Consider the following 72,089-nt stretch of genomic DNA (forward strand, 5'->3'; position numbering starts at 1 on the left):
AAAAGCTCTCGCTAAAAAACTTGGCTTGGATAGGAAGACGAGTTTAAAGATTGTAGATGCTGCTGGACATGTTTGGGATGTTCGAGTTGGTATCGAGTCTCCTGATGGTCGGTTTTACATAAAAGACATGAAACAGTTTGTGAAGGATAAAAAGATGGTTCCTCGTGAAGAGTTTACCCTTAAGTTCGTCATGGGTAAAGGTATTTTCTTGTTTGACTGAATAGTTGTGGGGCCTTTGCGGATAATGTTATTATGTATGGAAATAATGTTTTTTGTTTGTGGTTGTTGGTTTGCTTAAAAGTCTTTTGTAAAAGTTGATAGTTTAGTTTTGACCCTGGTGGTACGAAGGGTGTAGGTACAGATAAGTTTTTGGTTGCATATGTTACTGAAACACTGCAGACTATGTATTAAGAACATGTAGTGTTCCTAATGACTAACGGTTGAAAGTATTACTTGCATTAGTTATTCCTTGTCTTTTAGATATATGTTATTGTTATTTACCTTTCATTGTTTTATAATTGTTAAAGCTATGAATTTTTAAACATGTATACTATTTTTTAAAACAATACTCTAAAATAACATCCATTATTATTAGATAAAACGAAAATGTTCATAGGATGTGCAAAAGATTATACCAAATTACTTCATACATGAAAAGACTTTTGTCCAAAATGCTATTTCTACAACGAATATAGATTTTGTAGAACTTCTTTGTAGACCACGTTAGTTGTGGTTTTACACACTTGTTTTCCCCTGTCACATATCAAGATCTTCAAACCCCTCCTGCTCTTTACTCGAGATACAACAACGTATAGTTGTCCGTGACTAAAAACCGGCCGTGGAAGATATAAGCCTACACGTTCAAGTGATTGTCCCTGGCTTTTGTTGATGGTCATTGCAAAGCATAGAGATAGTGGAAATTGTCTTCGTGCAATTTTCACCGGTAATCTTTTATCGGACGGTGTCATTTTCAATCTTGAAATCAAAGTATGATGACCTATATTATTTCCGGTAATAATCTTTGCTTCGATTAGAAGTTTTCCAAGTTTTGTTACTTGAAGTCGTGTACCGTTACACAGACCATTTGTTCGATCAATGTTTCTAAGTAACATTACCGGAGCTCCAACTTTGAGAACCAATTTATGGTTAGGTAATCCTTTTAGATGTAATTTGTTTAACACATCCGGAGGAAACAATGCCATGTTAAGGTCGGTTTGATCCTCAGACTTACATAAAGTATCTGAACTGAGATATATCTTCACTTCACCAGCCATACTATTTAACAGTTCTGTATTTATCGAATCAACAACTTCATTTGTGGGTGCAAGAATGGCTCTTTGTTGGAAGTAATTTGAATCGCATAAAAAGTTTTGCATATCCGGATATGTGAAAGAGATCAATGAAGATATAGGATTGACTGGATTGAGTATAAGTATATCATCTGGAATTTCAATTTCCACTTCTCCATCATTTGGACCACCAAGTAGACCATCACCAAGCCGTAAAATCCATTCAGCAAATTCCTTTGTCTCGTTAAGATTACTTGGTTTGGTACCGACTTTTAACCTCATGTTTTCAGTTAGCTTGAGTAACTGACAATCCTACCATATATAAGAAGAATTCAATGAAGAATTTACAATCATGCTTCTGGTACCTTTTGGAATGACTGAAAGGATTTGTCTAAAATCACCGCCAAAAAGAACAATCTTTCCACCAAAAGGTTTGTTCTGCAAGGACGGATTACTGGAACGGGTTATATCTCTCATTGTTCTATCCAGAGCTTCAAAACAATGCTTATGTGTCATTGGCGCTTCATCCCAGATTATCATCTTAGTTTCTTTTATTAAGCCTCCTAGCTCACTGTTCGGTTCTATAGAGCATATAGAATCCTCGTTAACATTTATCGGAATTACAAACCTGGAGTGAGTCGTTTTACCGCCATCTAATACAAGTGATGCAATACCACTGGATGCAAAATTCAAGACAACTTCACCTTTGGAACGTAACGCAGCTGCAAATGTTTTCCAGAGAAATGTTTTACCAGTTCCACCGTAACCATATAGAAAGAAAACACCTCCACTTCCTTTAGAAACTGCATTTATGACGGTTTGATAAACTTTTCGCTATTCATCAGTTAAACATTTTAAGGAAGCTGCAAGTTCCTTTATTAAGATAGCCCGATCATACGAAAGTTCTTATCATTTGATTGTTCAATGCTGAAATGTAGTTATCAGGAACATTTGGCATGTCAGAAAAGCTGCTTAACGTACTTCCATAACCAAGTAACAATTTTTCGATATGTGATAAGCAAATGTTTTCAATCTCTTCCTCTGGAAGAACCAAATCTAAAAAATAAAACAGATGTTTGGTAATTAGATTTTATAAATACTTCATTAGAGTAAGATGGAATCTGAGAATTTATTTAAATTTTTAAAATTACCAGGAATAGTAGTAATCCTCCGTTGCTGATATAATATATCTTCACACAATTGAGATTTTGTTTGTGTCCAGAAATGACCGGGCCTAGAAATGGAGTTTGAGATCAACAGCATTACAAAAAATGTACGCAAGAAATCAGAAGTGGCCCATGTGCTTGCTTCCGTAATGGCCATTAAATACTCCTTATCATCGTCCAACAGACCGCGAGCGAAGCATGCATCTTTAAAGGTATCGTAAATTTTTCCATCAACTGTTTTTATAACATCAAAACTCATTGGTCCTATAACGTGATTCAATAAAATTCTCAAGAAACAACAATCACCAAGTGATGGAGATACATAATGTATCCTACCAACTGCACGAAAAGGTCTTTTTCTACGTACCCACTTTCGTTCTTTGCGTATCCATACAAAGTATCTAGGGAACTCTATATACTTCAATGTTCTAGGAAATGCATCCGTTTGGTTTATTTCATCCATTCTGTGAACATAGACATTTTCACAGTTGGGTTACTGACCACGTCACACAAGTTTGAATTATCAGCATAAACAATAGCCTGACCATCTTCGCAATGAAAAGGTGATATTTCAATAGATGGAAATCGATAGTGTATGTCAAACTTGAAGATTCTCCAGGCAGCTTCACACACTGAAATATATCTACAATCAAGATATGCTTTAACTTCATCTACTTGTGTTTTGTTTGACAGATTTTCATTATTTGTCATTTCCTCGTTTTGATGGTTCACATTAGCAGTGGTGGTACTTTCGTAAACAGAAGCTGTCACTCTATCCGGACCCTTATTAATGTATTTGAACAAATATTTGATGGATCCTGTTTGGTTACACCACTCAACATTTATGTGGCATTGATACTTTTTGAGTAGCATAGCATTGTACAGAACTACAAACCTATTGTCAAGCAACACGCCATTTTTTCTACAGTGTTGCATGATTGACGACGACGGTAGACAGGATATCCTTCAGAATCAACACAAGTCTCATCTACATATTTTTTCAGAAACTTCTTCGAACATTTTAAATTAACCATGCATGGACAATGAGGGTTGTCTGTACCACAAGGACCGTGGATCATAAACAGTTTGACAAGTTCATACAATTCAGCATCCGTCTCTTTGTCAGGTATTTCATCACTAATAACCAAATCAATTTCTTTGGCAGTTGGAAACTTGCTCTCGGCACTTAAGAACAAACATATATGAGCATGAGGTAGACCACGTTTCTGAAATTCGATTGTATAAATAACTGAAATATTACATCAAAAAAAGTGTTAGTAAAAGTATTATTTGAGAAATTAATTAAAACATTTTACAATGACTTACTTGCTTGTATCTCACCAAAGAATTTATGTTTCCTGAAATCTTGAATTAGATGATTGATTTTAATTTTGAATAACCGTGCGATAATATCCGGTCTATCTTGAGGGTTCAACCGTTTGTCTTTTAAACACCTATAAATCTCAGGCCAAGGGGGATTACAAGTGATTGTTATGAAGAGATCCGGATATCCTACAGCTTTGCAGATTGCCATAGCATCTAGATACTTTTGCATCATATATCTCGATCCTCTGGTAAATGATGATGGCAACAAAATTCGTTTTCCACAATTTGACGCATCGCTTTCTCCACTTTCAACACTTTGATTTAAATTCTTAAATGTTTGACTTCTAAGTTTGGGTTGTTTTGTCTTTATGTAAGCTAACCGTGCAGATTCTATCATTGTATACGCATCAACCAAAAATTTTTGGAGTAGCTTTTGGGCATTGAGTAACAACGAAAATTGGTTGTGTGACAACCCGAAGTTTCAAGGTTAGTGTCTCCGGTTTGTGATATCCTCGTTCTTGTTTTAATTTATTTATTCAATCCGTAATCCGTTGAACGTGCTAACATATTTTGGTAGTTGGGCGTCGTGTGTGTGTTTGTTTGGCTAAGAAACATCACGTGTAACGTAGTGGATTGAACTCAACTCCTTGATGTTTATTATTATTACATGTCCCGTGCTCGTATGTGTCGGCAAACGTACATTTATAGTATTGGGCCACATCGTAATGTTATTTGCTTGAGTGGGCTGCCCCTATACCCTTGAGCCCATTACTTCGGTTCAACAAGTAAACCAACCCACACTCTACTTTGAGGTTGCTTATGATTATTGAATCCGATTAAATGTTAAGCCAAACCAAACTCCTCTTTAAATTAATTTCCTAGGTACTACCCCCATATCTATTCTCGGCCCAGTCCCATGGTTATAAGGAATAGAACCGGCCCAACCCCCTGTACCCTTTTATATTACGTATTAGGAGAGTGGGTGTTTTGGTCAAGTAATCTTGTCAAACCCTATTCTCTTAATCATACGTACGGCCGAAGACCTCCTCTCATACCTCATATTGTTCGATCAAGAGCAAGGCTTTGGTTAGTAATCTTGTATCTGTGTCGAACTCTACTTGTGTGATCTTGCTATGTGTGTGTTTGATGTCCAATGATTGTGTATGTCGAATAGGCGTGTGTATGTATACCCTTGTGTATGTGACCTGGTACAAATGAATATCCAACGATTCTGTGATGATACATGTTGAGTTGTTATGTGCGAGCATATCTGATTGTAGTAGGTGCATACATATATGTTAGCTTGTAATATCATGCGTGTTTATGACCGATGTGTGTTTATGTGCGAGCGTAATTGATTGTAATTCTGTGATAATACATTCTGCAATAATACATCATGCATATATGTGATGATACATTCTGTGACGACACATTCTGCAATAATACATCAGGCATGTTTATATATGCTTGTAATAGGTGCATGCATATATGTTAGCTCTTTTAATTACTCTTGGTGATGCATGTGTGGAAGTACCATAATAGGTGTAGTCTGACTACAAAAGAGTATAGGTCTGGATTTGCTTTAATGAAGGTGGAAGTCACAATTTCCAAAACCAACCCATGTGCAGCCGATATTTCCTTGAGGATATGACCGATGTACTTTTTTTTAGGGAAAGTGGTGAATGATTTCAATGCTAAAACAATGACAAGTCTTCAATTAATGTGTGTGTGATGTGATGGGTCTTGACTATTTAGGGCTACCATGATGATAGTGTGCATACAAGAGATAGGGACATTTTGATTGTTTTAGTAATGCATTACTGTCAATATTAATTGAATACAGGGGTCTCACACACACATTGGTTTGACCGAATGGTCATGGGTTAATTATGCAATTTAATAATGCACATCACTTGGGATCAACCACTTACAATCTTCATGAAAACATGGCAGTGGAATATATGTTGTGCTATCTGAATATACTTTAGTGATTATATGTTCATACAATTGAGTAGACTGCATATCACGTCCGAATGGAATTCTATGTATACAAACAGTGGGCCGCGAGGATAAGTTGAGGTGGACTCTTACACGACCCACATGCCATCTTAATCTTAAATGGGCCTTGGTGGTTATATGCCTTTTTAGTTGGGCTGAAACCAAGTAAACTATTAAGTACTTGGAATTGTGAAAGAGACCGTCTAGTGTTACTAAGCGGCAATGCGCGTGATACGGAACCACATGTAATCTGAATGTATATGGTGCATTGTGTGAACTTGTCGTGTGAGTGTGTTATACTCGTAGTATTGGTTATGACACGTGTGACGCTATATGTTAGATTTTGTTGCGTGTGCAATACGTGCAGCTAGATATATGAATTGTGAATTCGCGAAACTGATCATTTGTATTAACCACGATAGGGTTTAGTTGATCAACTGTAAACGAGCATCTAGCCTAACCGAGCAAACCTAAGGTGAGTTCACTACATTCGAGCATGCGTCCCAGTGGTTGGGGACAGTCAGTGGGTATCCCATGGGGGGATAAGTCTTTGGGTAAAAACGGGTATATTGGTTAATATTCTCACCTATCATCTTTTGTAAGTCCCTCATCGGGTATTAGTTAGTAGCGCTACTTAGGTTTGGCACCCTCACCCCGTGCCTGTAGAGGACGGAGGTGAACTAATGACCCAGTCTGGCCCAGTACTAGATAGGAGTACGTGGGAAGGGCAGTCGTGTATTTCAGGAGCCGTCATTGTTCGGAAATGAGATATTAACAATATTACTTGCTTTGATCATTGAACTATTTTACATACAACGGGTAACAAACGTTTTCTAAAACTGTGAACTCGCCAGCTTTGTCTGATACACGTGTTACATGCTCGCAGGTCCTTAGGTACTTGGAACGCAGGAACTTGCTGGCTGGAGGGTGCGAGTGGTCATGGTTGCATTGTTGAGTTATTTAACATACATTTATTTACTTTGGTTGTGTGAAACTTATACATTGTGATACGTTAATGCTTCCGCTGAATTGATGGTTTCGAACAACTTGTGCTTGAATTTTATTAATGATAATTATGAAACTTTGTTTTGAACTTGTGATTCAATGTAATTGGTGGCTCATTGCTAGTAATCACACACCCAACAGGGACACTCCCTAGGTGGTAATTTGGGGGTGTGACAGTTTGGTATCAGAGCCACTGGTTATAGTGAATTGGTTTTAAAAATGTTTTATAAAACCAGACTATAACTGAACTGATACGACATACTGATACGACATGGACCATGACACTCAGCTCCAGGCAGCAAGGTTCGTCTCTTGTTTACTATTGCATAGCATAGTTAGTACATACTCATGATTAGTATCACACTCGAGCGCACATATGATATTACAATATGAATTACTATGCTATCTGACTATACTACGTGTTTCAAGAGTAGGACTCTTCTTGGACTTACATGCTCTATGTGTGATATCGACGGTCGTACTGTATGAATTTGGGGAAACCTTTTTAACATGAGTAGGGAGGAACTGAGATAAACATGCAAATCAGGTTATTATTATGGGTGCACACATAATAACAACGTGAGGTGCATGCGAGTCCCAGTAAATCTCGACTAGTGTGAAAAAGGAATCCCGCATTGTTAGTCAATTTTGTATTAGAACCTCGAAAACTGTGAACACCATAGCAATACTTGACATCTACTTGAACCTGTCCGTTAATCCGTTCTTTTCCCCATCTTTATAGAATCATGAACGGACGTGGTGGAGGTCGTCGGGGTGGACGTGGTGGAGGCCGCGGTGGTGGGCGTGGCGAAATCCATATGACTCAAGCTGAACTAGAGGAATTACTCAACGCCCAGGTGGCTGCAGCCTTGGCAGCTTATCAGGCTGGTCAGCCGGCGCTACAAAACCAGCCCCACCCACCGGTCTGCACATTTAAAACTTTCATGGATTGCAAGCCACAGACCTTCAGTGGCACTGAAGGGGCTGTAGGGCTTATACGTTGGTTTGAAAAGGTGGAGTCAGTGTTTGCAATATGTAACTGCCCGGCTGGGGATAGAGTAAAGTTTGCAGCAGGCACACTTGAGGATGGTGCTTTGACCTGGTGGAATGCTCAGGTCCAACTGCTAGGTATTGAGGCGGCAAACGCCACTACGTGGGAGGATTTCAAAGAACTGATGAGAGAGGAATACTGTCCTCGAGACGAAATACAGAAGTTAGAGAATGAGTACTACGACCTGAAAATGGTGGGGTCTGAAATCGAAGCCTATGTGAAGCGGTCGTATGAGTTAGCTGATTTGTGTCCGAACTTGTCCCGACCCATGCCCCGAAGAATCGAGTTGTTTATTAAGGGGTTGCCTCCACGGGTAAAGGGTTTAGTTACAGCTGCGAACCTCAATAACCTAACTCAGATTGTTAGATTGGCACATAAGATCGTGGACCAGGAGGTGGAGAGCAACTCATTGCCACCTCGTATTTCTAGCACCGCCACAGCTGCCACTACTTCCACTACATCTGCTGCTGATAGCAAACGCAAGTGGAACGACACGGACAAGGGGTCCAACTCTGCACAGCCTCAGAAGAAGATGGATACTGGCAGCACCCGCAGTTTCAGTCAGACAGCATCGGTGAACCAGAACTCGAGTAACAAATCAGGGCAGGGATCATATGCGGGGAAGCTACCCTTGTGCAGTAAGTGTAACTATCATCACAAGGGACAATGTGCTCGGGTTTGTCATCGATGTAATCGACCAGGGCATATGGCCAGGGATTGTAGGACCACACTTCCAGCTCAGCAGCAGCCAGCGCAGCAGACGGGTAGACAACAGCCTCAGCAAACTCAGGGTACTCAGAGAGGGTGCTATCAGTGTGGGGCCGAGGGGCACTTCAAGCGAGACTGCCCTCAGCTGAGACAGCATACAGGGGGTGGTAACGGGAACAATAATGCGGGGAATAACGAGGGAAATGTAGCGCGTGGGCGCGGGTTTGTGCTGGGAGCTGGTGAAGCGCGAAACGACGGCAACGTGGTTACTGGTACGTTTTCAGTGAATGGTGTTATTGCTTCTATTTTATTTGATTCTGGTGCCGACTGGAGTTACGTGTCTTTAGAGTTTAGTTCCCAGTTAGGATTAAGTCCTACACTTCTTGTAATGAAACACATAGTAGAAATCGCAAATGGTAAAACAATCGAAGCTACACATGTTCTATTTGGGTGTAAAATCGATCTTCTGGGTCAAGTATTTGACATTGACTTAATACCTATTACTCTTGGAAGCTTCGACGTGATCGTTGGAATGGACTGGTTGTCCAAGTATCAAGCGGAGATTCTCTGTAAGGAGAAGATCATACGTGTCCCTCTCCCTAGTGGAGAATCTTTATCAGTTCAGGGTCATCGCAGTGGGACCCCAGTTAGTATTGTTTCAGCAATGAAGGCTCAGAAGTATCTGCGTAAGGGCTATCCTGCTATTTTCGCTCTTGTCACTGATTCACAGTCTAATGAAAGGAAGATTGAAGATCTTCCAGTTGTTCGTGAATATCCTGACGTATTTCCTGAGGAACTCCCTGGTTTACCTCCACATCGCCAGGTGGAATTTCAGATCGACCTCGCCCCAGCGGCAGCCCCGGTTGCTCGTGCGCCATACCGTCTTGCGCCAGGGGAGTTGCAGGAATTGTCAAACCAACTCCAAGAGCTGTTGGATAGGGGTTTCATCCGACCTAGCTCTTCCCCTTGGGGAGCCCCAGTCCTATTTGTGAAGAAGAAGGATGGGTCTTTCCGGATGTGTGTCGATTATCGCGAGCTCAACAAGATGACGGTTAAAAACCGTTATCCTTTGCCTCGTATTGACGACCTGTTTGACCAGCTGCAAGGGTCAAGTTTCTATTCGAAAATCGACTTAAGGTCGGGATATCATCAGGTGCGAGTTAGAGAAGAAGACGTTCCCAAAACAGCGTTTCGGACGCGATATGGTCACTACGAATTCTTGGATTGTGCCATTCGGATTGACCAACGCACCAGCGGTCTTCATGGATCTCATGAACCGTGTGTGCAAGCCATACCTTGATGACTTCGTTATCGTTTTTATCGACGACATTCTAATTTATTCCAAGAACAAGGAAGATCACGAGCGGCATCTGCGCCTCATCTTAGAACTCCTGAGGAGGGAGCAATTGTACGCAAAATTTTCGAAGTGTGATTTTTGGATACGGGAGGTGCATTTTCTGGGGCATATAGTTAATGAGTTGGGCATACATGTGGATCCTGCCAAGATCGACGCCATTAGAAATTGGGCGGCACCAAAGAATCCTTCGGAGGTGCGGCAATTTCTCGGTCTAGCAGGGTACTATCGTCGTTTTATTCAGAATTTCTCGAAGATTGCTCAGCCACTCACCTTATTAACACAGAAGAAGGTAGTTTACTCTTGGGGAACGAAACAGGAGGATGCTTTCCAGCTTTTGAAACAAAAGTTATGCAGCGCGCCAATTGTATCCCTACCAGATGGTACCGAGGATTTTGTGGTTTATTGTGATGCTTCGATTCAGGGTCTCGGTTGCGTGTTGATGCAACGCGAGAAGGTGATAGCTTATGCTTCTCGTCAGTTGAAAGTGCACGAGAAAAACTACACGACACACGACTTGGAGCTAGGAGCAGTGGTCTTTGCACTAAAGATTTGGAGGCATTATCTTTACGGCACGAAATGCACCATCTATACTGATCACAAGAGCCTTCAGCATATCTTCGACCAGAGAGAATTGAATATGCGTCAGCGTCGTTGGGTAGAGTTGTTCAATGATTACGAGTGTGCCATCAAGTATCACCCGGGTAAAGCTAACGTTGTAGCGGATGCTTTTAGCCGTAAGGAACCGAAGCCGAAGCGTATTCGTGCCCTACAGCTTACTATTCACTCTGATTTACCTGCTCGGATCCGTTCAGCTCAGATTGAAGCGTTAAAGGAAGAAAAAATCGAGGCTGAAGGATTACGAGGTCTACACAAGAAGAACACCTCTTTGCTGGGCTGAGGTAGGTGAGAGTCAGATCACAAGTCCTGAGATAGTACTTGAAACTTCAGATATGATCATGAAAATCAGAGAACGTATGGCAGCTGCTCGTGATCGTCAGAAGGCCTATGCGGACAAGCGTGCCAAAGAGGTAGCGTTTGAAGTGAATGACCGAGTCATGCTGAAAGTCTCACCGTGGAAAGGGGTTGTGCGCTTTGGGAAACGTGGCAAGCTGAATCCACGTTATGTTGGGCCGTTTAAGGTTCTGGAGCGTATCGGTAAAGTGGCTTATAGGTTGGAGTTACCTACTGAGCTGGGTAATGTTCACGACGTATTCCATGTATCACAGTTAAAGAAATGTTATGCTGACGACCCATTAACGGTACCATTCCAAGAGTTAAAAATCGACGACAAGCTGCAGTTTGTTGAAGAACCCATCGAGATCATGGACCGTGAGGTCAAAGTACGTAAACACAGTCGTATTCCCATCGTTAGGGTTCGTTGGAATTCAAGACGTGGACCAGAGTTCACGTGGGAGCGCGAGGATCAGATGGAACTAAAGTACCCTCATCTCTTTCCCAAAGACGATGTAGAGTCAAGCAAAACTGGTGAATCTCGGGGCGAGATTCCCCTTCAAGTTGGGGATGATATCGCACCTGAGCAAAACCCGCATCAATCCTGAACTCTTACTTCATTCTTTGTGCTTACTTGTCGAATTTCGGGACGAAATTTCTTTCAAGTTGGGGATGATGTGACAACCCGAAGTTTCAAGGTTAGTGTCTCCGGTTTGTGATATCCTCGTTCTTGTTTTAATTTATTTATTCAATCCGTAATCCGTTGAACGTGCTAACATATTTTGGTAGTTGGGCGTCGTGTGTGTGTTTGTTTGGCTAAGAAACATCACGTGTAACGTAGTGGATTGAACTCAACTCCTTGATGTTTATTATTATTACATGTCCCGTGCTCGTATGTGTCGGCAAACGTACATTTATAGTATTGGGCCACATCGTAATGTTATTTGCTTGAGTGGGCTGCCCCTATACCCTTGAGCCCATTACTTCGGTTCAACAAGTAAACCAACCCACACTCTACTTTGAGGTTGCTTATGATTATTGAATCCGATTAAATGTTAAGCCAAACCAAACTCCTCTTTAAATTAATTTCCTAGGTACTACCCCCATATCTATTCTCGGCCCAGTCCCATGGTTATAAGGAATAGAACCGGCCCAACCCCCTGTACCCTTTTATATTACGTATTAGGAGAGTGGGTGTTTTGGTCAAGTAATCTTGTCAAACCCTATTCTCTTAATCATACGTACGGCCGAAGACCTCCTCTCATACCTCATATTGTTCGATCAAGAGCAAGGCTTTGGTTAGTAATCTTGTATCTGTGTCGAACTCTACTTGTGTGATCTTGCTATGTGTGTGTTTGATGTCCAATGATTGTGTATGTCGAATAGGCGTGTGTATGTATACCCTTGTGTATGTGACCTGGTACAAATGAATATCCAACGATTCTGTGATGATACATGTTGAGTTGTTATGTGCGAGCATATCTGATTGTAGTAGGTGCATACATATATGTTAGCTTGTAATATCATGCGTGTTTATGACCGATGTGTGTTTATGTGCGAGCGTAATTGATTGTAATTCTGTGATAATACATTCTGCAATAATACATCATGCATATATGTGATGATACATTCTGTGACGACACATTCTGCAATAATACATCAGGCATGTTTATATATGCTTGTAATAGGTGCATGCATATATGTTAGCTCTTTTAATTACTCTTGGTGATGCATGTGTGGAAGTACCATAATAGGTGTAGTCTGACTACAAAAGAGTATAGGTCTGGATTTGCTTTAATGAAGGTGGAAGTCACAATTTCCAAAACCAACCCATGTGCAGCCGATATTTCCTTGAGGATATGACCGATGTACTTTTTTTTAGGGAAAGTGGTGAATGATTTCAATGCTAAAACAATGACAAGTCTTCAATTAATGTGTGTGTGATGTGATGGGTCTTGACTATTTAGGGCTACCATGATGATAGTGTGCATACAAGAGATAGGGACATTTTGATTGTTTTAGTAATGCATTACTGTCAATATTAATTGAATACAGGGGTCTCACACACACATTGGTTTGACCGAATGGTCATGGGTTAATTATGCAATTTAATAATGCACATCACTTGGGATCAACCACTTACAATCTTCATGAAAACATGGCAGTGGAATATATGTTGTGCTATCTGAATATACTTTAGTGATTATATGTTCATACAATTGAGTAGACTGCATATCACGTCCGAATGGAATTCTATGTATACAAACAGTGGGCCGCGAGGATAAGTTGATGTGGACTCTTACACGACCCACATGCCATCTTAATCTTAAATGGGCCTTGGTGGTTATATGCCTTTTTAGTTGGGCTGAAACCAAGTAAACTATTAAGTACTTGGAATTGTGAAAGAGACCGTCTAGTGTTACTAAGCGGCAATGCGCGTGATACGGAACCACATGTAATCTGAATGTATATGGTGCATTGTGTGAACTTGTCGTGTGAGTGTGTTATACTCGTAGTATTGGTTATGACACGTGTGACGCTATATGTTAGATTTTGTTGCGTGTGCAATACGTGCAGCTAGATATATGAATTGTGAATTCGCGAAACTGATCATTTGTATTAACCACGATAGGGTTTAGTTGATCAACTGTAAACGAGCATCTAGCCTAACCGAGCAAACCTAAGGTGAGTTCACTACATTCGAGCATGCGTCCCAGTGGTTGGGGACAGTCAGTGGGTATCCCATGGGGGGATAAGTCTTTGGGTAAAAACGGGTATATTGGTTAATATTCTCACCTATCATCTTTTGTAAGTCCCTCATCGGGTATTAGTTAGTAGCGCTACTTAGGTTTGGCACCCTCACCCCGTGCCTGTAGAGGACGGAGGTGAACTAATGACCCAGTCTGGCCCAGTACTAGATAGGAGTACGTGGGAAGGGCAGTCGTGTATTTCAGGAGCCGTCATTGTTCGGAAATGAGATATTAACAATATTACTTGCTTTGATCATTGAACTATTTTACATACAACGGGTAACAAACGTTTTCTAAAACTGTGAACTCGCCAGCTTTGTCTGATACACGTGTTACATGCTCGCAGGTCCTTAGGTACTTGGAACGCAGGAACTTGCTGGCTGGAGGGTGCGAGTGGTCATGGTTGCATTGTTGAGTTATTTAACATACATTTATTTACTTTGGTTGTGTGAAACTTATACATTGTGATACGTTAATGCTTCCGCTGAATTGATGGTTTCGAACAACTTGTGCTTGAATTTTATTAATGATAATTATGAAACTTTGTTTTGAACTTGTGATTCAATGTAATTGGTGGCTCATTGCTAGTAATCACACACCCAACAGGGACACTCCCTAGGTGGTAATTTGGGGGTGTGACAGGTTGGCTCTGTCTTGTATTCTGTAACTAAAAAATTCTCTCATTGTGGTGCTGGTACCAAGTCTAAATCCATCTTCTGCATATGGGAAGATAAGTGGATATTGCAATGCAAGATAAGAGGGATGAAGCTCACTAATTCTCTGAAGATCGCCTGATTTTGTTTGAACTACGATATCCCTTTTATCAAATGCTCCATCAAAATCACCAATTGTTAATGCAGCAATTTCTTCAGCAGTGGGCAAGTTAAAAATTCTACCATCCTTATCCCTTGCTCCATTGAGCTTGAGTCTTACATTTTGCCAATCATTTTCTTTAAAACAATCTCGTACCATTCTAAATGACTTCACAAGTGGATTGCAAGAATCCAACATTTTTTTAAGACTAGGTATGATGGCAAGATCAAGGTCTTGTTTAGTGTTTGTCTTCGAACCTTCTTCGACACTGTGTAAAAAATGACATTATTATATATAGCAGATATATATAAAACACTTGACATGAATCAGTATTTAGTGAATGCTTAATTTACCTTACAGCCTTTTGATGGTTAAAATCCTTGTTTTGGGAATCATAAATATAAAGCTGTGAAAATTTGGGCTCTTCACCATCATTCGGTAGCAGGCTACCAATGCGATGGTAATTTTGTCCTTGTAATCCAAAAACATAAGGACCTTTGGTATTTTGAAAAGTTTTAGAAACCTTGCCACCAAGGGATGTGAAGGAAAACATCATGTTATATGCTCGAATATTATTAATGAAATTGCGGCTTTCAGGAGTAACTTTTTTGTAAAACCTTTCGAGCAATGGACGAGGAACAGGTGAGGGAGGCAATTCAACGTCTCCGTTCGAACAACAAAGAGAAAAAGACGATTTCTTAGAATCCAAATTACCCCTAAGCATTTCATCTTTCCAAAGCATTGCATGACAGTAAGAACATACAAAAATAGCATCTCCACGATCAACGTATTTTACAAAATTATATAGGCACATAAAAAAATGATTATATAGGAGAAATATTAGGAGATTAAACTGTTATCTGGAAACATACTTTGATAAGTTTAAGGAGGGTATGTACCTCTTGCAATTCCGTAAATCTTTTTTACGATAGAAGATGGTAAACAATCAGAGGAATTGGAATCATCAAAGTTAGACCTTTGACCAGGGTAGGAGTTTTCTTTTCCTGCTGTTTCATTTTGGAAATGACAATTAACATCGGTTCGAACGGGTAGGAGGATAAGCAATACATTAGTCAAATATAGTGAATCGGAAAACTATATTTAGTTTTGCATTAAAAGTAAAACACATACCACTAAACGTTACTACGGAACACTTAAGCAACTGTCGAGAAGTTCTAATATCAATATTCTGAGGAGTTGGAATATCACTTCGACGGGACCTTACTGTAACACGATCCACTTGCAAGACAAAATTTACAAATGTTATAAAACTTCCATTAACATTCAATAAATGATAACAGTAATAACAAAAGTCTATACAGCATACAGTTTGTAATATTCGTTAATGGACTGCTCTTAATTTTATGATTTGATGATTCAAGCGGTGTGACCATTGAAGATGTCCTCCTTACATCAACTACAATAGATAAATCAAATTTACTTATATCCATCGTTTTGAATCTTTGTTTCCTCTTTCTAGAGTCATAAACACCATAATTAGCCTTTCCGGATTGTCCTAAAATTGAAACAAAAGGACAAGGTCAAATCTGATAGCATACCTTAAAAAATAAGATTTATAACCTTACCAAGACTGGATGAGGTCAGAGGAATCGTACTAACACATGTTCGATCTAACTTGGCGGGCGTGTAACATGCTGTACATGACGAGATTTGGTTAATTTATGCTACAAATACTTACAATTTTCACATATTTTACATAGACATATTCAATAAACAACAACAATCAGTATGTAAGATAATTAGAAAAGTAGCAGAAGAGTTGTTTACCCATATTTTTAGAAGAGGATTCCAACGACATTACACTTTGATTCTGATTTACGGTGGATGGCGTGTAATGTAGAGTTGAGCCTTCGTAGACACCTTTTGATGATACTTGTTGGTATATATTAAGAAACTGGTTTCAGCTAATATAACATTACATATATATATATATATATATATATGTATTTTGAAAAATGACCATAAAAAACATACCTCCATTATCGTTCGTAGTAATAGTAACATTGCCTGGAAGTGTATCAATAATAGGAGGTGTCTGTACAAAGTGAACCACACCACTGTTTCTACGCTTATTCAAGATAGACTTTCTTATCTTCCTTGATTCTTTGGACTGTTGGGTACTGCACTGTGGAAAATACTCTCTATCTCTTGGTATAAAATTCTTTTTACTCTCCATAACTGTACATAAGAATTGAGCAAATATGTGTGATTTAGGGCTAGCTACAGGTGATTATTGTAATCGCTGTCTAAAAAAACATTTTTTTCAACAGCTAGTGATGATTGAACATCCCCATTTAAAACCTAACTAAATAAAAGAATGAACACAGACAAATCTTCAGAATAGATTTAAACAAATGAAATAGAAAAACCTACCATAAAGTGTTCATCGATTGCTTCTAAAGTGAGAGGATGTTCAATTGTAACTTGAGTTTTTGGCGCAAATTTTGGATCTTCACTTTGATTCAGTCGGAATAGAAGCTATAAACATACGGAGGTAATGAAATTGTAATTTAAGAAACCTGATTCATTTTATGGGCCTTTGACATGATTTTATGGTTCACAACTTATGGGCCATAAATTATTGAAAGGCTTACACCATTTAATTGCAAAATGCAGCCCAATTTGGGGGCCTTTGGTTGATTTTATTTTGTACTGATTTTATTTGTTAGTTACCTTACATACTGGTTTTTGTATAAAACATATAAGTAAGTTAAATTGAAACAACATAATTTATATGGATTTAAATACTACATATTTTTTAACCATCCTTGTATTGGTTTTACCAATCTATTGATTCCTACAATGAAGTTACTATAACGCGATCCACCCAATTTATATTTGGAGTTGAAGTTTAATGATACATTTTTACCGAGTCACATTGTCCCATAATTTATGTGCATAGAGAAACTTATATGGATTTAACTACTACATATTTTCTAACCGTCCTTGTCTTGGTTTTATCAATCTATTGGTTCCTACATTAGTTTATAAAAGGGTAGGTTAATATGTATGAATTATATCCTATCATAACGAAAATTGATTTAAACTCAAAGAATATAACTTCTTTCACATAATTTGTGGATATTAACAATTTCTTTGTAATGCAGTTATAAAGTAAACATACATTCAAACATTATATTAAAAAAAGTAGAATTTAGACTACGCCATACTAATTTACACATCTCGTATACTATATTGCACAAATCAAAACACACATTATAAGCAAAGATTATACTTCCCAGCATAAAACATAGTTTATAATACAAAAAAGTAACCACATAACGGTTTACCACATCTTCCAAGTTCATAAATTACCAACATTTAAAACATACAAAAGAACTGTTTCAGTAGTTTAACACCTACCAACGACAACCCAACTTCAAACAACCACATACTTAAAGTACATACCAAATGCATAGGTTCGCTTAAACATCAAAATATAAAGACGTGAAAGGAGCTAAGTGTTAAGCCTAGATGACTTCTTCCGGTTCCTTTTGTTGTTAGAAGATAGTTCCCCAACATTTTGACCTTCCACGTCCTGCAACGAACGTTTACCATTAGGACTGGTGCCCGAATCCTTCTCGGCTTCGACAACGGAAGAGTCGGCCGTAACAGATACAACATCCTTCAATTAAATCACAAAACAACTACTAAGGTATCAAATAAAGTAATATAATCTACAGTCAAGCGAAAACGAAACTATAGAATCCATATTCACCTTTGAAATAGCAGCACTGACCATCTGTGAGGATTCGGATAATTGAACAGCTTTGAATTCTGAACCTTCTTGACTAAACACCTAATATCAAAATATTACCAAAAGGGAATTCACCTAACATATTTAAACTACAAAAATTGTAAACCAAAAAATAAATCAATATAAGATATCCAAAAAGTCTTACCTCATCAGCAACATCAAGAGCATTACCATTACCAGCAACCAATTCAGCAATTATGTCCGGATTATCACATACTTTTTGGATAGTGTAAACGTGGTAGTCATGGTTAAGGTTGTAATCAGAAACTTCAATTTTAAAAGCCAACTTCTTTTCGACCAACCGAGATATTTCATGGGGAAAACTTTCAGTATCATTGACCTTCACCTGGCGTTCCCTTATATCACTCGCAGTTGAACCAATGAGCTTCATTACATCTTTATCAAACATCACAAAAGACACACTGCCGGTTTCATCTTGCACTCTCAAATGTACCTTGAACCTGTAATAAACAGTAATTAAATTACAGTCCGAACATAGCAGTTGTGGACCTAAAAAGTAACATTAGCTTACTTTATGGTTATCGATGTGCATTCTTTATCGCATTTCGGACAAACCAATGAAGTAGGTGACAGATTCATGACCTCATCAGAAATGGTTTTAGCATATTGTAAGTACTCAGTTTTAGTCAACACCTTCTTGTTACACTCTCGACATGCCGGATAAAACCACCCATAGTTTTCTTGAACAATTTTGATCGTTGCAACTACCACACATGACATTACCTATATATCAAAGATAAAGCTTTATTAACATGCTCAACTGATAAAACATAGAAAACATTAAGAAAATTAAATGCCTATGTATGTATATAGAATTATTCATACGCTTTCAATCTCAATAATTTCATCAACATGTCTCTTAGGGGTCTCAATTAGAAATTCTTGACGGACTGGAAATACACTCTGAGATGAAAGTATGGTTTAAGAAGAAGAAGCACCAGCTTCAAATTGTTTCACTAAAAGACTATAAAAATAGAAACACAATTAGTGTTAATACTCACACTTGTGTTAATAAAAATATGAAAAATATGAAATATAAATCAGTGATAGTACCTCCTACGAAGTTCATTAACCTCATCAATTTCTTGGTTGAGAAACATACGACTTCCAAACTTATCATTCTGAACAGTATATTGTCCTGCACGAAACAATATACATATCCAACAATTCATTACAAGTGACTACAAATATAACAAAATGTTCTTAAAAATGTAACAAATAACATATTGGAAAAACTAAACTAAATGAATCAGTCAAATGTAAATTACCCTGCCACTTCTTAATCCTCGCATGCTGAATGATAGCCATCACAGTCTCATTCGGAGTGTTTTGAGACAAAAAAAATCATTAAATTGTTGTGCATACCCATTCCACAAAGTACAACGGACTACTTCTCCCCTAAAAGAAACGGATAAAAAAACAGCATTAAAAGTTCAAACAAAATAGATACTGTCTATTAAACAACACTAATCATTTACGATAAATAATGACAATGATTTACTATGAATATTGTATTAAATGCAATGAAGAATCTTATATATAAAATAACTAATCATTGGTCTTGTATTAAATAAGAACAATCATTTAATGAATCTTCACTACATTAAATACAATTATAACACACAAACAAATTTATATAAATGGCAAAGTAGAATTTACTGCACATCTTGAAGATTCAAGTTCATCCTTTTTCTTTCGTTAGGAAAGATTTCCATATCTCCACACCAGACAACAGTTCCAGCAACATCTAAAATGGTAAACATAGCAACAGTAATCAGATTCGAAAAGGAGGCAAAATATATATAAAACTATCAGAAACAGTCATACCGACAGTGAGCAGATTCTTTCCTTCTCTTTTAAGAATGTCTGAATGTGCCATGAAGTTAAATCCGTAATCAACACCTTGCCAACCATTCGCACGTGTAACAACCGTACAACGGTAAAAGTTAATCTTGTAACCATGGTTAACAACTTTGTAAGCATTGGTGTTTTCTCCAACACCAAATCTGGAGAGAATAACAACTTCATCCTCATGAAGTTGTGAGATAAACATAGGTATCAATGGAGCTTTAATCCATGCCTGAATCTTACGGCCCTGACAAATAAGTGAAACCAGATACTTTAGAAACAAACAAACAAACAGTACCTCAAAAAAATATAAAAGATACTCAGCTATGGTAACATATGAAGGATCAAAAACCAACTAATATTCGTGTTTGTTTCATTATGCCTAACCCTAAAACAAAGAAACAAAAAGTAACTATCTATAAAGGATCAAAAACCAACCAAGATATTAGTCTTTGTTTCATTATACCTAACCCTAAATTACACAAAACACTTTCAAAAACCCAAACAATATTCGTCTTTGTTTCATTATGCCTAACCCTAAAACAAATAAACAAACAATAAGTCACAATAATCATCTATCAAGGATCAAAAACCAACCAAACAAATATTCATCTTTATTTCTCTATATCTAACCCTAAATTATGAAGGATAAAAAAAAAAACAAACAAACAACCATCTTTGTTTCTTTAAACAAACAAACAAACAGTAAGTGACAATAATCATCTATCAAGGATAAAAAACCAACCAAACAAATATTCATCTTTGTTTCTTTATATCTAACCCTAAATTATGAAGGATAAAAAAAACAAACAAACAACCATCTTTGTTTCTTTAAACGAACAAACAAACAGTAAGTGACGATAATCATCTAACAAGGATCAAAAACCAAGCAAACAAATATTCATCTTTGTTTCTTTATATCTAACCCTAAATTACACAAAACATAAAATATATAACCGTATAACTTTAGTTACACAAACTTAAATTACACAAAACTCAAAACACAAACATAAATTACACAACCACCTCTGAGAAACAAAACACAAACTCAAAATGATAAAAAGAGTAAAAAAGGGACAATTGAATATTGCCATACTGAATAAACCATAGAACACTGAAATAACAGAATCAACAGTTGACAAATACTAATACCTTCTCATCGAGCAAGATCAGGTCCATCCGAAAGGACTGAACCCATTTCCGGATGATTCGACACTTGAGATTCCACATATCTTTGGACGGATTCAAATCATCTATGAAACTGAGTGACAAAGATGGTGATTAACCGACGGATTTGTTTGCGGATGACATGATTCGTATAGAAAAGGAGGAAAATAAACCCTAGAATCAGCTGCAAATTTTGAAATGAGAAGTAAGAGTGAAGAAGAAAGAGATGGAGAGAGATGGAGATATGATTACTTCTCACAGGTGGATTAAATGCCCATTTCTTCTCCCCATGCATTTCAAAATTCCCTCCTAAAAAAACCAATTTATCATAATAATAAAATCCTATTATATACAATCTATATATTATTTAGATTAATATTTTTTATATAAATATACAAAACGAAATTATGACATCAGCATGTACATGTGGCATATCTCAGAGGTTGCCACGTATGCAGATTTACATCAGCCTCAAATCTCTTATTATAGATTATATAGATAGGTAAAATTACTAACATACCTTCATGTGCAAGACATATGGTGTAGTTAACTGAAAATTATAACTTAGTTAGTGCTAAAGGACGTAGGGTGTAACAAGTTTTCCAAATAAAGAATTATGACTGTAATTATTGAAGTTAAAGGCTATCCATTGCAATCTGATACAAACATAAAATACGAAAAGTGTAATTTACCCTTTTAGATATAAATATATTTTAATTCATTTCAGTTCGGTTAACGTTTGGTTATAAGACACATTTAATCATATCCATAACCATCGGTTAATTCGGTTTGATGAAACTTTTTTTTTCAAAAAGAAAGTTCAAAACTTTTTTTATTATTTTTATAAGAAAAATGTTATTATTTATTTGTAAAGATGTTCAATAACAAAACATAATCAAAATACTATTTGAGAAAGTGTCTTTAGAAACAATATCTGAAAACTTTTAAAAATATGTTTTTTAAATAAAAATTATAAAACAAACATTTAAAAAAACAGTTGTAATTTTTTTTACACTTTTGAATTTGTTTTGTTACAAAAAAGTATATTTTTTTTTTAAATTGATGATTTGTATAGGGGGTAAAAATTACAAGTTTTAATGTGATTTTATGGAAAGATGGTATAAAAAGTAATAAGAAGAGGTATATTTAGCCTACCCCTTTATTTATCAGTTAATTTCAATTTGGATTCACCCCTATTAGGGAGACGGGGTGCTACGTAGTGAGACGGTGACCACACGTGGAACCCCGTGGAACACCGCCGCCACCCAACTTCATCACTTGTCAAATTGAAAACGCGTTATAGCCACAACGCGTGAAGATGATGAAGTGATGAGTGTTGTGAGTGATGACATTTCCACTAAAAATCCATCACCAGTGATGGAATAAAGCTTGATGATGTGGCGAAACTTGATTGGATGTTGTGAGTGATGAGTGAGTGGTGAGTGATGGACGCCCCACCCGCCCTTAGTTACCTTGCCGACGACCTGACTTAAACCGACACTCCAAACCAATTTTGGTTTTTTATATTATTATTATATCTGGGCAATCGGCAAAAGGGTATTTATTTATTTTCAAACAACAAATGATAGTCGAAGATGGAGAAATTGAGGAACATGTTAATCCCAAAACCTAACCCGCAACAGTTATTACGTGATTGGCAACGTCGTCTACGTCAGGAGTGTCGCAACATCGAACGTCAAATTCGTGGTAACTTTCTTACTTACTTTCCTCCACCCCACCCCCTTTGTTTTCTTCTTCTTTATCATTATATGTTTTTTGGTTTAGATATTCAAAGAGAAGAGAAAAATGTTCAGAAAGCAATTAAAGAGGCTGCCAAGAGAAACGACACGGCCTCTGCTAGGGTATGAGAACCGCTTAATACACTTGTATCTTTTACTTAATGTCAAGGGCAACGTTTCAAATGGAAAAAACGTCAAATTTTTTCAAAATTTACACTTTGTCTCAAGCTATATCCGCCCTGGGTGTAGGTGGCCTTTTGCCTATGGTTGTACCCAGGTGGCAGGGCTTTGTTAGACGTTTTAAAAAAATAAGCAGTTTCTGTAACAACTCCCAAACGTCTTCAATTTGCCAGTCAGTCAATTGTTAGAATCATTTATTAACTAATTGTGCTTCGATTCAACAATAAGCTGTTTTGACCAAGTTTAGTTTGCAAGTGATTGTTGACTGTTATTATACTTAAATGCATCAGGGATATATAAGATAAGAATGCCATCAAAGTTGTGCTCTTTGTCTTTTTGTCTTAATAACTCCCGTCCTGTCTTGGTTTTAAAAAAAACGCGACATGCTTTGAGGCGTTTACATCCCAAAAGCCGCAGCGTGAGGCATCGCTTTTTGTACAACCATATAAGCTTTATAAACGCCTCAAAGCGCGACATGCTTTGAGGCGTTTATACGCCCCGCTTGCAGTATGCACATATAATGTATATATATGTGGGCGCTCGGGGGGCAAAAGTGAATGTGCACTAATTTTAACGTTATTTTACTAATTTCGTGAAAATAATGTTAAAAGAGGGAGATGGTTAATCATGCATCATGTGGTGGGGCATTGATAGCCGAAAGACAAGGGAGTACATGCACTAATTGGCCTTTGTCTTAATTGCCGAGTGTTATGTGCCTTATGTCCAAGGCTTGATGCAAAACTACCATTGAGCCGGGGGTCTCACTGGAAGCAGCCTCTCTATTCCTACGGGGTAGAGGTAAGGCTGTCTACATCTTACCCTCCTTAGACCCTACCTTAGCTTTGCTATTGGTGGGATTTACTGAGTATGATGATGATGATGATATAAGCTTTATTTACAACCAGAACTTGGGTCTCTCTCCAACTTTGATTAATGTTGACCCAGAAATACATTATACATAAGGCACTTTTATGATCGCCTCGTGCGTTAAATGTATACTTTCGTGTTGATTCACTCTTTGCTTGTGTATTCATTGATGCATGCATGTGTAACGAATTCAGGCGCTTGCTATAGAAATCGTGAGGTCCCGAAGAACTGTCAATCGCCTCTACGAGAATAAAGCTCAATTAAACTCCATATCAATGCATCTAGGCGAAAGCATCGGTACGTTCCTTCTTAAACAACAATTTAGTTTAATCCGCTAACATTTGAGGTTTTGCAGCTGTTGCTCGCACAGTCGGGCATCTGTCTAAGAGTGCTGAAGTCATGAAGACCGTAAACGACTTAATGAAGGCTCCAGAAATGGCTGTCAAGATGCAAGAATTCAGTAAAGAAATGATTAAGGTAATTTGTTAATTTTAAGGCTGTAATACTCTTTTTTTTGGATGGAGAAATTAAGAAAGAATTTATACAGGCAGGAGTTATTGAAGAAATGGTGAATGATGCTGTTGACTCTGCACTGGATTCAGATGACATTGAAGATGAGATCGAAGAAGAAGTGGATAAGGTGTTAACCGCGATAGCTGGTGAAACCGTAGCGCAGCTTCCGGAAGCATCCAGAAAGGAGCGGCTTAAGCAACCTGCTCATGCAGAGGTAATTTCGATCCATTTACTTTTTGTAAACATGTCGATTTGGGTTATGTTTATTTGAAAACGCATATATAAAAATATTCAAATTTTTGTAGAGGTCCATCCTAACAGATCGACCCGTCTATTTTGCTACCTTAACCTCTATTTCAGTATTTCTTGTTTTAGAGATTAACCATTCTTTTAAATTTGCAGGAAGAGGGTGGTGATGACGAGGATTTAGAAGAATTAAGGGTTCGCCTTGCTAAAGTTCGGTCATGAATCATGATCAACTCGACCCTAGTGCGCTTTTTTTTTTTTGTATATAGTATCTTTACGACATAAAAACCGGCTCTTCTATGTAATATCGACTCGCTCCCGCTCTTTTAAAGTTGAGATCTCTATGATATTTGTCATCAAAGAAGTTATTATTGATATTGTCAAGAAAGTTTTCATATTTTGGTTATGTTTTTAAATAAATTTTGTCTTGTCTTCAAATTTTCTTGTTTAGCTGCCAAGTAGTAAAAGAGATATTAAAATAATTTAGAGGGATGGTTAACATCAAGCGGGGATAGCTCAGTTGGGAGAGCGTCAGACTGAAGATCTGAAGGTCACGTGTTCGATCCACGTTCACCGCATTTGACATTTTTTTTGCTTATTATTTATCTGGATGATGATTGAAGTCCTTTATGCTCCTCTCATCTACACGAACAGACACAAGTAACGTGCAACAAACAACAATCAAAACGACTTGAGAGCCAATATAAACTACATGCCCTCCACAAGTCAGCATAGTCTAAACCGGAAACTGAACCAAACCAAATTCGATAGGTGCGGTTTTCGGTTTACAACCTAATAAGCTAATTTTTTTTCTTTACCATTATTAGTTATTGAATTGAGTTGGGTTATGTAAGATTGGGCTAACGTAGTAATTAGATTGGGTTAAATGACAAATATTGTTCTAAACATTGTTTGATATTTGGTTTATTTATCTCAAACCAAAATTTGATTTCTGAAAATAATGAAATTTGGTTTCGATCGAAAACTGAATATTTAATTTGGGTTTTGGTGTAAACGGTTTGTAATCGAATAACGAAAACCCCTATACTATAGCATTCAACCCATTAGCGATACATATTGTTCATTGCTAACCAAGAGTTCACGGATTTGGTTTTGGTTACGTGAGTGAATGATTCCAGGATGTTGCGCTTCCGGAAATTTCTTCTATCAAAACAATGGCTTAGCGGTATCAAAGTGTTGGATAATGCTTTACATTTTAAAGTGGTAAGGGTTCAATCCTTACGGTGACAAAAAATGTGTACTTTAGTACTAAAAAAGACAAATCGACACCACACCTTATTTGGATCTAGTTTCGTATGAGCCGTCATTTTTTAGGATGGAGATGGTTTGTCACACAAACATATTTATATAAACCAAATGTTCTTTTTTAACTTTTGGATTAAGAACATTGCATAAGAACAGTTTCAATAAAAAAAAAAAATCAAATTATATTATATACTGTAGGAAGCTACTGTGAGATGATGATTATCAATTTGATGTTAGCGTGTTTTGAAAAGCAGACTGAATCAGTGTAATGATCATGAAACTGGTTTGACACACATCAAATGAAATTGTTGGATCAGTCAATACAAATTATATACCTGACCAGTCATGATTGTAATGATGAGATGAAATATCTTTGTGTCTGTTCATGCAAATCATTGTTGAAAATTTACTTGTATCATGGGAGGTGCATGATCAGGCGATTTGTATGCACAACCAGATTACTTTATGCAATATGCACAATTATACATCCTATGATTATCTATACCATGTTTTTTCTTTATTGAAAGGAATTTATACCATAGTTGTGTCATGAAAACAACAAACAGAAAATTATGTAAAAAGTTAATATATTACTGAATCATTGAAACATTATAAAACGTTCCTTTTTATTATAAGGATTTCTAAATTTGGCAAGTATACTCAAGTTTTCAAAATTAAAATTGTCAAATAAATACTGAAAATTAGAGAGTGAGAAAGAGGGTGTTTAGAGAGAGAGGAAGTGCAGAGATTTAGGGGTGTTTGGTATTTTGTATATGTGATAATAAATTAAAATGACCAAAATGCCTCTAAACAAAAGGACAAAACAATCAGCTTTTAACAGTCAAAATAGGGGGTTTTTGGATTATGGACTAAAATGGCAATAAAAGTGAAACCACAGGGATCCAGATTTAAAAAGTTTGAGATTTGGACTAAAAGGACAAAAGTGCCCAAACCACAGGGACCAAAATGGCAGTTTACTCTAAATAGAAATAACTTAAATGTATTTCAATGAGATAAACTAAAATAAAGAGTAAACTGCTATTTTAGTCCCTGTGGTTTGGGCACTTTTGTCATTTTAGTCCAAATCTCAAACCTTTTAAATCTGAGTCCCTGTGGTTTCACTTTTATTGCCATTTTAGACCAAATTCAAAAACTCCCTTTTTTGACTGTTGCAACATGCCTATTTTGTCTTTTTGTTCAGGGGCAATTTTGTTTATCTGATTTTAATATAACATATTAATAATTAATAAACACAATTAATTATATATAATTCCTTTATACCCTAATAAATATACATTTCACCAGATAATCATCATCTTCATCTTCCCCCCAAATCATCGCCCCCCCCCCCCAAATCATCTTCCCGCCAAATCATCGCCGACATCTTGCCAAGACATCATCTTCTTTGATGGACGACGATGGGGATGATTTTAGCTGATGTGTTCGAAAACAAGGCTTCAATTTTGATCCAGATGTAAAATATGGTACGTATTTCTCATTGATAAGCTGGATTGTTCTTCCCCTTTTTTCTGATTGAACCTTTTTTTCTTATTCCACAGCAAATCATCCTGAAAGTTCACCATGGTGGTGATTTCATTGACGAGGATGATTTTGAATACGGCGGGGGTAAGGTAGACTACGTTGATAATGTGAGTTTTGATATGTTTTCGTTGATAGTTATGAATGATATGTTGTTAGCATTTGGTTATTCAGAAAAGGGTGTTGTGGTTTACCATTATAGAGTTCCAGGGGAAGATTTAATGGTAGGTTTAAGACCTCTAGGCACTGACAGTGATATATTGAGAATGATTAGCTATGTTGAAACAAAGTGCTAGATGTGTATATTCAACATGTTAGCAGGTTTTCTAAAAAGGATGTTGAAAAAGAACCTGAATATGTAGACCTGAGTGATGAGGGAAGTTATGTCACACCCCGTTATTTTCACATATTACCGGTGGGCCCGGCGGGAAGTATCGTGACGTAGTTGATATCATCATTGTCAATACACACAATAATATAGCACAGCGGAAGGCTTGGTGAATAAACTATTACAAACCATACTGTCTGAATGTTCAAGTTTAAGAAAATAAAGACTGGAATGTAATAAGATCCACCGGCGGATCATAAATGTACAAAGAAACAAAAACAACAGACTTCAGGTATCTGATGGATTTGCAAGATCCTCTATGACACCTATATAGCTCCAGCCTATTACGAGAGGTACCTGTTAATCAGTCTTTAAGAAAATACGCCAGTTTACACTGGTAAATACGTTTAACTGACTCTTTTGAAAACATTTATGAAAATTGATTTAAGTGCACATGGCACAAAGCATTTATAACTTGGGACAATTATTTAAAGATAATCTTGTATACAGCTTTACATGTTTGTCATACTATTGGGGTCGGTTGGAAGCCGGTCATGATTAACCGACTCACCACTAATAGAATCCACAAAGGAGTTATCCCCAACATGTGGGTTTATATATATTATTTAGCATTTGCATCTGTCAGGTGCATGCCTACACCCCGTGCATAGGTCATGGCCATTTTCAAATGAAATGAGCCGAGGATATTCAGGACACGGTCGAATTAACCCCCAATGTTTACGTTATCAAACAAGACAGATTAAAACAGGTTATGTAAATTTATTAATCACAATCCGAATAAATTATTTCTTACCCGACCAAGTGGTATTATTATAATACCATATCCCAAGCCCATATAAGGGAAAATAAGTTAAAGTATTTACCTGATGCTAGCAGTATAATCCTAAAGCTTTTTGAAGGCACCTTCTATCGGAAGCTATTTAATCTGTATAGAAGGTTTATTAACCTATTAGGATGCTAACAGTCTTTAATTAAGTCAAGGACTTAGACCGACTAGCTAGAAGGAAACCTTACGGTTTTAAACACTAGATTAAGCGGAGACCGGAATAGAATGTGGTTTAGACCCGACAAGCTTGGATACTTGTATAATATGGGTAAACTGAACACCTTCTGGAAAATGAGAATTTAATGATAAGGTTAAGCCCGTTTCGGCTATTTTACGTAAACTAGTCACGTAAACCGATCCGAACGCATAAACGCGTAACGGTAACCAAATAAATTATATACAGGTCTTAATCGTTATTATGCTCAAAATATGTTAATACATCAGTAAGATGTTAACATATATGCCCAAAAAGTATTTTAAACCAAATTAAGTCCCATAAGGGCATTTTGGTAATTTTAATGCTCATAAAAGAGTTTAAATGTTAAACTGAGTTTCAGGTCTGATCTAATTAATAAAAGTATGTATTTTTATAAGTTATAACAGTAGGGTACTTTATATATGTGAAATTTATCTTATATAACCAAACTATGCACCGTAGGTAGGGCTGTAAACGAACCAAACGTTCAGCGAACAGTTCGTGAACCGTTCGGCGGGAAGTTCGTTTACGTTCGTTCATTTAGTTAATGAACGAACATGAACAAGAAATTCCGTTCAATTAGTTAAATGAAAGAACACGAACAACTGTCTCGTTCGTTCAATTGCGTTCATGAACGTTCGGTAACGTGTTCGTGAATATTCGTTCATGTTCGTTGTTTATGTTGTTCATTAAATATTTTTTAACATTTATTTATTTTATCTAAACTATTTACCCAAACAAATAAAATAGGAAACCCTACCTCCACCTTTCTTTCTTATTATTCACATCGAAAAATACAATTGAACTTTGTCGATTTTATCTGTGTTCGTGAACCGTTCATGAACACATTCATTTCCTTAACGAACGAACACGAACAAAAAATCTCGTTCGGTAAGTGTTCATGAACCGTTCGTGAACACATAATATTCTTAACGAACGAACACGGACAAGGCCTTGTTCGTGTTCGTTCGGTTCGTTTACAGCCCTAACCGTAGGGTTATTTTGGTAATTCACATAAGCTTTAAAGGTCAAAATAGACTTCTGAGTTTAAAAACTTTGGCTTATTGTTTAGTTATATAAATGAACTTAAAACATCAGTAGATAATAAGTTTTATATGCCAAAAATAGTTTTGACCCATACTAGGTGCTTAAAAACGCTTAAAAGTCGGTTTTAAGGGATATTCGGGTTAAAATATGAAATCTGTGTTTTTGATCAGTTTATAAAGTTCAAAATACTTTATTTATCTTATAGGATCAGTAGCAAAAGGTTTGGCATTAAAATGTTATGTAAAACTCATTTTATGCATGAAAAGGGTAAAACCGACAATTACCGAAATCAAGCTATACCCCTATGTTATGCTTAGCCTAAAAATAAATAAAAATCTTTAAAAATCCCAAAATATTATTTTACGTCAGTGGGTAAAAAGTTTGGTATCAAAAAATTGGGTTTAGATAGGCTTTATGCTAATTACGCCATTAAATTAATAAAAAGCTTTCTAATTACGCTATTGAGGATAACTCCTAATCTAGACCTCAAACTGATGTCAAAATTTCGGGACAAGTTTAAATATCAGTAGCAAAGGTGTTTGTCCATTCACATTGCTAAAAATCTCAGTTGTGTGTCAAAAGGGCGTTTACGGCATTTTTAAGCATAATTACGATCAAGTGTATATAATTCAAACCACTAGGCACCATGCAATATAACTCCAGAGGGTTATACTACTAAGTAATGTCGTTCTAATGGAAGCTTAAAACATGGGAGAATTAAGCTTAAATGGGTCAGAACTGAAAGTCAAGCAAAAGTCAAGCTTTTGCGACTTTCGGTTATAAACTGACCTTAGACTATTAATTGCCGGGTTAGGATAGATAAAACATGTTTTAATATTAATTACAAAGTCATTAGAATGTTAAAATATAATCTAGAACTTCTGTATTTTTAATTTTAATCAATTTCAAGCATTCTGTCCAGTTTGACTTTTTGTCAAACTACTTTGACCCGACAATTTACTAGTCAAACGAGATAATTAGGAGGTGCCTTTTAGGGGTTAATCAACTACCTTAATATGGTTCCATAACCACTTTCAATTTGATCAGTGGCTGGTCCATATGTAATTAAAGCGAAAGTCAAACTTAATTTACGATAAGTTTGAATTTTAGGTAATTAAGCTAATTAAAACGACTAAGCAAGTAATTAGAGGCTTACTAAAGGTCCTAGCTGTCTTTTCTACACTTCAAATTCTTCTCCTAGTGTTTGCAAGCTCCAGATGCAGGTCCTTTTGAAGTTGTTGCAATTGATGTGCCAAGAACAAAATACTAGCACTCCTTATATAGTGAATTGCCAAGTCCTTAGATCATTGCAGCTGTTGTTGGACAACCTAGGATTACTCCAGGTGTCTAAGAGGGTTTATTTTACCGTTTACCAGCCCCTAGAATCGTTGAAAATGAGGTTGAGGCGGTGAAACAGCCTAAACCCGCACCCAGCAGCCATTTTCTGCGCTGAGCATGCTCAGGCGGGCCGTGTAAGCCATAGAGGGGCTTACGCGGGCCGCGTGGACCTGTTTAACTGGCAAAACAAGTTTCAAGGTTGGCAGATTCAGTCCCTGATGGTTTTAAACCCTTTTTAACCTTATTGTTGACATGTAAGGCCCTTGTAGTTAGTTTGTTGAGGCTCAAGGATGAATAAACTAACTTCGTTAGGCTCAGGTTTGTTAAATATCATTATGAATGCAAGTTTCATCAAGTTGACACTTATAGTCCAAAGTTTTGAAAACATGCTTAACGATCTCGAAACCACGTGAAATTTTTATTACTTATTCTTGGGAGTATATTTGAATATTTCGAAGCCTCGGTTTCGTTAAAAGGTCATTCAGAGGTCAAAATTAACATGTTGACACGTTTAACCCTTGTAGTTTTATAATCTTCCGATTATTTTCACAAACGGCTTCTTATATCCAATTAATCACCCATTTAAGAATATTTTCTTCACGTATGGTCATTCAGAGGCATAAGTTTGGCATGTTGACACTTTTAGTCCCTCTGTAGACATAATTTCACTGTTTGTCAACTTTAGTCCTTCAAACTCAATCTTTTACATATTTAGAGTTTAGGACATGTGTCTATACATATCTGGACACGTTTTTACATGGTGTTACATCCTCACCCCCTTAAAAGAAATCTCGACCCTGAGATTTACTAAAATAAGTGAGGGTACTTCTGTCTCATAGTGGACTCGACTTCCCACGTATATTCGGGACCTCTACGAGCATCCCATTTGACCTTAACTATAGGTACATGCTTCCTTCGGAGCTTTTTAACCTGACGATCCTCGATCGTTATAGGTCTTTCAACAAATCTCAGGCTTTCATCAATCTGTACATCTTTATGTGACATAGTTAACGATTCATCAGCTAGACATTTCTTGAGATTGCAGATGTGAAACACATTATGAATCCCACTTAGCTCCTCAGGCATGTTTAGCTTATAAGCTACACTGCCAACACATTCGATAATCTCGAATGGTCCAATATACCTAGGGCTTAACTTGCCCTTTTTACCAAAACGCATCACACCTTTCCAGGTTGACACTTTCAGTAGAACCTTATCGCCTATCTCAAACTTTAGAGGTTTTCGCCTCTTATCAGCATAACTTTTCTGCCTATCCCTGGCAGCTTTCAGGCGATCACGAATCTGGACAATCTTGTCCATCGTTTCAAGGACTATATTAGGTCTTGATAATTGAGCTTCTCCTACTTCTGCCCAACAGACAGGCGTTCTACATTTCCTACCAAATAATGCCTCAAAAGGCGCAGCCTGAATGCTTGTATGATAGCTATTGTTATAAGAGAACTCGATCAAGGGTAGGTGGTCATCCCAACTACCACCTAAATCAATAACACATGCATGAAGCATGTCTTCCAAAGTTTGAATTGTACGCTCACTCTGTCCATCTGTCTGAGGATGGTAAGCAGTACTAAAATTCAAACGTGTGCCCAACGATTGTTGGAAACTTTTCCAAAAGTGTGAGGTGTATCTAGTATCTCTATCCGAGATAATAGACACCGGTACTCCGTGAAGAGCTACAATCTTATCTACATACAACTGGGCTAACTTATCGGAGCTATGAGTCTCCTTGATGGGCAAGAAGTGTGTTGACTTAGTCAGTCTATCAACAATAACCCATATGGTATCATTTCCATGCCTCGTTTTAGGTAACTTGGTTATGAAATCCATGGTTACCATCTCCCACTTCCACGTAGGGAGTTCTGGTTGTTGAAGAAAACCTGATGGCTTTTGATGTTCAGCTTTAATCTGAGCACATGTCAGGCACTTAGCTACATGCGTGGCAATAAATTTCTTCAAACCTATCCACCAATAATTAGCCTTCAAATCCTGATACATTTTGTCACCTCCAGGGTGAACTGAATACTTGGAGTTGTGAGCTTCCTGGAGGATTACATCTCGAAGTCCTCCATGAATAGGAACCCAAATTCTTCCATTCATTCTAAGGATTCCATCTTTCCCAGGTACTAACTGCTCAGTAGTTACACCTAACTTTTCATTTGGAAGGTTAACTTCCAAAACATCATGTTTCTGTGCAGCTAATAGTCTTTCCTTCAGACTATTCTTCAACTCAATGCTCTTGGCATTGATCCTGATTGGTTTAACTCTTTCCTTTCGGCTTAAAGCATCAGTGACCACGTTTGCTTTACCTGGATGGTAGCGTATCTCGCAATCATAGTCATTCAGAGTTTCCATCCAATGACGTTGTCTCATATTGAGTTCTTTCTGGTTGAACAAGTGTTGGAGACTTTTGTGATCCGAATAGATCACACATTTAGTTCCATACAAATAATGTCTCCACAACTTTAATGTGAATACAACGGCACCCAATTCCAAATCATGGGTGATGTAAGTCTTTTCATGCACCTTCAGTTGTCGTGATGCATAGGCAATCACCTTGCCATGTTGCATAAGTACACATCCCAAACCTGTCACACCCCCAAAATCCACATGCGGAGCACCACCGCTTGGAGGCGTGACTGACCAGGATCTTAGCCACTAATCACATTGAACTCATGCGTATATTTCGATAAAACTTTCATTCAATAACAATAAGTGTTACACGCTACAATATTTCACAGTTTAAAGTGGAAGCATACTCAATTCGTTAAGTGTTTATAAACCACAAATAAAAGCTCTTAGTCTTGTGTTGCGTTTCCATGTAACTCGACCCATGACCACTCCAGCTTCCCAGACAGCAAGTTCCCAATGTTATACACCTAAAGGCCTGCAAGGCATGTAACAACGAGTCAACAACAAAGTTGAGCGAGTTCACAGTTGGGTGTTCGTTTTAAGTTGCTTACAAAAACATAGTTTGTCTTTAGTGGGCTTACTATCCGTGGGGTTTACCCCATAGTTGAAAATATGATTAACCAGTTTACCCTGTTTCCCAAACATATCCATAGATGGTGGGGGCTTCCCATATGAGTTACCAGTTTACCCTGTTTTCCAAACCTTCTTTACGATATTTAGTGGGGGCTTCCCATGTGCGTTACCAGACCATACCATATCGACTGCTAACGAAATATAAGTTGTGCCCTACATTAGTGTCTATCATCACTGACAGTTTGCCATAGTCCATTAGTACACGCCCGTTCGAACGACACGGTGTGAGGTTTGTTAAACCTAATAGCGCTATTAACTAATGACCCGCTCGCCATCGGCCTCGGCGATTAAGTGGATATAAAGAGGAGGGACTTCATGATAGAGTTTTGTCTAGTAAGTTAAGGTTGTTGTCCTACCCAGGGAGGATGACGTACGTAGTTCTACCCAAGGAGAATACGCAGAATATATAGTGGCATCCTACCCAAGAGGATGGCCGTACATATCCTACCCAAGGAGGATATGTAGATTCCGTTTTCGTTTATTAACCCATTCCCAACCCTTGGGAATCCCATGCCTTGTAGAAAGTGTGAACTCACCTTGGTTTGCTCGGTATGGTCAATTTACTTTACCGGTTCCCAGTTGGTCAACCAAACCCTACTGTGGTTACCAAGAGTAATCAGTCTCTTTAACACTTATGCAAGTTATAGCACGTATTTCGCAACTAACATACACATATCATCGTACAAGTTGTAATAGTTGTCCATGAAATCCACAATCCATAACATGCATTGTATTAGTACACGAAAGATGTCCAGCTTCATATCAGTTTATTACATGTATACATTTAACATTCATAAATCATATTGATGTGCAATCCACATGATGTAAGGCCTAGTCTAAGTGTGAAATAGGTAGTGTGAAATATAAGTCATTCCCATCATTCGAAGCAGATTTGTGAATTATAAATCAACATACAGTCATCATGCAGGTTAGGGTTGAGCCCCATGGTAACATCACAATCATTACTCCAATTAAGTCTAGTATCGCAATCATGTCAGACAATTCAAAGCCACGCAACCAGCATTCACATTACAAAAGCAAACATTCTGTTCGTCGACAACAGGCTATGACGAAAAGGCTGAGTTTCGTCGAGGGGAGTGGTGACGAAACACTTCATGTTTCGTCGTCCACACTCATGGCGAAACAACCATTGAGTTTCGTCGACCTCATCCCTGTGATGGATCAGTTTCACGCATCAAACTTTAATTATTCGTTCATCATCATCATCAATTACGCAACATCGGAACCCTAATTATCTCTAACAGTTACTTAGGCAATCACCATTAACATACATAACAAGCAATACATGGTTTGTAACATCAACAGACATGAACGGTGGCCATTATTATAATCCTATCAAACATCACTAATCCATAAAAATCCATCAACACAGAATTTATCAAATCAATGAGTCGGTTAATCATCATATAACTGTTAATGCGCATACATATCTAATCACACCATCAAGTAATAATAAAGTCAATCAATTATATTCGTAAACTAACCGGAAGTATCGAGATGAAATAAAAGGACTTCGAGGAGGTTTGATAACTGCCGTTGAGTGCAGAAGAGAGAAAGGAGATCTAGGGTTTCACAATAGCATGTTACGTAACCCACCTCCTTTTCTACAAAAGATATAAAGTGCTGGGCCCTTAATGGGCTTCGGCGAATTACTGGGCCGGCGAAACGCTGTGTTTCGTCGAGATGAAGACGGCGAAACACTCCCTGTTTCGTCGAAGTGGTTTATGGCGAAACTGTAATTGTTTCGTCGGGTATAGCTCCGAATCTCAAACAGTTTAAAAGTTCATGTAACCAAACACTTTGATCACATTAAATAGGTAACATATCAAATAAACATCTCAACATATAATCCAACGTGTACAATTACAAGGCAAACAAGTCGTGTAAGTAAACAACTAAACCATTAACGTGCAATTAACGTGAAGGTGGAATCTTGGAAACTCGAGTTGTCACAATACCGATGTGTGAAGCATCACAATATACAACAAACTCTTCAGTTCCTTCTGGTAAGGCCAACACCGAAGCATTGCTCAACTTTTGTTTTAGAATTTCAAAAGATTCTTGTTGCTTTGGACCCCAGTCAAATTTCACATTCTTACGGGTCAAAGAAGTTAACGGTGCAGCTATTCTTGAGAAATTCTCAAAGAATCTTCTATAATATCCAGCTAAACCCAGAAAGTTGTGAATTTCGGTAGGCGTCTTCGGTGCTTCCCAATTCATAATGGCTTCTATCTTGGCGGGATCAACTTGTATGCCACGCTCACTAACAACATGTCCGAGAAATTGGACTTCGCGAAGCCAGAACTCGCATTTGGAGAATTTAGCATACAACTTCTCCTGTTGAAGCAATCCTAAGATACATCTAAGGTGCTTTTCATGATCAACTTGGCTACGAGAATAGATAAGTATGTCATCTATAAAGACAATGACAAACTTATCTAGGTATGGCTTGCAGACTCTATTCATGAGGTCCATGAAGGCTGCTGGCGCATTAGTGAGCCCAAAAGGCATCACTAAAAACTCAAAATGTCCATACCTTGTCCTGAATGCTGTCTTAGGCACATCTTCAGTTCTCACTTTAAGTTGATGATACCCAGATCTTAGATCGATCTTCGAGAAATAGCTTGCCCCTTGGAGCTGATCAAATAAATCATCGATCCTGGGTAAAGGATAACGGTTCTTGATTGTTACCTTATTCAATTCATGGTAATCAATGCATAAGCACATTGATCCGTCCTTCTTTTTCACAAACAGTATTGGAGCTCCCCAGGGCGAAGAGCTGGGCTGAATAAAACCTTTTTCCAGTAAGTCGTCTAATTGAGTTCTGAGCTCTTTCATTTCCGTAGGCGCTAGACGATAAGGAGCTCGTGCAATAGGCGCAGATCCTGGAAGAATGTCTATCCTGAACTCTACTTGCCTCTCAGGAGGTAATCCAGGTAATTCATCAAGAAAAACATCAGGATATTCAGAGATAATTGGAATATCTTCGATCTTAGGCTTAGGATCATTCACAGTCACTTGTGCCATGTAAATGACACATCCACTCTTCAAACACTGTGATACCTTGAGAATAGACACATTGCTGGGCAATCCATATTGTGTATCTCCTTGAATAGTGACTGATTCGCCAGAAGGGGTTTTGATAATAACTAGCTTTTTATCACAGGCAATTTGGGCTTGGTTATGCGACAACCAATCCATGCCTAAAACTATATCAAACCCAACCAATTTCATTGGCAAGAGGGATAGCGGGATAGAATGATTCTTAATGGATATAGAGCATCCATCAAGAAGAGTGGAAGCTGTTTCTAAGGTACCGTCAGCAAGCTCTACCTCATATTTTATGTCTAGAGTCTTAATAGGCAAATTCAGTAACTTACAGAACTTATGGTCTACAAAAGACTTATCAGCATCGGAATCAAATAAGACTAGCATAATTATTATTGATGAGGAAGGTACCTGTTATGACGTTCTCGTCGTTCACCGCTTCCCTCGCGTTCATCTAGAAAACTCTTGCGTTGTTTTTCTTTGCCTCTTCGGGCTTCTTTGCATTCTTGGGGCAATTGGTTTCGATGTGCCCCTTTTCATTGCAATCATAGCAAGTTGCATCTTTGATATTTCGGCACTCAACCGACTTGTGCCCTTTCTTTTTACAAATCCCACATGGTTTTGCCTGTGGGTCTTGGTTGCATTTTCCAAAGTGCCTCTTATGACATGTCTTGCACTTGGGCTTATCATTCGACTGCCCCTTTTTGGAACCAGAGTTCCCTTTGCCCTTTTTATTTGACTGAGGAGACTTGTCATCCTCTCTTTTCCTCTTCCCATCCTCGGTAACCTTCTTCACCCTACTCCTCACAATATCCAAAGTGAGGGATAAGGATAAATCTACAGCAGATCTATAAGTGGCTGGCTTAGAGGCCTTAACATTCCCTTTTACTTCAGGGGCCAGACCACCAATGAAACGCGCAATGCGTTTGGGCTCAGGAGTGACTAGATATGGTACAAGCGTTGACATCGAGTTAAAGCAAGTCACATAGGATCTACAATCCAGATCCTTCATTACCAAGGTGAGGAAATCAGCCTCTATCCGCTCTACTTCGTGCTGAGGGCAGTAGGTGTCCTTAACCAAATCAACAAATTTGTTCCATGAGAGAATGTACAAAGGAACTTTCCCGGTGGCTTGCACTAATGCTTTCCACCAAGTAAGGGCATCGCCCTTGAAGGATTGTGACACAAATTTCACTATATCCTCTTTAGCACAACCGCTGATGTCTATCACAGTCTCCATCTCGTCCAACCATTTCATACAATCAATTACTCCCTTTTCTCCTGTAAAATCCCTCGACTTACAGGAGACAAAGTACTTGTAGGTACAACCCTTGGTGTACCTGGGAGTTGGCTCGAGGACTATCTGCCTCTTGGGCTCACTACCCTGATTGGATGAGTGCTGAGACTCACTTTTCTTATGAGTATGAGGTTGAGAATGGGATCTCGAATGAGTTTGAGACCGAACAACACACGGCTCTTTAAACTTGGCATATACCGCTTGAGTAACTGCGGCGGTGATCATTGCTTGCAGTTCGGCACCAGTGATATTAATCCTGGTGTTGTTGCCTTCTGTAGGATGACTGTTTGCTTCATCCGAGCCAACCATTTTTGAATACTATAACAAACAATGATGATATTTAAATTTTATAATGTATCATCGCATTGATGATCAATGGGTCATGGTATTATTAAACCATTTAGACCATTTAAAGTACTGATTAAATAATCAATAGAATATAATATTCTTTATATTTATTAGACAGGGGAAATAAAATTCACAACTGTCGATGTCGTGAAAGACATTTCATTTAACATTAGGCTCGTCTCGAAGGACATTTAGATAGCTCAGAAAGCTTGTCACAGGGACGACTAAAATATAGTCAATGATCTCTTGGATCAGTGATCTTTAAGGGTCGAAGAAAGTTCATCGCCTTTTTGACAAGAAGTTTATAAATAATACTATCATTGTCATTATTACACCTTTGCCTATAAGCATACATCTCTGATGGATGTTTTGGTGTACACATCATATTGATGTTTATTAGCCATGATTCGCATTGATCACTCAGGCTATACATAAGTGACTTGGAAAAACCAAGTACATATTGAAAACTTGTGTGGTTTCTCGTACCGCACAGCTAGGAATGTTAACATGTTTTCAGATGTTAACAGTGATTTATTGTCATAAAAAGGTTGTACCATCATAACCAATTAATATTTTTTGGCTAGGTTATACCTCTAAGAATCTCTTTGGCAGATCAATTTAAAAATCGAATTGATATAGAATGATGTAATAAAATACATATTTAAAAACCAAAGATAAACTTCACTAAAACATTAACGATTACATGGTGCCCAAAATTGGGTCTTAGAAGAAGAACAAACTGCCCACGCAGGGGCTACAGAAATAGGAAATAAGTCCACGCAGGGACCTGGTACAGAAATAAAATAATGTCCTCACAGGGACTTGAATGGAAAACAATACAAGAAAATTAAACAATTTCCTATTTCTTCTTGCCTTTAAGAAGGTTTGCAAGGCCCTTCATAAAGCTACCATGCTCCTTCTTGGTTTTTCTAGCCTCATGCTCAACCCTATCTAACCTCTCCAGGATTTTCTGAGTTTGCTGCTGCTGCTGGGGAGGAGGAGGTTGCTGGTAAGGCGGGTATTGATAACCCTGCACCAGGGGTCCAGTTGGATAAACTGGAGGGTAAGAAGAAGGGTACAGATGATGGTATTCTGCAGCTGTAAGGTACGGATCATGAGTTCCATAATCCGATGGGTAACCCGTTGGGTTTTCAAAAGGATTGTACCCAGAGGAACCTGGGTAAGTCGGGATCGGGTTGTCGAAACCCATAGGCGGCTGTGGTGGTGCATAAGAAGCTGGCGGAGGATCGATCTCCGGCGCCGCGTTCGAGGGTCCACCTATTTGGAGGTCCTTGGGAATAGGTGGGTAAGAACTCGAACCCTGAGGAGAACTAAAACGAGGTCCTCCTCGCACGGACATACGTGCGTTCCTCCTTCGCCTCGGAGGCTCGGGAGGTGGCTGAGGTGGCTGTCACACCCTGTTATTTCCACATATTACCGGTGGGTCCGGCGAGGAGTATCGTGACGTAGTTGATATCATCATTGTCAATACGCACAATAATATAGCACATCGGAAGGCTTGGTGAATAAACTGTTACAAACCATACTGTCTGAGTGTTCAAGTTTAAGAATATACAGACTGGAATGTAATAAGATCCACAGGCGGATCATAAATGTACAAAGAAATAAAAACAACAGACATCAGGTATCTTATGGATTTGCAAGATCCTCTATGACACCTATATAGCTCCAGCCTATTACGAGAGGTACCTGTCAATCTGTCTTTAAGAAAATACGTTAGTTTACACTGGTAAATACCTTTAACTGACTATTTTGAAAACATTTATGAAAATTGATTTAAGTGCACATGGCACAAATCATTTATAACTTGGGACAATTATTTAAAAATAATCTTGTATACAGCTTTACATGTTTGTCATACTATTGGGGCCGGTTGGAAGCCGGTCATGATTAACCGACTCACCACTAATAGAACCCACAAAGGAGTTATCCCCAACATGTGGGTTTATATATATTATTTAGCAGTTGCATCTGTCAGGTCCTACACCCCATGCATAGGTCGTGGCCATTTTCAAATGAAATGAGCCGAGGATATCCAGGACACGGTCGAACTAACCACCAATGTTTACGTTAACAAACAAGACAGATTAAAACAGGTTATGTAAATTTATTAATCACAATCCGATTAAATGATTTCATACCCGACCAAGTGGTATTATTATAATACCATATCCCAAGCCCGTATAAGGGAAAATAAGTTAAAGTATTTACCTGATGCTAGCAGTATAATCCTAAAGCTTTTTGAAGGCACCTTGTACCGGAAGCTATTTAATCTGTATAGAAGGTTTATTAACCTATTAGGATGCTAACGGGTCTTTAATTAAGTCAAGGACTTAGACCGGCTAGCTAGAAGGAAACCTTACGGTTCTAAACGCTAGATTAAGCGGAGACCGGAATAGAATGTGGTTTAGACCCGACAAGCTTGGATACTTGTACAATATGGGTAAACTAAACACCTTCTGGAAAATGAGAATTTAATGATAAGGTTAAGCCCGTTTCGGCTATTTTACGTAAACTAGTCACGTAAACCGATCCGAACGCATAAACGCGTAACGGGTAACCAAATAAATTATATACAGGTCTTAATCCTTATTATGCTCAAAATATGTTAATACATCAGTAAGATGTTAACATATATGCCCAAAAAGTATTTTAAACCAAATTAAGTCCTATAAGGGCATTTTGGTAATTTTAATGCTCATAAAAGAGTTTAAATGTTAAACTGAGTTTCAGGTCTGATCTAATTAATAAAAGTATGTATTTTTATAAGTTATAACAGTAGGATACTTTATATATGTGAAATTTATCTTATATAACCAAACTATGCACCGTAGGGTTATTTTGGTAATTTCACATAAGCTTTAAAGGTCAAAATAGACTTCTGAGTTTAAAAACTTTGGCTTATTGTTTAGTTATATAAATTAACTTAAAACATCAGTAGATAATAAGTTTTATATGCCAAAAATAGTTTTGACCCATACTAGGTGCTTAAAAACGCTTAAAAGTCGGTTTTAAGGGATATTCGGGTTAAAATATGAAATCTGTGTTTTTGATTAGTTTATAAAGTTCAAAATACTTTATTTATCTTATAGGATCAGTAGCAAAAGGTTTGGCATTAAAATGTTATGTAAAACTCATTTTATGCATGAAAAGGGTAAAACCGACAATTACCGAAATCAAGCTATACCCCTATGTTATGCTTAGCCTAAAAATAAAGAAAAATCTTCAAAAATCCCAGAATATTATTTTATGTCAGTGGGTAAAAAGTTTGGTATCAAAAAATTGGGTTTAGATAGGCTTTATGCTAATTACGCCATTAAATTAATAAAAAGCTTTCTAATTACGCTATTGAGGATAACTCCTAATCTAGACCTCAAACTGATGTCAAAATTTCGGGACAAGTTTAAATATCAGTAGCAAAGGTGTTTGTCCATTCACATTGCTAAAAATCTCAGTTGTGTGTCAAAAGGGCGTTTACGGCATTTTTAAGCATAATTACGATCAAGTGTATATAATTCAAACCACTAGGCACCATGCAATATAACTCCAGAGGGTTATACTGCTAAGTAATGTCGTTCTAATGGAAGCTTAAAACATGGGAGAATTAAGCTTAAATGGGTCAGAACTGAAAGTCAAGCAAAAGTCAAGCTTTTGCGACTTTCGGTTATAAACTGACCTTAGACTATTAATTGCCGGGTTAGGACTGATAAAACATGTTTTAATATTAATTACAAAGTCATTAGAATGTTAAAATATAATCTAGAACTTCTGTATTTTTAATTTTAATCAATTTCAAGCATTCTGTCCAGTTTGACTTTTTGTCAAACTACTTTGACCCGACAATTTACTAGTCAAACGAGATAATTAGGAGGTGCCTTTTAGGGGTTAATCAACTACCTTAATATGGTTCCATAACCACTTTCAATTTGATCAGTGGCTGGTCCATATGTAATTAAAACGAAAGTTAAACTTAATTTACGATAAGTTTGACTTTTAGGTAATTAAGCTAATTAAAACGACTAAGCAAGTAATTAGGGGCTTACTAAAGGTCTTAGCTGTCTTTTCTACACTTCAAATTCTTCTCCTAGTGTTCGCAAGCTCCAGATGCAGGTCCTTTTGAAGTTGTTGCAATTGATGTGCCAAGAACATAATACTAGTACTCCTTATATAGTGAATTGCCAAGTCCTTAGATCATTGCAGTTGTTGTTGGACAACCTAGGATCACTCCAGGTGTCTAAGAGGATTTATTTTACCGTTTACCAGCCCCTAGTATCGTTAAAAATGAGGCTGAGGCGGTGGAACAGCCTAAACCCACACCTGGCAGCCATTTTCTGAACTGAGCATGCTCAGGCGGGCCGCGTAAGCCATAGAGGGGGCCACGTGGACCTGTTTAATTGGCAAAACAAGTTTCAAGGTTGGCAGATTGAGTCCCTGATGGTTTTAAACCCTTTTTAACCTTATTGTTGACATGTAAGGCCCTTGTAGTTAGTTTCTTCAGGCTCAAGGATGAATAAACTAACTTCGTTAGGCTCGGGTTTGTTAAATATCATTATGAATGCAAGTTTCATCAAGTTGACACTTATAGTCCAAAGTTTTGAAAACATGCTTAACGATCTCGAATCCACATGAAACTTTTATTACTTATTCTTGGGAGTATATTTGAATATTTCGAAGCCTCGGTTTCTTTAAAAGGTTACTCATAGGTCAAAATTGACATGTTGACACGTTTAACCCTTGTAGTTTTATAATCTTCCGATTATTTTCACAAACGGCTTCCTATATCCAATTAATCACCCATTTAAGAATATTTTCTTCACGTATGGTCATTCAGAGGCACAAGTTTGGCATGTTGACACTTTTAGTCCCTCTGTAGACATAATTTCACTATTTGTCAACTTTAGTCCTTTAAACTCAATGTTTCACATGTTTAGAGTTTAGGACACGTGTCTATACATATTTGGACATGTTTTTACGTGGTGTTACAAGTTATGAGGATAGTGATCAGCAGGATGAAGATAGTGAAAGTGATAGTGTTGATGGTAGTTATAAAGGATCCTGTGAAGGTAGTGCAGGTGAGGGTGAAAAGGCAGAAGGTGTACAGACCACCCCTAGCAAACGTGTAAAGTCATTTCATAGGAAAAGTGTAAAGGCTAAGAGTAGGAAAGATAGAACTGATAAGGTGGGTCAGGATGAGGATGATGAAGATCCAGACTACATCTTTGATAGAGATAATGTAGTGGAAGATTATAGTGTTGATATGAATGAATATTATGCTGCAGTAGATGCTGACATTAGTGAACAATATGAACAAGAAATTGATGTAGGTGAACAAGATGACCAGGTTGATTTAGATGGGTTTGAAAGTTTAACTGACTCAGATGTTGATACAGCTCTTGAAAAAGCTTGTAGGAGTGTTAGGAAAGACAAGAGAAGGTGTAAAACATCAGGTGAATATCCCTTTTATCTTGGCCAGTCATTTCCTAATAAGAGTAGTATTAAGATGATGGTCAAGAATCATGCAATTGATACTAGGAGACAACTCCATATTACAAGGAAAGACAACACCAGATTTCAGGTCATATGTATGGGTGGGATTCCAAAACTGAGTAGTTGTGAAATAAATGCTGAAGGAACCTCTCAACCAACTGCATTTAAGGGTAATTATGGAAATACCCAAAATGCAGATGGGCCCTTACACGTGGGAACAATAAAGGCAGATGGGCCCTCAACACCTAACCCTAACCCTAAAAAGAATATACCACCTACTTACCCTTGGATGCTATATGTTTCTAAAGTTAAAAAGGCAGGATTTTGGATTGTGAAAACCCTAAACAGAGAACATGTATGTCTAAACACCAGAGATGTTAGACTGTGCACAGTTGCTTGGTTAGCCAAAAAAAATTCAACACACTGTTAAAAACAATCCTGCGATACCACTTAAAGCTCTACAGGAAGATCTACAAAGGAAATATTAAGTGGAAGTGACTTTGCATCAAGTGTTTAGGGCTAAGATGAAGGCAACAGAGAAAGTGCAGGGTCATTATAAGGCTCAATATGAGAATCTCTGGGATTATGGTGAGGAGCTTCTCAGATCTAATCCTGGAAGCACAGTTAAGATAGATGTTGAACCTTGTTGCAATCCTAGCAGTCCAACATGGCAATTCAGGAGGATATATGTTTGCTGAGGTGCATTGAAGGCTGGATTTAAACTGATAGGGAGACCTATACTGGGGTTTGATGGATGTTTTTTTGAAAGGGCCATTCCCTGGCCAGATTCTGACAGCAGTAGGAGTGGATGGCAACAATGGGATTTATCCTGTTGCCTATGCAGTGGTGGAGGCTGAAACAACTGCAAGCTGGACATGGTTTCTTCAGTGTTTGGGTGATGATCTTGAACTGGAACATAATAGCAATTTCACCTTCATAACTGACAGGCAAAAGGTAAGTATTGTTCAATAATTTACTTGTTATGTTTGCATTTTCTTATTACAACATTAACCCATTTTGTAACTCTGATGTTAGGGATTAATACCTACAATATTGAAAGTGTATCCAAGTTCAGAGCATAGATATTGCCTCAGACATATACATGAAAATATGAAACCAACATGGAGTGGTGATGAATACAAAAACCTGTTGTGGAACTGTGCATCTGCAACAACAGTTCCACAGTTTGAAAAGGCTATAAAGGTAGTTCTTGATAAGGACAAAGGACTACATGATTGGCTGAAAGAAATTCTAAGCAAACATTGGGTTAGAGCCTACTTCACAGGTATGTAATTTACCAGTTTATTTGTTTTCAGTTGAACATATTCCAGGTAGGGCTAGGTGTGATATATTGCCGAATAACATATGTGAGGTATTCAATAGGCAATTGATACAAGGTAGGGACAAGCCTATAATAACCTGCCTTGAGTATATTAGAGAGTACCTTATGAAGAAGATTGTTGTGGTGAATAAGCTGATTAACAAGTGCAAAGGCCCACTAACACCAGCTGCTACTGTTGTCACACCCCGACCACGTAGAACAACCAGACGTGGCGAAAACGTCGGGGAGTGTTGTAACAGAATCATTGTTTCATAACCATGGAATAAATAAATTCTGTTTTATTGAATAAATGAACTCATTGTTTTAATACAATCAAATAAGTACAACTATGATCTTCCAAGTTTTAAAGTTGCTAAGGCACGAGTCCATCCTAAATGTAGCATGTATCAACAATCATCTCAAGACAGCACCTGAAACATGTGTAAAAATAGGTACGTCAGCATAAAAATGCCTGTGAGATACATAGGTTTTGTGAATATAGGATTCATGACTTATAAGTTTAGAAAGAGTTGTTCAACAAAAGTCAGTCATGATCCTTGTAAAATGTTTTGTTTTATAAATCATTCGAAAAGTGATGGTAAAGTAGATGATACGTAAAAGAGTAATGTAAGGTTAATTGAATAACCAAGTAAAAATGAATTTGTATAAGATAAGTTGTTGTAAAACAATGTCTTATGAAAAGTATGTTATTTGTATAAAATGTTATATGGCTTAAATTGAAATGATTCAAATAACGCTACGATATGTAATACCATACAAACACTTATATATAGGAAGTACCAGCGACGTATCCACCATGCTTGTATCATATTACACACGCCTCGTTACTTAAGTCACTTACGCAAACCAAACCACCAATATAGAATGTTCATGTTTAAACCAATAGTCCAATGTTATTGTATAACTCAAGTTAAATGTAAACCATGTAATGTATAAACAAAAGTTATGTATGGTAAGTAAAATGAGATTTCTTAAACCACAAGTAAAAATGTACAAAACAAAGTGTTTGAATAAATCAAAAGTTATGCTTTGTAAAATAATGTAAGGTTAAACGAATAACCTTATAGTAGCATATTAAAAGTATACTTTGGATTTGTAAATAACATATTAAAAATATGTTTTGGTTTGTTGATAAAATATATATGTTGGTTCTGTACAATACCACACATGAGAGTATATCAAACTATACTTTTAGGAGTATATCAAAATATATTTTAAAGGTGTGATTTAAGAATTCATTCAGACCTAGTGCATCAAACTACACCTTTGAGACTATAAGGATACCACAAAGGCAATCCCTATTTGGATGGAGAAACAAATTGGTTTCAGACATTCCATGACAACAGGAATGGGGTGTCTAGTCCTATAGCGCTATATCATACTACCAATCGGTCTAGTGAATGTATAAAATAAGTACAATCCAACAATTAATTTTATAATCTTTGAAAAATTAGTGTTTAAACCATAAATAATCATCCAGTTTGTCAAAAGATAAGTACTAACATGTATAATCAATTTATACTTTGAAATCATGAACATAAAAAATAGGTACACTTGCTTCACCCCAAAACATTGAAAACAGTAAAAGAGGGGACTATGTACTCACTTGAGATTGCTTAGTAGTCCTTGAGTAACAACCAAACAATGCTAGAGATCACGGATATCAAACGGCACCTAATATGGGTAACTATGTTAATAAATCGGACCTAAGTCGGAGGATTTAGATAGAATGAGGGTTCGTAAACCAAACGAGTATAGAGGCTCGTGTCGTATGGTTTAACAAAGCCTACATACTAAATGAAACCTAACCTAAGTGCTTACGACCCATTACGACCCGTTTAGGTAGCTTATGCTACTTTAACGCGTCATTCGCGTGAAACGCGTTCGGAACGCCTAACTAGTCCTATGATAAGTAAGATATGCCTTAACATGTTTAATGTTGTTGATAAATCAGTTTAGAGGTCATCGGTTATGTTACATATGTTAAATATGAATTTTGGCATCAAAGGGGTATTTTGGTAATTTACCTAAGGCATATAAACTATCTATCATACAACTACTTAAACGAAGCGAGCACAAGGTATAACCTCGGAAGGTTATTCCCTATATACTATGGTCACCTAATGTGTTTGGTCGGATCTTAATGATCGACCAAATGGGTCGGGTTCGAAAGTATAAGCGATTGTTTAGATCGCTTACCTTACGACCCTATACAACGTGGTAATCAGTAGGCATAGTCACAAGGGACTATAACCATCGTGATTACGCTCACGTTGCGAAGTTCAAACGAACTTCGCATTGACCATAAACTGGTCAATGCAGAAAGTCAAACAAAGTTTGACTTTCGGACTCGAAAAGCAATAAAAGAAAGAAGGAATACTTACAAAGGGTCCCCGAATGCTAATCTTGATTCAAGTAGCTCAGGTATGAAATAATGGTTTCAACTTAGAGCTTCTCAAATCAGATTCTTGTGGGTTTTGCAATGGGGATGGATGGGTATTTATAGATTTTAGTTCACCGTTAAGATCGTTTCTTGGATAACGTGCCTTGATCTCGCCCGTACACTTGTCGGAATGTTGTGGTAACTCATTTTGCCCCCCACCACAAGAGTTTGACACATGGCATTGGCCTTTGGGGGGGTTAAAAGGCTAGAAACAGGCTGTTAAAAACAAGTTTCTGCATCTGACCCCTGCTTGTGCACCGTAACACTCAGAGTGTTGAGGTGCGCAAGGACCTGCAGACCAGAAAGTTTGAAAAATGGCAGAACAGGCCCCTGAAGCTCCAAACTTGCTATTTGATGCATTTTTGACACGTTTAAGCCCCGTTAACCCCATTTCAAAGCTCTAAAATGAAGTTAAAGTATAGGGATCTTAAAATGTGCTCAAAAATATCTCGGATGTCGGTTCGTTTGGCCGTACGATTGCGTTGTTCGGTTAATTACGACGGAATGCGCATAAGCGCGAAAAACGCTCCAAATGGCGTGACGAATGGATTTTTCTTATGCCAAACACTAAAATAAAATATTTTAGTGCTTACATAAATTTTTGGATGTTCGGATGTATTCAGAACGTAAGTTATGCGCGAAAATGCAAACTTATGCACTTTTTGACACTTTTAGTCCCTGAATGACCCAAAAGTTTATTTTAGCACACCGAACCCCTCAAAGCCTATTTCTAAGCTATATAAAGGATATTTAAGGTGTGTTTAATTTATGGTCATGTTCCAGAATGTCTGTTACAGTACAAATTGGCATACTTTCGCAGTTTGTCAAGTTTAGTCCATGTAAGCGAATTAACTTGTTTTTGCCATACCAAAGCCTTTAAAACTTATTTCTAAGTTATGTAAAGGTTATTTAAGGTATGTTAAGCCTATTTCACTATTCCGGAGTGTTCGTTGGATTAAACTGGTTATTTTTACGCATCAGAGCGCGTATAACCCTCCAGAAAGCGATTTAAAGCTTAAAATCGAACAAGAGTTGATATGTGCAAATGATACACATATTTTTACAAATCCCAAGTATGAAATACAATATTTCATTGGTTTGGCATTTGTTTGATGGTTGAAGTGACACAGGTGTCACAACTGTTGTGCTTCAAACTGCGAAGACTAAGGCTGCAGAATACACTGTCATCTGGACTAGAGGAACAAAGTTTCAGGTTAGCACACACTTCAATGACCACCAAGACAAGAGAGTTGTGATATTAGATGAAAGAACATGCTCTTGTAGGAGATGGGATCTTATAGGCATCCCATGTAGACATGCAGTGGCATGTATCTGGAACATGGGATTGCATGATAAAGGTGATGGAGTTCCTGAAAAATGGGTGCATCCAGTGTATTGGGTTGAGACTTGGAAAGAAGTTTACAAGCATAATGTAGAACCAATGAATGGCAGTGATTTGTGGCCTAAATCTGCATGCCCAACCACTTTGATCCCTCCAAAGTATCATGTCCAAATTAGGAGGCCAAAGAAGAAACGAAAGAAGTCCGCACAGGAGATTGCAGAGGCTAAAGTTGCAGCTTCACAGGAAAAAAAAGGTAAAATCTGCACATGCTGTTGAGAATGTCAGCAACATGATCTCTGCAATTGGTAAGTTGCCAAGGAAGGGAAGCTCCGTGACATGTCAGATCTGCAAGGGGGTGGGGCATAACAAGAGGACTTGTGGAAAATCTGGAAGGAATGGGGCACAAGCACAAGTTGGGTCACAAGCACAGGGAGGGGCACAAGGTCAGGAAGGGGCACAGGCTTAGGTTGAAAGTTCAAGCACAGGCTTAGGTTGACTACAATTAACATTTTTGTTGTTTGTGTCAAACTGTGATGTTTACAGTTTTTGTCAAACTGTTTTGGTACATTAGTTCATGTCAAACTGCTTAACTATGTTTACCTTTTAGTGTTAATGGTTGTTTAGTATTGTACTTATATTTTGGTTTGATCAAGCTGTTTATCATGTCAAACTGGTTGGAACATGTTGGTCATTTGCACATTTTAATGTATGTTTTGTTATGTTAAAGGCTCCATTTTAATGTATGTTTTGTTATGTTAAAGGCTGCACTTTGCGTATGTTGTGTTATGTTAAAGGCTGCACTATGCAGATCTATTTTGGTCACTTCCAATTCCTATACATAGGATATATTTCCAGGTCAGAAGCATGGAACATGTTGGTGATTTGCACATGCTTTGGTCATTTTGCACTTTGCACATGCTTTGGTCATTTTACACTTTGCAGATGTGGTCATTTGCACATGTTAATGTATGTTTTGTTATGTTTTCATCATTTGCACTTTTATTTTGGTCATTTGCACATGTTAATGTATGTTTTGTTATGTTTTCGTCATTCACACTTTTCTTTTGGTCATTTTCATTTTGCACAAGCCTTGGTCATTTGCACAATGCACATGTTGCATATGGGACATAGATCCAGGTCATAAGCACTATACAAGTATTGGTCATAAAGTTAGTCATTCCATTACAAAAGCCCCATACATTACCTTATAAACTTATAGAAGCCTTACAAAACCATAGTTGTTCATATGGACTAAACTTACAAAACCCCCCAAACAAAGGCAAATCCTAAGCAGACTTAACATAGTACACCATGAACAAGAACAAACTGAAACCTAACATAACTTTCAACATCTTTTTCTCCTGAGCCATTTTTTTGCTTCTTCTTCAAGTTTCTTGTTCCGAGTAAACATCTCCCTTACATTCTCTTCATGCCGCTTGATGGTGTCCAATAGCGCAGGAATCGTCACAGCCGGGTTCTGAATCTTCGGTGGCTCAGCTCAAGCAACGAATCCACAGCTTGATGGTTTGTTGCAGCGATGAAATCGACGACCTGGGTTTTGTGTTGTCCAGGATGTTCTCAGTTGGTTGAGGCTCCACAAGTGCAAACCACCATTGTCATTGAAAGGGATTCGTTGTGGGATTAGGGTTTTTTTGGAGAAGATGATGATTAAATGGGAGAATATTATATAATCTGATGTTTATATAAGGGTATAAAGGAATTATATGTAATTAATTTAGTTTATTAATTATTAATATGTTATATTAAAATCAGATGGACAAAATTGCCCCTGAACAAAAAGACAAAATAGTCAGGTTGCAACAGTTAAAAAAGGAGGTTTTTGAATTTCGGATTAAAATGGCAATAAAAGTGAAACCACAGAGATCCAGATTTAAAAAGTTTAAGATTTGGACTAAAATGGCAAAAGTACCAAAACCACAAGGACCAAAATGACAATTTACTCTAAAATAAAAGATTGAATATATGTTTTAAGTCAATCAATGGTGTTTTAGTACATTAGCAATGACAACTTTTAAATACCTGGGTTTGGATGGGGAATTGTGTAAAAGAATTATTTTATAGTTTATTTTTGAGTAAATTACTTTTTGAGTTCATGTGTTTTAGTTGTTTTAGCTTCTTAAATCAAAAATCAAAAAGTTTAATGCCTTGAGTCCCTAACTGCTCTTTTTATAACGTTTTAAGTCCAATTTTTAACACTTGTATTTTTGATTTGAGACACCACTGGTTAAAACCACTAAAACATAAGGACTCAAAATATTATAAAATTAGCGGTTAGGAACTCAGAGCGTTAAACCTTTTGATTTTGGACTCAAATTGTTAAAACCACTAAAACACAAAGATTCAAAAAGTAATTTACTCTATATTTTTTTACTTGGACATTTAAAGTTGGTGTCATTGCTATTATTTCTTCCTCTTGTTGGTTAACCTTCTTAGTTATTATTCAATCAACTAACTTACTAGGTTAACATGGCGTCCAAATATATTCAAATTATACAAAACTCTCACTTAACAAAGATTGACCCAACTCTGCAGTCTCACACAAAAATTAAAAATCAAAAGGTTGAATTTTGGATGCACAATACCACTTATTATTATTAATTGAAAAAGGGTAGGAGTTTTGTTTTGTTTTGTCTTGTTACTGACTTCTGTCCTTTAGACTTTGAGACAACAAAAGTCTCTCACTCCATAAAAAGCCAACCAGTATACCCACAAGACAAAATTATCAATTTACACCAAAATACACACACACACACACACAAGGAGTGGAGATTTCTACTTGAAAAAAAAGTCAACCAAGTGAAGAGAGAGAGAGGAAGGGAGAGAGAGAGATGGGAAGAGCTCCTTGTTGTGACAAAGCAAGTGTGAAGAAAGGACCATGGTCTCCTGAAGAAGATGCAAAGCTCAAGGAGTTCATAGATAAACATGGTACTGGTGGTAATTGGATTGCTCTTCCTCACAAAGCTGGTATCTCTCTCTCTCTCTCTCTCTCTCTCTCTCACACACACACACTACACTCACCATCAGTGTGTTTCTTGCAAGAAATTGAAAGGTTTGTGTTATGAATGTGTGAGCAGGTTTAAAGAGATGTGGGAAAAGTTGCAGGTTGAGATGGCTAAACTACCTTAGACCCAACATTAAACATGGTGAGTTTTCAGAAGAAGAAGATAGGATCATTTGCACCTTGTATGCTAGCATTGGTAGCAGGTAAGTTTGTACCCCTTACTTGAGTTACTTCCATATGTACCTATATATGTTTATTTATACTCTTTTGTACAAAATTTCCATCTTTGGTACTGCCCATATGTTCTTTCCATGTTAGGTCAAACATACAAACATACATGAAACCCTAACTTATTTTCAACAATTATGGATTAATTCATGCATGGCAAAGTCAAATCTCAACTCACCTTTGTTCTTTGTTCATATGTAAATTTTTTTAACTCTTTTATGAATCTTGATTCATTTCAATTTATATATTCAGATGGTCAATAATAGCAAGTCATTTACAAGGCAGGACTGATAATGATATCAAGAATTACTGGAACACAAAGCTTAGAAAGAAGCTTTTGGCTTTGCTCCCTTCCTTCCAAAAGAAACAATCTTTTTTCCCATCTATGCCCCTTCAATCACCACCACTTTCAGATCATCACAAATCAGAAACCATTTTGAATACTTCATCATTTTACAACAACTACAACCCTAATTTCATGAATGTTAGCAACAATATCAACTCTCTCCTCCTCTCCACTACCACTAACAACATCCCCACAACCAGTAGCAACCATGCTCAAAGCCACACTAACATTACTGATCTCTTATATAGCTATAACCCTAATAATATCATGAATGTTAGCAACAAGTACTACTGTCCTGAGGTGAAAGAAAGGATGCTGATGTTTGGTTATGGTGGTAGTGGTGGTGGTGAACTGAGTACAACTTGTTCTTCTGAAGGTGGTGGTAGTTGCATGAGTCAGATGACCTACAACAATGATCATCATAGGATCAAGCAAGAAGACCAATTTGCCCTTCAGGGTTTTGGAGATCAGAACCATGGTTTCATGACAGATCATACCTATGTTGATCAGAAACAAAAAGGGTGTTTGATCAAGAATCTTGATGAAGTGAAGCAACTGATAGGTATCAACAGCAGCAGTAGTAACAGTAGTAGCATCAATGTGGACATCAACAGCTATTTGATGAATGATCATGATGAAAACAAGACAACACATATTATTACCGATGGATTTTATAGGATGATTGATGGGGGTAATTAAATGACTGTTACTGTTGTAATTAAGATAAGGTGTCAGGTTAGAGATCTCTTTGGATTCACAGTTTCTTGGGGTTTGTGTTGATCTGCACTTGAAGGTGAAAAGCAATGTGAAATTACTTGGCAAAAGTTTATGTATTTCTTTAGGTTGAGCTCTTATTGAAAATACTTTTCTATCTAGAAAATATATGCTTTTTTGTACACCATTTATTTATCCATTATCATATAAAGCAAAATAATTAACTAAGAGTTTATGACATAATTGGAGTTAAAATATGAAAGTGGTCCATATTAATTATTTATTAGGGTAATTGTTCTTGTGATATGAGTTTTTTTATATGTCAAACTATTTTCCTTTTCACATTGCCTTTCACCCGTCTAGATCAATCGACCTACACGTCTACCAATTAAAGGTATTTTAGTACTAACGAAAAGAGATGACTTTATGTTAACGAAAAAAGATGACTTTATGTTTCTGAATTTTTTATAATTAGTCAAAAGTTAAGTTGAAAGTGATGACTAATGTAAAAAACTATTCAATGAAGTAATAAAACGTACTTTAAAGTTCAAATGGCTAGATTAGATTCACCTTTGTTGACTGAATGTATCATCGATGAACAAATATGATGCTAAAAGTTTATTTCGTATAGCTTTTGAAGATGTAACAAATGCACCAACGCATATATCCTTAAAAATTTAAGGTGTGAGAGGAGATCAGTCAAGCCGTTGCAATACGATATTTCTCTCGTTAAAATTATCTACCATTAGCTACGTCTAATGCATAAATTTGTAAGCATAATTAAGTAAACTAATAAATACTAAGTTACACTCCATTCCAAGATTTGAATTCTGATCTTTTCTTTAAAATGTAAAAGTCTTCACCACTGAACTATAGCTGGAATGACTATAATTATTTGAAGTTATATAGCTTGAAGTTTTGTGTCCTTAATAATTTGAAAGTGTCTTGTGAACAAGAAAAATATATGAAGATGGTGACATATATCTAAAAGATAATGAATTGGATGCGGTGGCCATGGAAGATGCTTGTAAACGACGACAATAAATCAAACTATTAGATTAGATTTAATAACATATAAAATCTCAGTAAACTATCATTGGCCATGATATTGTAAGTACATAATATAAAACTCTTAATACCTACCAATGATTCAACGTTGAAATTCGAGCATCAAATGGACACTTGTTTGTTATATTATATGTTTTATCATAATATATTGGTTATAGAAAAAATTCAAGGAAACTACAATAATTCAAAGGTTTGAGGGGGCACATGCAAATTTATATATATAAGTTTTAATCGTTTTCAGTTTTAATAATATAAATAAATACATTAAAATTCATACTAACTAGCGGGATTCCTCCGCACCATGTGACCGGAGCTCGGTCATTATCGGTTAGTTACGTCATGGTATCAACATTGGCTGTTGCAATCGATACAAAACCCTAAAAATAAAGTCGTGATATGTCAATATGATATGAAAACGTGTTTTATATAGTTCAAATATAATAAAAAAATACCACTCGCGGTTCCTATTATACCCATACTAGTAGTGATGTTGATCGATGGAATTGGTTCGTCACGGTAATGGTACAATACAGTACCGACACTCGTGTAGCTTACGATATAAAAAATACTCTATTTTGAATACAAATTCATACCCGTATGTCTAGAAAAAAAAGCAAATACAACTGTGTATTTAGTTCTTTAAAAAAGTTAACGAACGTGATTTATTTAAAAATAATTAATTAAATAAACAAAAGGGTTAAAAGCGTATATAACTAATACCAGTACTGGTGTTTTTCGATCGCAATCCGTCCAATTCCTCACGGAACTCGTATGGAACCGTCACTCGTATAGTTTACGCTAACAAATACTATATTTTGAATACAATTTAATTTTCAACAAAAACCAGAATGTCGATGAAAAAATAAAAAAACAAAGCGTGTTCAGTTTTTTTTAAGTTAACAAGAACGTTAGTTATTAGAGAAATATCATATTAAATAAATTTTAAATGAGTACAAGGTATATAATTTAAGAGTGAAATTGAAAAAAATAAATAAATAAATAAAATGTTCATACTCACATGCGTCTTTTAAATATACTAGGTTGTTTCCCTGTGTGTTGTGGCATTACGTTATCACGGGCATTCGACCGGTATCAGTTAGGTTCATTATAGTACTGGTACAACATATGCACTCGGCATAGAAATGAACACATGTCTAACATCAATTGAAAACAGAAAAACAAACATCGGTTTCGACAACGATGTTGTCCAAATGGTATCAATCAGTTCTGATAGTCGCGGTACTGGTATTGATATTCGTTTATTATCGCAGACAGAGTTGTATAAATGAAAATTATCGAAACTGGAATCATAAAAATGAATATAGGTACATGTAACAATGTTGTTTGGTAGGATACATCAGTTTATCAAATGTAAAAACACTAAAAATAAGTACCGATACCAACACCGATGTTGTCCGTTCGCTTTCGGTTCGATTGACTATGGTTGCGACACAAAATTCATTACCAAACATAAACCATACAAATGAGTACTTGTACAGGTACCGATGTTGTTCGGTACGATATAATGATGATATGATGTCAGTTTATCGAAAACAAAAACAATATAAATAAATATTGGTTTGTCGAAAGCAAAAACAATATAAATAAATACTGGTACTGATACATATATTATTCGGTCGGTTTCAGTTCTTTTTGGTACGATCGCGGTACAATTAAATGTAAATAATAATATGTGTATAGAATCTATTGTAGTATTAAAAAATTAAAAATACAAAAAAAAATCTATTATTATAAAAATAAAGTTACTATTCATACTCACTTTCCAATTATATGCGGGCAAATAACGTGGAATTTTAGAAAAAACAAAGATGCAAAGTTTGATTTCTTTCAAAGTTAACGAACGTAAGTTATTATAAAAATCAAATTGAATGGTAAATACAATACTACTAATAAAAAACAAAAGAAATACATAAGAATTTGGTTTGCTAGCGAAATCCATCGCTTTATACTACCAAACATGTATAGTTCGAGTCATTTTGACCCGTTTGAACATTATCGTAGAATCCACCACTTTTGTCTTGGTACTTATCGCTATTCTCTAATTATTCCGTTCGGTTAATACATACGGAAATTCTCCATTTTGGTATCAACCAAATTTCATAATAACTCAATTATCATTCAAAATAAATAAACATAAGATACTAGCGAAATTTTACGAAGCATGTAGCCGCGTACCTTTTAAAGCTTTCTTTTCAACCGATTGTCCGATCCTCCTTGATTACTAGACGACCCACCCAAATTGCCTATAAAAGTTAATTTGGACATATCGCTTAGAATTCATAATTCTATATTCAACATCCAATGTTTTCAACTAGTCAAATAAGTGATTCTTTCATATAAATCAATATTTCTAGATTCACTTAGACATTTTGTCGAACACCTTAAAGGCGAGATCATTACTATAACATTAACATGTTCTTAAGTAACTAATTAACCATATCAAAGCACCTTTTTCATACTCATATGACAAGAATAACATGAACACCACTTGAACTTGCATCATAACAATCAATTAACATCAGTTATTCTAATGATTCAAGTGTTTATCACAAAACCCATATAACACCTACATGACCAACATTGAAATCGATAGATTATGATATAAATTCATCAATTTTTGTCCAAGACTTACTCTTAGACTTGTAATCATTCTATTTTAACCATAACATCAAATTTTTGTTCAAGATGTTAGATTATAGAAGTTCATAAGAAATCAAAACATCACTAAATATAAAAATTGAACATACCTTATGATCTACAAAGTATGAAGATCCCGAATTTAGCTTAGAATCGATTGAATTTCTGTTTTTCTCTTTGATTTTGAGATGATTGTAGTGAATTAGGGTTTCAAAGAGCCAGAGCTCTGTTTTGGCTCTGTGTTAGTCGACCAAGGAATACACACACAAGTGTGTGTGTGTTGGAAATTATAACTTGTTTTAAAAACAAGTTTCTAGTTTATCTCATTTGGTCCCTCTAGTTGTAAGATTTATAAATAGGGTTAAAATCCCTTGTTTCTTTATTATTTAACATAGATATTTAACTAAATTAAATATCCTAGTTTTTATTTTTCACTATTTTTGTTATCAATATTATAACTTATACATGTAGATACACACATATAGTTTAATATTTTAGGGGTGTTACAAGTCCACCCTCCTTAAAAAGGATTTCGTCCTTGAAATCTTAATATGTACTAAATACGGAAGGGTATAAGCGTCTCATCTCTTCTTCGGACTCCCAAGTGGTGTCCGATTCCTTCCGGTGTTCCATTTTACTTTAACTTGATTGATTTCTTTGTTTCTTAAACTTTTAACTTTTTTGATCATAAATTGTAATAGGCTTTACGACATAGTTCTGTTTATTGTCAACTTCAATGTCATCTTAGTTTATATAAGCTATTTTCTTAGCTAAACATTTTCGCAAAAGTGAGTCCTGGAAAAGGTTGTGTGTACTATTCAATTCATCTAGCAGTTCGAGTCAGTAAGCTATCCTTACCCATACTTTCCACGATTTGAATGGCCCAATAATCTTGGACTCAATTCCTCCCAATCGAATAACCCTTTTTCCACAGGCATATCCCGAATGTAACTATATCACCAACATAAAACTTGATTGGTCTTAGTCTTTTAGTCACGTAGGACTTTTATCAATTTTGGGCAGGGTCATTTAAATCTTTTTATTAGTGCTCCTGACTATGTAATTGTGGGCTAATTCTAGTGGACCCACTTCATCCCAACACCCTGGGGTTTGATACTTCTTGTCGTAAAGCATTTCGTACAGAAACAGTCCAATACTGGAATGGTAGTTATTATTATGTGAAAATTTAACTAGTGGTAGATAGTCATCCCACCTACCACCAAACTCGACAATACTTGCTCGTATCATATCTTCGAGCGTTTGAATTGTTCTTTCGCTTTGCCCATAGGTCTGCGAATGATATGTGGTACTAACGAACAACTTAGTACCCATTTACGTTTGGAAATCGCGCCAACAGTTTAAGTGAACCGTGTATCTCTATCCAATACGATTGATATCGGCACTCCATGGCGAGATATAATTTTATTCATGTATACCTCCGATACTTTCTCAGAAGGGTATGTTTCCCGAATTGGAATAAAATGAGCACTCTTGGTCAATCTATCAACTACTACCCATATGGTATCATATCCACATGTTGTTCCTGGTAGTCTAGTTAACAGATTTATAGTGATGTGCCCTCATGTCTACACCGGAATGTCTAACGACTAAAGTTTACCGTAAGGCTTCTGGTGTTCTGCTTTTACTTGCAAACAAGTTTAGCATTCTTTTCTACATATTTAATTATGTCTTCCGGGCCACCAGAATTTTTGTTTCATATCGTGGTACATTTTGGTAGCTCCTAGATGAATAGAATAACGAGACTGGTGGGCTTCATCTAGAAGAAGAGTTTTAACTTTACATGTGTTTAGAACCCAGATTCGATCGAAACGGGTTTTTTTTTAATTCATTACTATTATCTTTCAAGTCTTTGAGCTGACCCACAATTCTTTTACCGTCTCTAGCCGATGTCTTTGTCTCCTATTTAACTCCTTTTGCTCAAAGAAGTAATTGAGACTTTTATAGTTAGTGAAATTATACATTTCACACTATACTGGTAATGCCTCTATATCTTTAAGGTAAAAACTACTGCCGCCAATTCAAGATCATGGGACAAATATTTCCTTTCATGAATCTTTAATTACCTTGAAGCATACACGATCACTTTTTCCTTGTTGCATAAGTACACACCTGAGACTAAGCTGGGATGCGTCAGAATAAATGACCATGTCTTCAGTCCTATCTGGTAACGTTAATACCGAAGCACTGGTCAGTTATTCTTTAAGTATTCGAAAGGCATCTTCTTGTATGCTTTCCCATAAAAAAATTTTCTCATCTTTATGGTTCAATTTGGCTAATGGCGTTGCGATTTTGGAGAAATCTTGTATAAATCTCCGATAGTAACCCGCAAGACCTAGGAAACTCCTAATCTCTGGTAGATTCTTCGGAGGTTTCCATTGAGACACTGCTTCTATTTTAGACGGGTCTACTGCCACTCCATCGGCACTAATAACATATATGCCCCCAAAATTTTACCTCACGTAGCCAAAAGGCACATTTCGAAAACTTCACGTAAAGTCTCTCACGCCCAAGCGTTTCAAGTACTTCACGCAAATGACACTCGTGATCCGTTTCACTCTTCGAGTACATGAGAATATCGTCGATGAATACTATCACCGACTTACCTAGCATCGGTTTGCAAACCTGGTTCATGAGGACCATGAAAGCCGTAGGTGCATTTGTTAATCCGAAAGACATTATTAAAAAGTCGTAATGTCCATAACGCGTTCTAAACGCCAATTTTGGTATGTCTTCTCCTTTACGAATAATACCAACGCTCCCCACTGAGAAACGCTTAGCCATATAAATTCCTTGTCGAAAAGGTTTTGCAATTTAGATAACAATGCTTATAGTTCCGATGACGCTAATTGTTACGGAGCTTTAGCTACCGGTTTTGTCGCAACCCCCGCCCCCTATCTGTCCCGGGAAAGGGCGGTCGCGAGAATCAGTTTCGGTGGTATCGGTGTTTATCAATTTGGCAGCGGAAATTACATCAGGGCTGTAGTTAAGAAATATTTTATCAGAGTAAAATACCACGCTTTTATAATATTAAACACATGGGAAAATCCAAGTTTCAAGTACACACATTTTTATAGGGATAAAACCCTATTTTATTTAAATAAAACATCTTCTTTATTTAGGTAACTTTTATAGCCACTTTTCCAAGCCTTCAGTGCTGTCCAGCTGGCTTCTAGTTGGCTTTCACATTTTGTTACCTGAAACGCGTTTAAAAACATTTTGTCAGTGGGAAATATTGGTGAGTAAATCCCAGTTTAATCAAGAAGAGTTTTATCAATTTTCACAGTATTGAGGGCGATTACAATGTTTACATCTACACAATTACTCATTCAGTACTGTCAATCCTGACTGATGGGTCATATTACACATTGGCTAACTCTTTGTCCAATGGTAACGTGTTCCACATTTTGTATACGTTACCCCAACATACCGGCAGTAATTGAAGAATTACAAAGACTCAATCACTGCTAATCACATTGTAAAATACTTAAGGTTTTGTAAAAAAAAGGAGATTACTCACAAAAAGGTTTACACAAAAAGAGGATTACTCACATTGCTGTCTAAGGGTTTTCTTTAAGGATTTCCTAGTGATTATCTATAAATTACACAAATGCACACGCGTTAGTATAATAACCCAATATTTACATTAGTAATACCCTCCCCGAGACGGCATTCCAACGACTACGTCGGGCAGAAGGATGACAGTCGTTACGGAACCCTGGATCAATCGAGCGGCGTATCTAATACGTAACCAGGGTTATGATACTTACAACGAGGCAGAACTTCGTTATTTAGGGGGTATTTCGCCCGAGTATAATGTATACTATGTAGAAATTTGAGAGAGAAATCGAGAGGTGAACGAATTGAAACAGAGGCTGAGGGCCTCAATTTATAGTGACCCTTCGACTTCCCTCGTGCCCCGCGTAAACTTCGGCCAGGGCCTTCGCGGCCCGCGAGGCTCCCTAGAGTAGGCCCTAGGGTTGCTGAGTTGACCAATAGGCTCGACACGACTGGGACACGTGGCGGCCTCGGGGCTTGCCTGGTGTCTAGTTTGTCGCGGCCCGCGACTTAGGTAGCCAAGGGCTACGCGCCCACGACGACCCATTTAATTTCATTTTTATTTAATTTTTGTAAAATAAAGGTATTCAGAGCCCGTTTTCGCATACGGGGTGTATTTTAGGAGGGTTGTTATATCCTCCCCACCTTGTTTTAGAGCTCGTCCTCGAGATCTACTGGAACAGGTGTGGATATTTCCTTTGCATTTCTGATTCAAGCTCCCAAGTGTATTCTGGTCCTCTTTTGGAGCCCCATTTCACTTTGACCAGAACTAATCTCTTGTGCTTGAGGTTCTTAACTTTCCTGTCTTCAATATGTAGATGCTGCTGTACAAATTTAAGTTGTTCATTTACCTCTATATCCTTAAGAGGGACTACTAGTGATTCATCAGCTAAGCACTTTTTGGGATTGGATACATGAAATACATCATGTATCCCTGCCATTTCCTCTGGTAGTTGTAGCTGATAGGCTACAGGTCCTATTCTTCTAATAATTTCAAAAGGTCCAACATACATGGGGCTTAGCTTTCCCCTTTTGATGAATCTGACTACTCCTTTCCAAGGAGAGACTTTTAAAAATACTTTGTCACCTACCTGAAATTCCAATGGTTTTCGTCTGTTATCGGCATAACTCTTTTGTCGGTCACGCGCTGCTTTCAGTCGTTCCTTGACTTGGATAATCTTGTCAGTTGTTTCTTGCACTATCTCAGGTCCAGATAGTTAACAGAGTGGCGTTCGGCATTTTCATCCATAAAGTGCTTCGAATGGTGCAACATTGATACTGGTGTGATAGCTGTTATTATAAGAAAATTATATTAATGGTAAGTGATCGTCCCAGTTACCTCTGAAATCAATTACACAAGCTCTAAGCATATCTTCCATCGTCTGAATTGTCCTTTCGCTTTGTCCGTCCGTTTGAGGATGATAAGCTGTGCTTAGATTTAGCTTGGTTCCCATTGCTTTTTGGAAGCTTGTCCAAAAATGAGAGGTAAAACAGCTATCTCTATCATAAACAATTGATAAAGGAATTCCATGTAATGAAACCGTTTCATTTACATACAACTTAGCTAACTGTTCCATACTAAAAGTTTCCTTCATTGGTAGGAAATGTGCTGACTTAGTTAGCCTGTCTACAATCACCCAGATTATATCATTACTTTTTCTTGTTTTGGGTAATTGGGTAACAAAATCCATTGTTATCAATTCCCATTTCCATACTGGCATCTCTAACTGTTGCAACAATCCTGAGGTTTCTGATGTTCGGCTTTGACTTGGGAACAGGTTAAACATTTAGAAACATAGGCTGCTAAATCCTTTTTCTTTCCTATCCACCAAAAATTCTTTCTTAAGTCCTGATACATCTTATCACTTCCAGGATGCATCATATACTTAGACTTATGGGCTTCTTCTAATATATGGTGGCGTAGGTTTCCTAATTTAGGTATCCACATTCTTTTCTTATGGAATCCCCAAATTCCATCGGTTCCTTGTTCTAATTCCTTAATCATTCCCTTCAGCTTTTCAGTATCATCTTTGATTACTAATTCTTGTGCTTTTCTAATTTGCTCATTTAATTCTATCTGTAGATTTAATTTAAGAGAACGTACTCTTTTTGGCTTTTCATGATACTTTCGACTTAACACATCAGCTACTACATTAGCTTTTCCTGCATGATACTGGATATTACAATCATAATCACTTAGTATCTCCATCCAGCGTCTTTATCTCATATTTAATTCCTTCTGCCCAAAAACATACCTTAAACTCTTATGATCAGTGAAAATGGTAAACTTACTACTGTAAAGGTAATGATTCCAAATCTTCAGGGCAAAAATTATAGCTCCTAATTCCAAATCATGGGTTGAATAATTCTCTTCATGATTCTTAAGTTGTCACACCCTGACTTTTGCGGAAGAGTGATTATTGGTGTGACTTTCTTAATACCATAGCATTCAATCATAACAACGCTATATGATAAAAACATTTGATGTTCATCCATAAATTAAGTTTGAAAACAACATAACATACTTGTCTGAAACGTTGACACCAAATTCAAGTTACAAACCACAACATGTTTTAATGAGTTCACGAAGACTCGACAAAAGACTTTAAATAAAACCGAGTTTAGAACCATGTATCTCGTCCAGGATTAAGATACATCTCCTAAACCCTAATGACCTCGGATGACATCTTTTATTCATGACGCAACTTGAAACATGCAAACACCTGCCTGATCCACTTAGTTCCCTGAAATACACGTAATTTGAAAACATCAACAAAAGTTGAGCGAGTTCATGTGTTTGTGTATGAATAAACCTTTAAAGTATGTCTGTATATATGTATGTATGTCCCTGGTATGTAGCAATAAGGAAAAACAGATCACCAATGGTTTTGCAAGGCCAATGGTATGTGTGAAATGGTGCAGGAAAACTCAAACCTAGCGGAATTTTGCCACGGCATTAGTATGTGGACATAGTCACCACATGGGCCACCCTGGTCCTCATGGGTGTGGGCTCGCTACACCCAAATAGATCTATCACTCATGTCCCTCGGTCCTACGACGAGGATTAAAGGCCTTAAGTGTTGTACCCACCTTTCACATGATCAAGCAGTAACCCTCCTTAGCTAACCATACCATGTATAAAACGTTTGTAAACAATTGTAACATGTATTTCACCCCCAAAGTTATAAAACTGAAAACAGTTAAAAGAAAAGGGGGACATGAACTCACAGTTTTGCGTCTTCGGTAATCGTAACTCAAATCTCGTCAGCAAACACGACTACCTACAATGTACTAGGGTCTATTAGACGAACGGGCCGTGCCTTGCCTTAGTATTTACGTTTTTGAGTTACGTTTCCTTCATGTCTTCAATGTTATTCCAAGTTATAATTCCTTGTTAAAATAGTGACTATTTTAACTTTAAATTTTAGAATAATTGTTTAAACAGTATTTTGCAACAATACTTCTCAAGTATTTATACTTATATTTCCTTCCCAAGGATGGGGGTATCTAATACAAGTATCTTCGTATTCTTGTATCTGTTAAGTATACTTATACTTAATTTTTAATGGATTATTCCGGAATAAATATCCAAATTAATGTATTTTCAAGTCTAAATTTAGAAAATACATGTAAACTTATTTTTATCCCAAAAATAATGTATTCCAAGAAAATATATATTTTTCCCCAAAAATCATATATCTTCTAAATACTCTAGGAAATATATTTTTACTTCTCAAAAATAATATATTTTCTACTTGTCGAAAATATGATATAACTTGGTAATATTTACAAAAATCATATTTTCATTTCTTGTATCCAAAATATTATTTACCAAAAATATAATTACAACGGTATTTTCCGGAATATTTTGTAAGTTACGTTCTATCGTTCGGTTCCACCATATTAAGTGGGTAACTTATATATGTATTCCTTGTGATTTTTTTGGTAATATTTTGGATTGTAAATTCTTGGTATTTTATTAAGTTATATTACTTTAAATCCTAAAATAATATAACTAATACACAAAGTATACAAATAATCACACACAATGTGTCTTTAATGTAAATATATATTCTAAACACATATTTATCCATTTTTATTTATAAAAACCAACCGCCAATACTTGTATTTTTGTAACAAAATCTATGGTAAAGTTTATATTGAAAATAGTTAAAAACACACTTGTAAATATTTGTTTAGAAAATATTTTTTTCTAAGTGTGTATGTTTTTAGAAAATTTTGCCATAGTTTCCCCTAAAAATGGAGGTGCCCATTCTATCAAAGCATATCATTTTCTTTTCTTTTCAAAATCATCACAAACAATCAACAATCAATCTACACTTACCGAGTGCCAAAACAATGCTATCTACATAATAATCATGAACCTGAACTTTCATAAAAATTTATAGTAACTTACTAGGGCTTTTATTAGGTTTAGTTACCCTTTAAAGTGTGTTTACTTCTTTAAAAATCTCATTCTTGGAAGATTTAGGTGTTTACAACTTGTAAACATGTTTTACAAAAACATTTCTTTATGACATCTTCTTGTTTCACAAGTGTTTATACACTTGTTTTACCACAAAAAATAATGTATGTTTAAGTAAGAACCAAATCTATGTAAATCTTGTTATTTAACTTGGTTTCTTTGGAAAACTATTTTTGAAATCATCCAAGTTTATGCCTAGTAATCATGTTATATGCTTCATTATTCATAAAATCATTTTCATACCTCAAGTTCATGAAAACATAAAGCATGATGATCTTGGTCTTTCACAAGATCATCACCTTAACTTACTAGATCATGTGTTTAATCACAATCTAGTAGGTTTCTTATGATATCTAACATCACTAACACAAATCATCAATCATCAAGAAGAAAATCAACACAAATCAACATGTATTCATATGTTAACAAGCTTATGTTAAAGATTCATGATTAAGTTCTTTAGTGTTCTTCATGATTAACAATGTTCATCATCTTTTAACCATCAAAATATGAAGTAAAAACAAGTTACAAGGAGCTTACTACTAGCACAAGGGCTAGGGAAGAACACTAGAAGATGATGATGGCAAATGTGATGGATAAAAGCAATTGGGAGAGGTCCTTCAAGATCCACAAGCTCCACACTTCCTAACTTGGCTTCTAACACCTTGTGATCACTTGAGATTGGATGGAAATTGATGAATGATGATGATGATGATGTTGTTGTTGCTTGCTCACGGCCGAGAGGAGGAAGAAGGAGGGAGGAGAGAGTGGTGTGTTGAGTGTGTGCAAGGTAATGAGCTTAATGGTCTTCTTATAACCATGTTAAGGGTTTAACCAATGGGTATTATGTTCCCTAAGTACAATAAAAAATATTTAACCATATCAATTGTGATCTAGGAAGATCAAGGGTGGGGGCCACCCTTGTGACCGTAAATATGAGGGGGGGGGGGTATTAGTTGTGGTTTAATGGTAAGTTATGTTTAATGGTTAGATTCTAAGTGTATTAGTTAGTGTTTATGCATATGATGTGTTATATAGTGTGTTAGGGTGTTCGGGGATCATAACTAGCTTAGAAATATTAAAACAATGCTTCTAGTATAATTTTGGTGTTTCGGGTAGTGTCCGGTTGTTCGGTTAGATACCGGTTCGTTAAAGTGTCAAACTATTCTGTTTAGTGATCTTTAAGTACCCTTTTGTGACACTTTTAATTCCCGACACTTAGGAAAGGATTCAGGACCATTTAGTCATATATTTGCATGATACAAACTTGTTAAATGCTGATTTTTGCTGAAAAATGCGGAATTCAGCACTCTAAGTGGGTTTTAGGCACTTTCCGGCACTTAAACTATCACCTAGTGAAGCAGTTTTGTGATCCTCACTTTCCTACACACTATACTAGTGTAGTACCTTGTCTCTGGCCCATACGGGGTCTCAAAATACTGTTTTTCTATGTGCTGAACATCGTCAGCATTTTTCTGAGTTATCCACTAACTGTGCTAACCGTGCTTTGTGCATCGTTTATGTCACTAAAGTTTATATGTAAAAATGATGTGACAGTATGAAATATGATGCACACGTAAGTATGATGCAGAAATCAGAAAGCAGTCATTTGTAATTCAGCACAGTCATTAAGCACTAACCATGGTTAATAAAATTGTACGGATACCTGGATTTTTGACGGTTGTCACATAAGTTTTCTAGATGCATAGGCTATAACCTTTTGTCGTTGCATTAACACACATCCATAACCTAATTTAGAAGCGTCACAATAGACTACAAAGTCTTCAGTTCCTTCTTGTAACGCTAATATAGGTGCATTGGTTAGTCTTTGCTTAAGAATTCTAAAGGCTTCTTCCTGTTTTGGTCCCCATTCAAACTTAACAGATTTACAGGTTAGCTTAGTTAAGGGAATGGCTATTCTAGAAAAATCTTGAATAAATCTTCTATAATAACCGGCCAATCCTAAGAAACTTCTAACCTCGGTTGGCGATTAAGGGGTTTTCCATTTAGTAATCGCCTCGATCTTGGTGGGATCCACATGAATTCCTTCATGATTGACTAGATGTCCAAGAAACTGTACCAGTTCTAACCAGAACTCACACTTTGAAAACTTTGCATAAAGCTTTTCTTTTCTTAATAAACTTAAAAGTGCGTGTAAATGCTTTGCATTCTCCTCTTTACTCTTGGAGTTAATGAGAATATCATCTATAAAGACAATTATGAATTTATCCAAATATGGCTTACATATTCGGTTCATCATGTCCATAAATGCGGCTGGGGCATTGGTTAGACCAAATGGCATGAGAGTAAATTCATAATGGCCATACCTTGTTCTAAAAGCGGTCTTAGGAATGTCCTCTTCCTGTACTTTTAATTGATGATATCCTGACCGTAAATCGATTTTTGAGAAAAATCGAGCTCCTTGCAACTGATCGAACAGATCATCGATTCTTAGTAATGGATACCGATTCTTAATCGTGACCTTGTTCAATTCACGGTAGTCAATGCACATACGCATCAATCCGTCTTTCTTTTTAACGAATAAAATCGACGCTCCCCACGGTGATGAACTTGGCTGTATGAATCCTTTTTCCAACAATTCGTCTAATTGTTTCTTCGGTTCCTGCATTTCTGCGGGTGCTAAACGGTAAGGTGCTTTGGCAATTGGTGCTGTCCCTGGTAGCAAGTGGATTCTGAATTCAACTTCCCTGTCTGGCGGCAATTGTCACACCCCCAAAATACCACACGCGGGAACCCCCGCAGGGCGTGTGACGTACCAGGATCCAGCCACTAATCACATTGAACTAATAAAAAATAATTAAATAAAACATTCCATTCATTTCATAATGTAATTCCAAGTCATAAGTTAAAACCAAAGTAAACGTTTAGCGGAAGCATAATGAAAAATGTTAATCAACTGTTTCAAAACCAGTGTTCAAAACCACGAAACATGTACCAAGAGTCTCAACCCATGACCACTCCAGCACTCCCAGATAGCAAGTCCAAAACCAAGAATCTAACGACCTGCAAGCATGCAGACAAGTGTGTCAGACGATGCTGGTGAGTTCAAAGTTTGTTAAGACGTTTTAGTAACCAGATATGAGTATAAAACATTTCAGAGATTAGATGTTGTTATTAACTCGATTACCGCAGATGGCTCCAGATTATTTGCCCAAACCCCAATGCCCTCTCACACATTGGTCAAGTGGTTAAGGTAATTAGTTCACGACCGTCCTCCCCGGTACGGTGTGAGGGTGCCAAACCTAATAGCGCTATCAACTAATAACCCCGTTGCCTCCCCGGCAACCAATCGATATATGATGGGACTTAATGATAGAAATGAGTGTAATAACCAACATCCCAGGTTTAACATTCCAGTCAAACCCAATACCCGACATTCCTCCCCGGAACGTTACCCGATATCCCTCCCCGGGATGCATGCTTGAAAAAGGCAGTGAACTCACCTTGGATTTGCTCGGTATTTAACAAATTACCCGTTCCAGTTAATCAACCAACCTATCGTGGTTAACAATACTTATCAGTCTCATAATCACCCAAGTCATTTGTTTTACACAGATTACATTCATCACAGGGTTACTGTGCAACACGTAGCATGCATATCATCATTAATATGTAGCAGATAGAGTTTTGAAATCATCACAGACAGTTTCGTTTAATCAATCACTTACAGCACTCTCCACGAAAAACAGGTCTTTCGTGGGAGGCCTCTTTGGCGAAAAACCCCATGACGAAGGATGGTCTTTCGTCGAGAACCAAATCATCGAAAAACTTAGTTTTTCATCACAACCCCAGACAGTTACAGTACCTTTCATTCAGCCGTAACATATGCTATCAAGTTCATCAATACTCAACAGATCTAACCACAGATTAAACGATAATCATGCATTCAAATTAAGAATCACCACTCATACCAAACGTATCAGTTAATCATCACGCATCAACCTTGCACCCTAAGCATAACAGTTTACAATTGGTTACTATGCAACCCTAGCCATTAATTTAACATGCGATCATCGTGATAAATCAAACAATTCATCAGTTGAACACAACACAGAATTACGTAAAAGCAATCGTTAATCGTAGGGTTTTCTAATCACTAATAACAACATGAACAACCCCAAAATCATTCATTCATTCTAACTGCACAATGACACAGGCGAAACCCTAATGCATCTCAAACAATCATCTACAAAACAAACATGCTAACCGATCGACGAGATAGTCACGAGAATGCAAGAAAGGCTTCGATAGGGATGAATAGCGCTGCCGTCGTTCACAATTGAGGAGAAGGGTTTAGAGTTAGGCAGGTTTACGTTTAAATAAGAAGATCAGCGTGTCAGGGTGTCATTTGGGCCAAAGCCCATCTCGGCGAATAACACTCCCGACGAAAAACCACTTTTCGTCGTTTGGCTGATGATGACGAAGAACCAGTCTTCGTCGGGAACCTTTGTAACGAAGTTGTGAAACCTAGTTTAGTCTTAAATTTCCACTAACAATAAAATAACAATTCATCAATCATATTCAATACTCAAATAACCAACGTGCACATGTTACAACGTAACAAATTATGAAAACACAGTTGTGAAACAAGTAACGTGTCGAGGAAAGACCTTGAAAACTCGGGTTGTCACATCATCCCCAACTTGAAAGAAATTTCGTCCCGAAATTTGATAAGCAATCCAAAAATAGCACGGCGTTAGATCAAGATGACTGTATATTTTCCGTGGGTACCACATCATCTCCAACTTGAATGGGAACTTCTTCCTGAAATTCACAAGTTGCATCAGATTTAGATTTGTCAGCTGGAAATAAGTGAGGGTACATGATCTTCATCTGATCCTCGCGTTCCCATGTGAACTCCGGTCCACGTCTTGAGTTCCAACGAACCCTCACAATCGGAATTCGACTACGTTTACGGACCTTGACCTCCCGGTCCATAATTTCTATTGGTTCTTCGACAAACTGCAACTTATCATCAATCTTCAACTCTTGAAACGACACTACAAGTGTTTCATCGGACAAACACTTCTTTAATTGCGAGACGTGGAAGACATCATGAACATTACCCAACTCAGTAGGTAGCTCTAACTTGTAAGCCACTTTACCAATTCGCTCCAAAATTTTGAATGGCCTGACATAACGAGGGTTAAGCTTACCGCGTTTCCCAAACCGTACCACACACTTCTAGGGTAAGACTTTTAACATCACACGATTGCCTACAGCAAACTCCAGTGGTTTCCTACGCCTGTCGGCGTAGCTTTTCTGACGGTCACGCGCTGCTGGCATACGATTCCTGATCTGAACAATCTTTTCTAAAGTCTCGAGCACAAGCTCTGGGCCTGTGATCTGACTGTCACCCACCTCAGCCCAACAAAGAGGTGAACGACATTTCCGTCCATACAATGCTTCAAATGGAGCTGCCTGGATACTGGTATGGTAACTGTTGTTATAAGAGAAATCTATCAAAGGCAGATGTTTCTCCCAACCCTTGCCAAAATCAATTACGCATGCTCGTAACATGTCCTCAAGTGTCTGGATGGTTCGCTCACTTTGACCATCCGTCTGCGGGTGATAAGCAGTGCTCATGTCAAGACACGAGCCGAATGATTTATGCATCGATTGCCACAACTTTGAGATGAAACGCGGGTCACGGTCAGAAACAATAGAGGTCGGCACCCCGTGCCTAGAAACCACTTCCTTCAAATAAACAGCTGCAAGTTGTGAGAACTTATCCGTTTCCTTGATTGCTAGAAAATGTGCTGACTTCGTGAGACGATCAACGATTACCCAGATGGTATCGTTCCCGTTTTGAGTTCTAGGTAGCCTAGTGACAAAATCCATGGAAATTTGCTCCCATTTCCACATGGGTATGTCTAGTTGCTGAAGTAAGCCTGAGGGTTTCTGATATTCTACCTTGACTTTCGAGCATGTTAAACACTTACTCACATAAGTAGCGATGTGAGCTTTCATCTTCGGCCACCAATACAAGACTTTGAGGTCCTGATACATCTTATCCGAACCTGGGTGAACAGAGTATCGAGACTTGTGTGCTTCGTCCATCACAAGCTCTCTAAGGTTACCAAACAAAGGGACCCATACACGTTCCATGAAATAAAGTATACCATTAGATCTCTCTGCAAGCCGTTTTTTCATGCCCCTTAAGTACTCTGCTTCAATGTTTTCCTCTCTCAACGCTTCGGTTTGTACAGAACGGATCTGGTCAGGCA

General features: G+C 37.1%; 4 protein-coding genes and 1 non-coding gene across 5 annotated transcripts; 3 read left to right on the forward strand and 2 right to left on the reverse strand.

Moving 5' to 3' along the window:
* Nucleotides 1-17,892: 17,892 nt before the first annotated feature.
* LOC110929888 lies at nucleotides 17,893-21,291 on the reverse strand. Its single transcript, XM_022173076.1, has 7 exons — nucleotides 21,214-21,291; nucleotides 20,041-20,308; nucleotides 19,287-19,351; nucleotides 18,725-18,936; nucleotides 18,338-18,653; nucleotides 18,154-18,234; nucleotides 17,893-18,060 (listed from the first exon to the last, which is right to left on the reverse strand). Exons 1-7 carry the CDS (start codon nucleotides 21,289-21,291, stop codon nucleotides 17,893-17,895), a joined length of 1,188 nt encoding a protein of 395 aa, XP_022028768.1.
* A 1,477-nt stretch (nucleotides 21,292-22,768) lies between these two features.
* Nucleotides 22,769-25,170, forward strand: LOC110875637 (vacuolar protein sorting-associated protein 24 homolog 1). The gene is made up of 6 exons (XM_022123840.2): nucleotides 22,769-22,935; nucleotides 23,014-23,090; nucleotides 24,209-24,311; nucleotides 24,370-24,491; nucleotides 24,562-24,741; nucleotides 24,930-25,170. The coding sequence occupies exons 1-6, from the start codon at nucleotides 22,824-22,826 to the stop codon at nucleotides 24,993-24,995; spliced, it is 660 nt and encodes a 219-aa protein (XP_021979532.1). The 5' UTR covers nucleotides 22,769-22,823; the 3' UTR covers nucleotides 24,996-25,170.
* A 108-nt stretch (nucleotides 25,171-25,278) lies between these two features.
* TRNAF-GAA lies at nucleotides 25,279-25,351 on the forward strand. Its single transcript has one exon. It is a non-coding gene; the product is annotated as a tRNA-Phe (tRNA).
* Nucleotides 25,352-39,967: 14,616 nt separating this feature from the next.
* LOC110929880 (extensin-like) lies at nucleotides 39,968-40,468 on the reverse strand. Its single transcript, XM_022173068.1, has one exon. It carries the CDS (start codon nucleotides 40,466-40,468, stop codon nucleotides 39,968-39,970), a length of 501 nt encoding a protein of 166 aa, XP_022028760.1.
* A 12,042-nt stretch (nucleotides 40,469-52,510) lies between these two features.
* On the forward strand, nucleotides 52,511-54,281 carry LOC110875631 (transcription factor RAX2). The gene is made up of 3 exons (XM_022123835.2): nucleotides 52,511-52,728; nucleotides 52,839-52,968; nucleotides 53,246-54,281. The coding sequence occupies exons 1-3, from the start codon at nucleotides 52,593-52,595 to the stop codon at nucleotides 54,036-54,038; spliced, it is 1,059 nt and encodes a 352-aa protein (XP_021979527.1). The 5' UTR covers nucleotides 52,511-52,592; the 3' UTR covers nucleotides 54,039-54,281.
* Nucleotides 54,282-72,089: the final 17,808 nt, after the last annotated feature.

The sequence above is a fragment of the Helianthus annuus genome, chromosome 1 (assembly GCF_002127325.2).
Source record: "Helianthus annuus cultivar XRQ/B chromosome 1, HanXRQr2.0-SUNRISE, whole genome shotgun sequence".
NCBI classification, from domain to species: Eukaryota; Viridiplantae; Streptophyta; class Magnoliopsida; order Asterales; family Asteraceae; genus Helianthus; species Helianthus annuus.

Bases quoted from the DNA above. Each gene is read 5' to 3' on its own strand.
- LOC110875637 (XM_022123840.2), top strand. From the start codon at position 22,824: ATGGAGAAATTGAGGAACATGTTAATCCCAAAACCTAACCCGCAACAG. The intron at 23,091-24,208 runs GTATGAGAACCG...TAACGAATTCAG, and splicing joins ACGACACGGCCTCTGCTAGG to GCGCTTGCTATAGAAATCGT. The intron at 24,492-24,561 runs GTAATTTGTTAA...GAATTTATACAG, and splicing joins TCAGTAAAGAAATGATTAAG to GCAGGAGTTATTGAAGAAAT.
- LOC110929888 (XM_022173076.1), bottom strand. From the start codon at position 21,291: ATGTGGAATCTCAAGTGTCGAATCATCCGGAAATGGGTTCAGTCCTTT. The intron at 19,352-20,040 runs GTATGACTGTTT...TGTTTCGTGCAG, and splicing joins AAAGAATCTGCTCACTGTCG to GACAATATACTGTTCAGAAT. The intron at 18,654-18,724 runs GTAAGCTAATGT...TGTTTATTACAG, and splicing joins TGCACATCGATAACCATAAA to GTTCAAGGTACATTTGAGAG.
- LOC110929880 (XM_022173068.1), bottom strand. From the start codon at position 40,468: ATGTCCGTGCGAGGAGGACCTCGTTTTAGTTCTCCTCAGGGTTCGAGT.
- LOC110875631 (XM_022123835.2), top strand. From the start codon at position 52,593: ATGGGAAGAGCTCCTTGTTGTGACAAAGCAAGTGTGAAGAAAGGACCA. The intron at 52,729-52,838 runs GTATCTCTCTCT...ATGTGTGAGCAG, and splicing joins TGCTCTTCCTCACAAAGCTG to GTTTAAAGAGATGTGGGAAA. The intron at 52,969-53,245 runs GTAAGTTTGTAC...TTATATATTCAG, and splicing joins TATGCTAGCATTGGTAGCAG to ATGGTCAATAATAGCAAGTC.